Source organism: Tenrec ecaudatus, chromosome 7 (genome assembly GCF_050624435.1).
Source record: "Tenrec ecaudatus isolate mTenEca1 chromosome 7, mTenEca1.hap1, whole genome shotgun sequence".
NCBI lineage: Eukaryota > Metazoa > Chordata > Mammalia > Afrosoricida > Tenrecidae > Tenrec > Tenrec ecaudatus.
In genome coordinates this window covers 120,720,698-120,792,786 of record NC_134536.1, presented here as the reverse complement: position 1 = coordinate 120,792,786, position 72,089 = coordinate 120,720,698, and the positions used below count along the sequence as shown (strand labels likewise).

Sequence of the window (72,089 nt, the reverse complement as noted above, 5' to 3'; positions counted from 1 at the left end):
TTTGCTAGAAAAGAGGGAGTCCTACATTCACCCATTACCACAACTGGCTTTCTGAAGGGCTGTCATTTCTTCCATCCCTTGTACTTAGCTAATCCTATACTCACCAGTCCTTTGTATCTAAATAGGGAGGGTCAGAGCCTAGAAGGCGAAAGGGGAAGTGAGCTCTCATGCAGGGTTCTAAAAGACAAAAAGGAGAATGCTGCTCATTGTGGTGGTTGTTCCTATTGTTTTTCAACCAATGCCTAATGATTGGTTTGTGCTTCACTCAGATCTAAATGCCAAAAAAAAAAAGATTTTCAATATTTTCAAAACTGAATTTCCTCTCTTGTCCCGTGTATAGCATTTCTGTTACTTGCACAGAGAGTGAAAGATGTGTTCTATGTCCATGGTTTCACAGCCAGCTCTGCCCAAAATTAGGTGGTCAGAGCCATAGCTGTCTCATTCGCCATGCGACCCGGCTGCGTAATAATGGAGAGGAAGATGCTGTCTTGATTGGCTTTTATTTTTTCTCCTCCTTTATCGGCTGTGTAATAATGGAGAGGAAGAAGCTGTCTTGATCGGCTTTTATTTTTTCTCCTCCTTTGTCATATTTCACTCACTGTATTGGTTTCATTTTATATTGGTGCTTAATCTAAAATGTCTTATTTTAATGACAGATCCTCTTTATGTGGAACTTGATAAATATGATTTTTAATATAATTCAATCCTAACATCAAATTCCCCGGAAATGGAATGTCAGCAGCTGCTAGTAACTTCTTTTTAAAGATGACAAACTAACAATCCAACTGAGACAAATGAGGCCCACTGGAAAACAAAATCAAAGAGGGGAAAGCAAACATGAATCGGGAAGTAAAAGGAGAGTCAGATCCGCTTTCCAAAGTTCCCTGTCTACTACCTAATGGCACGAGCAATGTACCAACCTGGGAGGATTCCTTAATTCCAACATTCTTCCCATTTTCCACACATGGCAAAGGTGATAACCAGGACTTTCCCATATATGCTAACCTGGATGCAGTCCCCTGACAATTATTCTGGCAGATTAGTAAAACACAACTTTAATATGTTTGGGGAGGGAAATCTCCCAAATGAAATTTCATTCCTAGGCCTTGGCATCTTGTCACAAATCCTCTGAACCACAGTTTCAAGGAACTTCGACGTGTTGCTGAAATCATGGTGATGTTCTTGCTGTGTTTTGCTTTCATTGCCTCACTTTATGCATAATATTGAGAAGCCATGCTGGTGTAGTGAGTTGCATCTTCTGCTGCTAACCACGAGATCAGCCATTCAAAACTACCAAGCGGCTCCTCGGTAGAAAGACGAGGCCTTCTCTCCCGTTGAGCGTGACAGTCTTGGAAATCCGCAGGGACCAGTCTGCCCTTTCTGTATGGTCGCTGTGGGTTGGAGTCTACTGGCCAACAGTGACTTTGGAGTTTGGATCCTTAATAGTTTATGTCCATTAAAAACAAAATCCCTTATGACTACATCCAAGAGCCAGTTAATTCATCATTTGAGGCACATTTCTGGTCACCCGGGAAATTGAATAATGCTTCCTCAAGGTGAATGTAATTGTTGCCTGGCAGAAGGAAGGAGCTATTTGGTGTGCTCTGGGGGTGTGCGTTGGTTCCTTAACTCTACCCAAGAAGGAAATGTCACCTTTTCATATCCAGAAAATGTTCAGAGCCCCTTCCCGTGTGCCACACAAATGGTTCAGGTCCCTCTTTCAGTTGGTCAGGTTGAATTTGATTCCCTTTCAGTCATTTCAAAGTTTCTAGTTGGCTCAGTTACAGCTCAACGACTAACATAGAGATTGGCCGTTCAAATCCACCCACCCGTGGGGATCCACTTCCACTAAGATTACAGCTCGTCAAGTCCTGAGGAGCAGTGCTGCTTTGTAGCACTGAGGCCACCATGAGTTGGAATTGACTGGACAGCAACTGGTGGACTTGTTCTTCCGATGTCCCTTTTTATGTTTTCTCTTTCTTCTGTGCCCTGTAGAGGCGCCACCTCCTCCTAGATGAAACCTTCTCTACTCAAATCATGTTCTCGTTAGTACTGCTTTGTCTGACTTTCTTTTGAGACCGCGTCAAGTATTTGCGAGCGTAAGTGAGTGTTGGCTTCGTATGTATCGATCCCCTAATTAAATACTTATTTCCAAAGGACAAGGAATCTGACTCCAAAATCACCACCACTTTAAATTCTACAGTGGCTAGGCTAATACCTGAGTTAGTACAGGCAAGACAAACACATACAACATTGACTGACCCAGAGCTAACCCTCAGTTTGAGCTGTCTCTCATCATTTCCTATTGTGTTCAATATGAGCAGTAGGTCTCCAAAATGTTTGCATATTAATGCATAGTTCATTCATATCATATTTGATTTTGATTGTGGAGTTTCATTCTCCCTTGTTTAAGTTAAATACACAAGAAAGCTATACACATTTTTAAATGGAAGTAAATAAAGACACAGAGCAAATTAGTGGCATTTTCATCAGACGCCAAGTTCTTAAAAGTTTACAAGTTATCATCAGATTTAAGAAAATTATCATCTGGTTCTCTAAATGCAGCACTTAGGTACCTTTACATTTTGTTCTTCAGTCTATTTTATCAACCATCACAAAACTTTTAAGAGCATTTGGAACTTTTAATGTCTATGTGTAGTCTCATTTGCGTCCTTGTGTCATTTTAACCTGTTTGTGACCCCCGAGGAATCCATGAGAAAGATGGCATTTAGGTAATTTCTGGGGTTGGTAATAAGTTGGAGAATTGAAGTGGAGGAGAAGAACTCAGAGTCAGAACAGAGAAGAACGTGGGGTTTGACCTAAACCCACCGTAGACAAGCCACTCCTCCTCTGAACCAGACCGCCATCCCTCCTAAAGGGAGCGGCCTACATAATGGGGGCTCATGTCTCCTACTAAAGCTGTATATTTGGGGAGAGAATCTTTCTGACCTAAGTCACTCACGGACTTAACTCTCTACCTGAACTACATCTTCGTGGAAGGAGGGCTTTGAATTGTTGCCATGGGGCACGCCTCCATGCTCACTCAGGAATCTCCGCCCTGGGCTCTGAGATGCCAGGAAGGGAAAGACCAAAGCTAGATAATACACTGGGGACCCAGCTCCCTTATCCATTGACAATCCAACGAGTTTGCTCATCTTGGCTCAAGGACCCAAAGCTAAAAATTGATGTGAGCTGGGATCTTGGAGGTAAGTTTCCTCTGGTGAGTGTATAAATCCAGACGTGCTCCACAGACCAGTTAGTTCTTCGTTAGAGGTGTGGTCTGTTGTGAAATAAGACTTTGTGGGAGAAATTCTCTACTGACAGGCTATGGCAAGTTGCTTGGTTAAGAAACTCGGATTCTGGATTCTCAGAGTCTCATATGAACCAAACACACCAACACGCGCATACACACACACATAAGCACAGGCACTTAACTGACGAATCATGAGTTTTTCAGAATGCCTAAGCAAAAGTTTTCAGTATGATTGTATACAAATGAAAGGTGGATGTGATTATTACGCAAGGTTTAAGTTAGAGACTAAAATGCCGTGCGATGTAATTTAAATGGTAAAGGCTAAACATTCTTCTTATCCTTTATGCTTCATACCCTTTGCTAAGAAAGTCAGCTCCTTCTGAGCAGTTTCCTACTTTATCTTTTCATTGTCATCATGCAATGCAAAAAAATGGCTCTGAAAAATATTTGGATTTAAATTGCATCTCAGAAATATCAGGTGGTTTCAGTATAATCTAACCCAAGTTTCAATTTTAAATCTCTTGAAGTTTGCAGGTAATTTTCCTGCTGGAAACTCCATATTTTGTATATTGGCCAGGAGTCTGAAGGAAACCAGTCATGGAGATGATTAAAAACGGACATTTTAAAAATATATTCACTCTTTGTTTTGGTTGGAATTCTGGGGTTAATAAAAATATCTCACATTACAGCAAGAAAGGAATATACTTCATAATTTCTTTATAATATCAGTGAAATGTATATAAAGCACTTTCACATCTTATGCAATTTAAGAAGTATTTGGAAAGAATTGCTTCTGTATTAGCTATGTGCTTATTTAAATCACTTAAAGATTTTTGTTTAACTTTCTCAAAGGGAGTCTGATCACTAGATAAATCTTCTGCAAAGGATTTCTTTATTTTGGGAACCAAGCAAATGATCACCAATAAGTAAAGTTTATTTTCTGTATTCTAAAAAACAAACATAGAAGTTCTACTCTACACCGTGTGGAGAGAGATGTGATCACAGCTGAAGCAAAACTGAGAGACTGCGAAGGTGATGCAGTATAATTCCTGTGGTAATGTTTCATCTAAGAGACCAGCTAAACAATCACTACATGGAAATACGGGTTCAGTAAATATGCACAATCAACTCTGCACCATTAATTCTATTCTGATTCATAGTGACCTTACAGGACAGGGTAGAATTGTCCTTGTATGTTTCTGAGATGAAAACATTTTTTTAATTTTTAATAGTTTTTTTGGCATATAATTCACAAATCATACATTTCAATAGTTTAATCATATCAAGAAGAGTTGTGCAATCATCAAACAATCAATTTTAGGATGTTTTCTTCCTTCTTGTATTCATTGTTATTAGCTGCTCATTTCCCCAACTTCCTCTGCCACACTCCAAAGGAACCATTAATCCAGTTACTGTCTCTATAGAGTCCTGGACTTCATATACAGAAAAACATTAACAAACAAGCAATAAAAACTTGACTAAGTAAAACTTCAATTGAAAAGAAAGCAGAAAATATTAAAAACTGAAATAAATTCAAAATTAATCAAAAGGGAGATGAAATGATGAGGTGTCATATTTTCACCTCACTTCGTCTGCAGTCATCCTCTTCCCAGTGCAACCTTCATAATAGGAAGGCTCTTCACACCATTGGCTTATGGTCACAGGGAATTCACCAGAGGCTTCAGCCACGTGTATTTCTCCCTTTGCTTTTTTGTTTTTTAACTGAGCAACTAGAATGGGTCAAAAGGGAGGTCACATGATGAAATGCTAAATTTCAACCTAGCTGCATCTCCCATGATTAACTCTACAATGCTCTCGTACTGATAACAAGGCTCTTCACATCTCTAAACTTTGGTCAGAGGGGAGTTGCAGGTGTGCACCCTGCAAATGGATCTGGGGTCTCCCCTGTTGTCCACAGCCTCTACAAACCAGGGGTTCACAATGTATGCAAGTATGGGCCAGCTATGCACTGCAATGAATTTTTGACTTGTACAGATTAATTAAACTCTTAATGAAGATTGGTGATAGGGAAACACTTTCAATAATATTCATTCACAGCCACCTCTACCAGATTAAGACTTATCGTAAGAAAGCAAAATAGTAAGTACATGGTAGCCTGAGGCCACCATTCGGTGCGCACCCTCAAGGCAAGAGCTCTGAATCTAAGTCCAGTGGCGTTCAGTCCTACGCCACCGAGATTGTGAAATCTGCTTGTTTCACCCTACTGGGTTTCAGCCTCAAGTCCAAGGGCTACAGATGAGTTTGAGGAAAAGCACATTCACTTAGTGGGGCTTCCACATTGAGTCCTTCTGGCGTAGCCTATGAAGGATGTATGTGCTTGGAAAGTGCAGAGTCTAAGTCCCAGTAGTCTATAGCAAATGGCCTGGGGTCACCAAAGACTGGATAGAAACTAGGTCCAAAAGTGTCCAATTAAGAACTGAGTACCAGGCACATTTTCTCCTTGGGTTCTATGTCAAGATTCTTGAATGTTCTTTTCCCAATAGGAGGTTACTCCTCCCATTTTCCTACCAACAGGCATATAACTGCCTTCTCCAAGACATGCATGCCCCTGCCCTCATCTTGACTATGGGAGTAGAAAACTTTGTCTTTCTTCCAAGGAATGGGTAGTGGTTTTGAACCACTAACCTTTGGGCTAGCAGCCCAATGCATACACTCCGCTACCAGGGCTCCTATAAAAACTCAACCTCACTGCCATTTAGTTGATTCCAACTCATTTTGACCTTATAGGATACAGTCAAAGTCCTCTATGGATTTAAGAAGCTTTAAATCTTTATGGGAAGGAATGCCTCCCTTTTCTCCTGAGAAGCAGCTGGGAGTTTTGAACTGCAGACATTGAGGTTAGCAGCCCAACATGTAACCCACTACACCACCAGGGCTCCTTTGTTTTTTTTTAATGTATACCACAAACATAATTCATATGCAGATGCAGAATTAATGAGATCCATCTATATTTCACAATGCCAGTTCTTTATGATGGGTAATTTACTACACTCATAATCCAATACCAAACTGTAGTTGCTGATGCTATGTGACATGAAGTCCGATGGGTCTGAATCTACACAATGCCATGGATCTGAAATCTCACTGCCATCAACTTGACTCTGATTCATTGGGAGCCTGAGGGGCAGAGTAGAACGGCTCTTGTGGTTTTCTGAGACTGTAACTTTTGTAAGGGAGTAGAAAGACTCAGTTCTCCTGCAGAAAAGGTGGTGGTTTTGAACTGCTGACCTTGCAGTTAACAGCCCAATGTGTAACCAACTGTCTCCAGAGCTCCTAGCTTCTGGAGTAGAATCAAAATCCAGAGCATGTCAAGGACACCTTGCCCAGTGCTACTTAGATGTCTCCTGAGATCCGGCAGCAATGAAAGTTCCCTGCCACCAAAGCAGCCTAATCCAGTACTTCAAGTACACTGACTTAACCCCGCCATCCTGCTAACATCTCTTTGATTTTTATCCATTTTCTGTAGAGCTAAAGAGAATTACTCCACCTAAAATGGTTTGCACGTGTTTGGGCAAGTCACTTTGTTCTATGCTCGTGGCCTTGTTAAGCATTCAAAATGTATGAATTCATTTCATCATCATGACCACCTCTTAGGTACTGGTTATTGCCATCAAATGGTACCAATGAAGAAATTGAAACTCAAGGACCTTCATGTCCAAGACTCTAAGTAGCTAATCTCAGATTCCCACCTACCTATCCTTTCCAAGTGCATGGCCTTCATCAAAAGCAGAAACTGCCTGCAGCTACATCACTCAACCCTGGAGGGGGAGCCAATGAGCAAGGCTGAACTGTTTGAGGGAGCTGCAGACACATTGGTCTCCAGTGCTCAGCAGGGGAAATGTGTTACGAAAGGAAATGAGAGCTGGCACCATGGTTGTTCTTCCAGAATTTCACTCAGGTCTCCACTTTCTCTCCTAGAGTGTATACACACACACACACACACACACACACACACACACACACACCCCGCTTTTGGCAGGACAGCCCCGATTCATAATAATTTTCCTTGCATCCCACGGCATTTTCAAAAAGCTAGGGTGTATGGTTTTCGGCTGCCATGTGGCTATTTCGCCAGGATATGAGTTTTATCAATGGTGTCCCACTTTACCAATGTTAAAATCTGGTCACCTCAAGCCATCAAGTCCATGTGGACTCATAGTGACCATAGAGGACAACATAGAACTGCCTCTGTGGGTTGTGGTAACTGAAAGTCTTTATGGGAGTAGAAAGCCCCTGCCTCGTCTGTCTACCACAGAGCAAATGGTGGTCTTGAACCGCTTACTCTTTGGTTAGCAGACCAGCACATAACCACTGTGCTATTGGGGCTCCCACTCACAGAGTTCAATTCTAACTAAATATCGACATCCTGACGCATCATTTTCCTGGGGAAGTAATAGTCTGATTTCCCTTTTATAATTCCAAAATCCATCATTGCCTCCTTTTCTGAAAACAAAACAAAATAATGTGTTTTCAAGAATCCACTTTTGCTCCCACTCGACATATTTTATTAAAGATTACTGGCCATGGTTTCAAGGTCACAACTGGAGGCTCTTTTATTATGTTAACTTGTAAGTCTTCTAGACGTGAATTCTTTCAAAGTGACTATCAAAGACCAACAATTAGAATGACGTCCTCTTCCCCCAAACTGTACCCGTATCTTTTGTTAGCTTTCTTCCAACATCACTTTCCTAAACATATTTTATGTCATTAGCATGTCCCAAAAGATCAAGAGCACTCCCAGAGGATCCCAAGGAGCTTAAGCTTGGTTACCGTATGTTTAGAAAAGGACGCGTCCATTCTAAAGTCCTCCTCAACTACTATCTGGTGTTTGCGTCCATGCCAATAAAGTGCATTTCCAATAAAGAGAAAAACCTCCTCCATCTGTAAGATGAGAAAACCTGGAAAGTTGAAGGGCTTGCCCAAGGTGACACAGGTGCTAAATGAAAGAAATGCCTTGTGTTTGGTAAATAAAAGGTGCCGTAAAGTGAGCCCCATTCCTCAGTTTTTTATTAACATGTATAAACGTGGGTTTCAGTTGTATTGTTATGCTAATTTCTCCAAAGTGTCCCTTGTACTTAAGAGAAATTGCAGCGTTGGTATTATACATTATATGTGTTTATTCATGCTTTAAAGGTTATATTTCTGCTCTACATCTCTCCAAGTCTTTATTTGCAAATTTTTCCTCACAGATAGGTATTGGTCTGTTGGTTGCATTTTGAAACAAAATTGTTTAGTGTTCTCACTCTTTGAGATTGCTGCTTCTTAAAGCAATAGCTTGGAAAATGTCTACAATGATGAGGCTACCTGTTCCCCCATTGAACTCATTGTGTGGAAGACAGACAGTCTCATATTTGGTGTGTGAATTAGCCTTTGTATTGGAAACATTTCTTCTGTGGCTATTTGCATCATTTACTCCCACCTCCATCTCAGGGGGTGGGCCCCACCACCCCAACTTCCCTTCCTTAGATTCCTTATGTTCAGGGCAACGAAATCTGAAAGATGAAACATTCTATCCTGATAGCCTCTTCTCCACTCCAACCACCCACAATTACAGGCACACCTCAGAGACCAGACCACCGCAATAACATGAACATGGTAATAAAACAAGTCAGGCAGTTATGTTTGACTTCCCATTTCATATAAAAGTTATAACCCAGGTTTCTGGGTGCATCTTGGGGACCCAGTCTGGGTGATGTGGAATGCTGGGACACTGAATCCTGGATTTTCAAGGTGCATAGCACGCTCCAGGGGCTGCATTGCTGCATTGGTGAGAGGTCAAGTGGGAACTATACTGAGTGAACTGGACTCTACCCCAGTCACACTATTAAAAAAAATCATTTTATTGGGGCTCATACAACTCTTATCACAATCCATTCATACATCCGTTATGTCAGGCACATTTGTACATATGTTGCCATCATCATTCTCAAAGCATTTTCTTTCTACTTGAGCCCTTGGTATCAGCTCCTCATTTTCCCCCTCCCTCCTCCTCCCTTCTTCCCTCCCCCATGAATCCTTGATAATTTATAAATTATTTTTTCATGTCTTGCACTGTCCAATATCTCCCTTTACCCTCTTGGCTGTTGTCCATGCCCGTGGGAGGGGGTTATAGATAGGTCATTGTGATCATTTCCCCTCCCTGACTCCTCCATCTTCCCCTTACTCTCCTGGTATGGCTCCTTCCAAAATTGGTCCCTAGGAGTTTATCTGTCCTGGATTCCCTGTGTTTCCAGCTCTTGTCTGTACCGTCTAGCCAGATTCGTAAGGTAGAATTAGGGTCCTGATAGTGGGGGAAGGAAACATTAAAACCCCAGAGGAAAGCTGTATGTTTCATTGGTGCTACACTGCACCCTGGCTGGTCCATCTTCTCCCCATGACCCTTCTGTAAAGGGATGTCCAATTGCTTACAGATTGGCTTTGGACCTACACTCTGCACTCCCCCCTCATCCACATTATAAACTTTTGCTCTGGGTCTTTCATGCCTGATAACTGATTCCATAGACACCTCATGATCACACAGGTTGGTGTGCTTCTTCCATGTTGGCCTTGTTGCTTCTCAGCTAGATGGCTGCTTGTTTACCTTCTTGCCTTTAAGACCCCGGACACTATATCTTTGATAGCCGGGCACCATCAGTTTTCTTCACCACATTTTCTTATGCACTTGTTTTGTCTTCAGGGATCATGTCATGAAGGTGAGTATCTCAGATTGTCAGATTATTAGAACAAAGTGTTGTTGCATTGCGGGAGTACTTGAGTAGAGGCCCAATGTCCATCTGCTACCTTAATAGTAAACCTAGAAATATATGTACATAGATCTATTTCCCCATCAGCATATATAAATATATTTACATGTGTACATGCCTATATTTAGACCTCTGTAAATGCCTTTTGCCTTCTAGTTCTTTCCTGTTTCCTTTTACTTTCCTCTTGTCTCACTATCATGTCCAGCCTTCATTTGGGTTTCAGTAATTCCTCTCGGTTACATTGCCCTTGATCAAGCCCTACCAGGCCTCCTACACACTCCTCGCCATTGATTTTCGGTCATTGTTGTTCCCTTGTCCCTGGGTTTGTTAACACCCACTTCCTTTCCACCACCCACCCCCCGCCTCCTCCTCTCCTATGTCCCCTGGAACTACCATTCTGTTGTTCTCTCTTCCATCTTGTTTATCCCACCTATCCCAGCCAGGTAGACATGCAGAGACAACAATATGCACAAACACAGGACCAAGCAAGACAAAGCAACAATAGAAAATAAAACAATAGCTACAACAACAACAAATAAACAAAACAAAAACCAACAAAAAAGAAAAGCCTTTAAATATTTCAAGGTCTATTTGTTGTCCTTTACGAGCGTTTTCCAGCCAAGTCTGATGGGACACCACACCATGGCCCCACAGTCTATATTTGGTGTTCTCTGGGGACCTCATTGCTCTGCTCCCCTTGCTGCTCTGTTGCACGCCCCCAGCGTCTTGCCTCAGTGTGGTGGGCTCAGGGCAGGCACAATTCCTGCTGTGTGTCTCCAGTGTTGTCCCCTGTGGTTCTATGGGTCAGGGAGGAACATCATCATGTCTTGTGGTGGGGCCGGCCCTATGGTCCTCTCTGTGCACTGGCTGCTCTGAGCAGAAACGTTGTCCTCAGAGCTTGGTGGACCAGGATGTGCTTCACTCTTTTTCCCTCCCACACCCCCCCCCCCCCCGCTTGCTCCCATGTGCTCTGATCAGACACGTCCCTCTCCTTGAGCTGTAGTTTCAGTGCGGTCCTCTGAAATGAATTCTTCTGGGCGAGGGGAGGCTGTCCACTTAGTTGGTAATGGGGCCGGCCCCTCAGGCCTCTCTTTCGGTTCTCTGCTTCTTGTGAATGTGTTGCATTCTCACCCAGACACACTTTTAACTTAAGGACTTAAATTGGAAATTCCATGGTGTCTGAGGAAGTGGAAGGCAGCTGTACAAAGATTACTGAACTGCTGGCAGGCAGGCAAACACGGTCTTGCTAAGTCAATGCCCAATTGGCTGTATTAAGGTATGCATTATTACAGCAAACCAGTGACAGGCATTCTCAGTGATTATTATTATAAATATCCCTGACAACTGGGAAAAAAGAGTCACGTTTACACCATACTATTATCTATTAAACTGTGCAATAGCATCATGGAAAAGTTTATAATATTGTGAAAGTTACCAAAATGTGACAAATGGATTTTGATCAGGAGCAATGTATCCGAGAGGACATCTTGAGAACCAAAGGGAAGGTGAGCATGGTAGTGGGGTAGGAGGAAGGTGACAGTAAACAGAGGAAAGAAATAGGAGGCAAAAGCTATTTATAGAGGGATAGCTATAGGCATGTATATATGTAAATATATTAATTTATAAAGAAACTGATAGAGGCCTTTGTACATATATTTATATGTCCAGTATTAAGACAGCAGACAGACTTTGGGCCTCTACTCAAGGCCTCCCTTAACACAAGAACACTTTATTCTGATAACCTGACACTCGTTGATGCTCACCTTCCTGACACGATTGCTGAAGACAAAATGGGTGCATAAGCAAATGTGGTGAAGAGAGTGGATGGTGCCCGGCTAACAAAATACATAGCATCTGGGGACTTAAAGGCTTGAAGTTAAACAAGCAGCCATCTAGCAGGGAAGCAAATAAGTCCACGTGGAAGAAGCACACCAACCTGTGTGATCATGAGGTGTCTATGAAATCAGGTGTCAGGTATCAAAAGATCCAAAACAAACAGTTGCGAACGAGTGGACTTGGATTGGAGACCCAAAGCCCATCTATAGACAATTGGATATCCTCACCCCCAGAAGGGTTATAAGGACAGGATGATTCAGCCAAGGAGTAGCATAGCACTGATGAATCACACAGCATTCCTCTAGTTCCTGAATGCTTCCTCCCCACCCTCCACCCCCCACTTCCCAATACTATGACCCAGTTCTACCTTACAAATCTGGCTAGACTGGAGAACACACATTGGTACAGGTAAGAGCTCTGGACACATGGAATTAAGGACAGATGACTCCCTCAGGATCAGTAGTGAGAGTGGTGGTATCATGAGGATAGAGGGATTGTTGGTGAGGGAGGGGGGAAAAAGGGGGAGCCCCCCCCCGCAAAGGGGATGAATAACAGAAATGTGAGTGAAGGGAGACAGCATACAGTGTAAGATATGAAATAATAGCAACAATATATAATTGTGAAGGATTCACGGGTGGGGGAGAGAGGGGGAAAAAGAAGAGCTTATACCAAGGGCTGAAGTAGAAAATGTTTTGGAAATGATGATGGCAACATATGTGCAAATGTGCTTGATAGAGTTGATGTATGGAATGTTAGAAGAGCTGTAAGCAACCCAATAAAATGATTTTTCAACAAATGCAATGCGAAGACAAGTGAGCCCATGCTGTTGAGGAAATGGCACCAAGGGTCTTGCCGAGCCCAGTGTTGCCCACAAATCGTCCATTTGTAAAAAAAAAAAAAAACAAAAACAAAAGCAGACACACCTGGAGGGATCCTAGAAACAAAGAGCTCAGGACGGCAGAACATCCCAGATATGGAATGAAATTCTTTACCAGTGCCCTCAAGTCAATTTCAATTCCCTGTCTCAGGTGTGCACCACAGTAAAACTTATACTGCATGAGGTTTGCAGTGATGGCTTATTCTGCCAGGACGTTCCCTCCTCGGGATCTTCTGATTGAATTTTTTGAACCTCCAAACTTTAAATTAGCCATCAAAATTCCTACTGATCCCCAAATATTTGAGAAATGGTAGGTTTTCACAGTTGTTTTCATTCTACGATGATTTCCACAAACTGAGCTAAGTGCCACTGAGCCCATTTCAATAGAGAGCAACCCCATAGAGCACAGGCGGGTTTCTGAGACTGTAAAGTCTTCCTGGGAGTAGAAATCTGCATCTTTCTCCCACAGAGAGGCTGGCGGTTTCTGACCGCCAGTGTTTGCCTATACGCATATAAAGAGTCAATCTAGAGATATCCCTAAGCTCATTTCATTAAAAGCAAAACAAAACAAAAACACTGATGCAAACATGATACACGTAGTCAAAATCTGGGCTATGATGAACCAAAGGGTCGGCAGTTTGAGCCCACCAAATGGCTCTTATGGAGACAGGATTGGCAATCTGCCTCCAAAAGATCATAGCCATCGAAACTCCCACGCACAGAGCACAGCCGCATTTTGAAACACCTGGGATTGTTCTGAGCTAGAATCAAGCCAAGGGTAACTGGTTGTATTAGTCTGGGTACTTTAGAGAAGCAAATCCACAGAAACTCATGTATAAGAGAGAGTTTTATATAAAGGGTAAGTGCACATCAAGAAAACATCCCAATCCAGTGCTGTCCAAGCCCACAAGTCCAACATTAACCCATATGTCCGACACCAATCCACAAAGCCCTCCTCCATCTCACAAAACAGAGGCAATGATACCGACTGCAGGAGGAAAGCCCAGTCAGTGAACTTGTAAGCATCTCAGCACTGGCAGGGGTCTCCACACGGCTGCTCCAGCACCCAGGGCTGCACGGGGGTAGGTCCATGTTGCATCTCCTCTGGGATGTCTTGCAGGAAGTGAGCCTTGCAAGCTGAAGCAGGGAACTGCTAAGGCAGCTGCACCCTGGTCTGACCATCACAAAGCAAGATACCCAAGAACTAGAAAGGTGAGGCCCGCCAAGCCATTTATCTCTCCGCCCTTCAATGAACCAAACTTGCGTTTATCAGCCAGGCTGGCACAATAAACTAACTGCCTCACTGGTTGATCCATGATGATGATAATGATGCCGATCTGGGCAAGCACTGGGACCTCTGATTTTGTGTCCAGTTTGCAAAATTCACTAGCACTCCCTTGGATGGAAGTGTCCAAATGTGAGGGTGTATGTGTGATTTGAAATCCCATACTTCCAAGAGAAGATGTTTCCAAGAGAAGATGGTTCAATTGGTGTTAAACACACAGAATTAAGCTTCCCCCAATAATAGGAGACCAAGAAAGCTGCAACATAGGAGTCAGTCTGTCACAACCAAAAGCTGTGCTCTGCGTCCTGTCCATCAGCCAGTCAACAGCTACGCGAGGAGGAGGGCATTGTGTGGATGTCCACGGCAGGGTCCCCTTCCTTCCCTTTCTTTGCCTTGGAGTCCCCAAGGGGTGGAGACAATTAAGCATAGCTGGGGGTTGGCAGTTTGAACCCTGCTGGAGGTACCTCGGAAGAAAGGCCTGGTGGCCTGCTTTTGAAAAGTCATGGCCTTGAAAACCCTGTGGCGCGCAGTTCTGCCCTTACACAGGTGGGGGTTCGTCTTGCCAGTGGACTTTGCGACAGCAAGAGGGTTAGGTTTAAGTTTTGCTTATTTATAAACCCAGAATAAATACAACTAGAAAAAAACCGCATCCTCCCCAAACACACTCTTTTTTAAGTTCGGAGAAGGAAGATAGCTTCGTGGTAGTGAGATGAAAGCGCCGAGTTCTGATCAGGAGACCTAGCTTGGGAGTTCCCCCTCTGCTCTCTAACCAGAAGCTTATGCAAGTCCTCGAGTGATGCAAACCTCCACGTTCCAGACACCCAGCTCAAAACAGCACCGAGCTGTTTATCAAGAAATATGATCACCCGGGGGGCGAACCCTCACCATTGTCCCCATGTCATCGCTAGGTTATAGAGGTTCAGGTAATTAAATAGTTTGCTCCACCATCCAGAACCAAGCTCAGGACTAGGACTTGATCCAATCATCCTAATTCTCTCTCTCTTTCTCTAATTTTAATCGATCATGTTATTATGGGCTCTAACAGCACTTATAACAATCCATACACCAATTGTGTCAAGCACATTCATAAATATGTTGCCATCATAATTTCCAAAACATCTTACCTTTTTTAAAAAAAGCATGTTATTGGGGGCTCGTACAACTCGTATCACAATCCATACATGCATCCAGTGTGTCAAGCACATTTGTACATTTGTTGCCATCGTCATTCTCAAAACATTTGCTTTCTACTTGAGCCCTTGGTATCAGCTCCTCTTCCCCACCCACCCATCCCTCCCTCATCTTCCTTCTACATGCTGACTTCCTCACTCTGGATTATGCTTGTGTTTGGGAAGACAAGAAAGGCTAGCTCCAGCCAAGGGCAGTTCCAGAAGCCTTAAATCGTATGTGTCAAAGCAGATAGGGATAAGGGAAAAGCCGAGGAAATTGTGACCGTTTGTAACTATATTTTTAGGAGAAAGCAGCGGTGTCTGCTAACCTATGACTTTGCCTCCTTTTCAGCCACACAGACCCATGTTTAGAACCGATGGGGGGTTGTTAGGCCTGTGAGCCTTCTCTTTCTCTCTTAAATTAACTTTATTTATTTGAGGCTTCGTGTCTATTGTTTTTCCTCTTGTTTGTGGGATATAACTGCAAAGAAAAACATATTCTATGTAGTTTCCCAACCCATTGCTTCAAATCAAATCAGTAACAGTATCCCATTAACGTCCCCAAAGGCGATTCTCCCCTCCCACTACCTTCTTTCCCTCCCTCAAATAGTTTCCTGTCCCTTCTTTCTCACCACCCCACCCTGGCCTCCTCCAAGTCTGCAGAGTCCTATCCTATGGTGTGAAAACGACTTTTCTTTTTTTTTTTTTTTTGACTTTTCTTTTTTTGTTAGAATAATGATGTCGTAAAATATTTATCTTTGTGAGATTGAATAACATTGCTGAGAATAATGTTCTCTCATTTTGTCCACGTCTTAAGGTGCTGAATAGATTTGTCCTTGTTTTTTAAGGATGCATAATATTCCATTGTATGAATACACCAGAGGTTATTGATATGTTCTTCGATAGTCAGTTTTATTATTTCCATACTTTTGGTATCATAGAAATTGCTGCCATAAACATAGGTGTGCATATGTCTGTTCATGTTTTGTTCTTTGTTTCTTTAGGTTATATACCAAGTAAAGAAATTGCGGGATCATAATGCAAACAAATTGAATTTGTTTAAGAAATCACCATACTGATTTCCAGCAGTGGTTGCACAATTCCACAATCCCACCAGCATGGGGATGAGGGTTCCAATCTCTCCACATGCTCTCTAACATTTATTTCTTCCCACTTTGGGTTTATTTTTTTGTTGTTGTTTTTTTCTAAGAGTGCCAGGTGAGGGTTGGTATCTCATTTTTGTTTTATTTTAATTTATTCTTTTAAAAAACATTTTATTAGGGACGCATACAACTCTTATCACAATCCATACATACATCAATTTATTCTTTTGCTAATGAATGTGAACATTTCCTCATGTGCTTCTTGGCTGCCTGGTGGCACTTTACTAAAGTATCTTAAATGTCTTGTGCCCATTTTTAATTGGGTTGTGTGTCCTTTTTTGAATTAAGGTGTTGTAGTTTCAATATAGATTTTACAAATCAGCCCTTTATCTATCATTGCTAAATAAATTTTTAATCTGTGGTTTCTGTTTTAACTCTCTTAATGAAGTCTTTTGATGGATACAAATGTTATTTCTTTAGGTCTCTGCCCTTTATAGTGTGGGCATTTTTCATTATGTTCAGTAGGGCATTTAAGCCTTGAATTATGGCCTTGCATTTGTTCCTATTTTTTTATTGATGGTCTTTATGGTTCTAGGGTTTATTTGCAGGTCTTTAATCCATCTAGAGTTTGTTTTTGTAGGTGATGGGAGGTAAGGGTCCTGTGTCATTTTTTGAAGGTGAAGATCCTATTTTTCTGGCACCAATTATTGAAAAGGATATCTCTTCCCCCACTTGATGGGTTTTAGTCCCATATCAAAGATTAAGTGTCTTTTTTTCCTGGGTTCTCCATTCTAGGCTGGTAAGGGGTCTTTATGTCTTTTCAGTAATAAAGTTTTAAACCTACCCCACAAGCCACCAGCAGAGGGCGCCGCCTGAAGTATCTCAGCTTCCGCTAACTGGCTCCTGCACGTACCCGAAAATAACTCTGAGGTTGGGAAAGGGAGGCTATCATTAGTCTTCTTATTTGCGGTTATAAAATGGAAATAAGCATAAGCGACGGGGGAGAGTTCTAAGACGATCACTATCTGAGAGGCCGCTGCTTGCGGAGTGTGCGCGCGCCCTGAAAAAGAGAAATGGGCTTAAGGCAAGACAACATGACTCACCTGATGAGGGCAGTGCGTAGTTTACCTGGTGCGACTTTTCTTCAGGACCGAACGTGTGTTTTGCGTGTGCGTTTGCACTTACTGACTTCTTAAAGAAATCATTTCCTGCGATGCGATGCCGGCGAACGTGAAAACGCATTAGGCACCGAGAGCCAAGTCAGGGATGTGTGCTCACTACACACAGGCCGAGCTTACGTTCGAACAATAATTCATAAGGCAGGACTCTGGCATGCTCGCCAACGTTAGTCAATGAAATAAGAGGTAAATTGTTTTTTAATGCTCTTAGCAATAACAGGTTTTTCAAGAACCGGAAAGAAATCTCCGCCGAGTCGAAAATCCGGCGGCGGTGCAGGGTTCGCGCTGGCCAAATCCCGACAGAGGGCGCTGTTGCCCGCTCAATTACTGGGAAGATTTTCCTCCAGGTCAAGTTTGCTTGCAATTTCTAAGGGGTTTCGGTAATGCCCGCACTGAAAAATTGACTAGGGCTTAAATGATCGTTATATAGTTCTCTCTATATGGGTATACCAGCATTGACTTTATGTTTTATTTTTGATAAAAACAAATAAAGAATTGTGATTTTTCAGTTTTTTCTTAAGAACGTAACAATTGCAACCAAATATTTCAAGATGTTTTCAATTAAAAATAAACAACCTAATATTTAAAACTACAACATACTAAATGAAAATTACACCTACATAGGCTATACAATAGTTCTCTAATCACAACAGAGTATATATTTTAAGTCGCTGTGAAGTAAAATTGCCTTTCCCTGGCTTGCTTCTGCTGCAGCTGCTTTCTTTAATTTCGTTAAGCCTTAGATTTTATTTACTTTAGACTTATCAACAGTGTGCCAAAATGATAAGGGGGGAGTGCTAAAACCCTAGAGTGAAAAAACATATATACACAATTTTTCCAAATGCTTTTTATTGGAGCGGAAATGATTTTTAGATAACAAAGATAATGGAGTTATTGATTTCAAGGAAGAGGGCACTTATTGAGATAAATAAATTTGTGTCTAGAGAATCCGAATTTACAAGTTTATAATATTTTTCTTTCGAAAGATTGATCTGCAACCATGGGGCGGGGGTGGAGTGAGGGGACCTTCTGGGCTAGGTCCCACCGCACCGTGAGGTTAGGGATTAGAATACGTGGTCCTGGGGGCTTAATTCCAAACCAGCTACGGAGGCAAAAAGGACCATGCTTTCTAGGCTCCGAGTGGGATCCCATAGATCGTCTGTATGTTTCAAGGCACTTAAAGGAGCGAACAGGAGAGCAGGAAACAAGACTGGAAGCTAAAAGGAAGAAAGGCGGAATAAGACAGGAGGGAAGGGGGGGGGGAGAACGGAGACAGGAAAAGGAACAAAACTGACAAGAACTGGAGAGGAAGAAAGAAATTCACTCTGAGGTTCCTTCGGAAGCACCTTCTTGGGGTTGTTTCACTCGACCCAGTTGGAGGGGTGGGAGTGGGGGGTGTCTGCAGAATGGTTCCGTTCCCCTAGGGTAAAGCATTTCTTGGATTGTAACGGAATCGCTGTCCACCGCCTCTGTCCAGAGCCCCTTGCTCGGCTCCCAAAGGCTCCCGACCCGCCCGCCCGCGCGCGGAGCGCTCACAGCGGTGGTGGCTTTAAAGACAATCGCCCTTTGCTGACTCCTTGTTACTTATCAGGTTTAATAACTTCCACCTCCAACTGCCCCAGTCTCTCCTCATTCCCTTCTCTCATTTATTTTCCCGCCCCAGGGGCAGAGATCTCGCTCTGGGCTCCCCTTCAGGCCCCAGGATCCTTCCTTCCGCACCCTGAAAGGGGGTAGGCCAAGTTGGGAGGGGGTGGGAAGGAAAGAGATGAACATTGGCTTCCTGATGCAATCCAGAAGCTCTGTGCCTTCAGGGAGCCCGTTCTCAAGGTTTGCTTAACTTTGTTCTTCTTGTTTATGTTTTCCTTTTGTAAAACAGAGAACTATTTTTTAAATCGAATTATTAAGAAAAAGAGGTATAAAAACGAACTACCAACCCTGCGTATTCCAAACCTCTTCACGCTTGCATTTCACATGTCTCTGCAGAAGTACATTCTCCTGAAGTCTTCCAAAGGTCCAGGTGAACATTTCTTGTCTCTCTACGATTCAAGCTTCTTAAAAGTTAGAGACAACACACTCAAACATAAAGCACACCTTTGTGAAGGAGACTCAACATGAATCCGGTGCGATTGTGTGTGTGTGCATGTTTGATCGAATGTGATTTCATAAAATGGAGACCCCAGCCTGCGCAAAACACACACATAAACAACTCCTAGCATGACAAACAGTACGGCCAGACAGGGGTGTTCAGACCGCATTTGACTTTCCAAATGTGTTCGACAAAATGGCCAGAAAATATTAGAACTGGTCACTGTGATGAGGTGGGCTTTTTTGTTCTACCGTGACAGAGGTACAACTTAATACACGCACACACCCCACACAAAGTCTCTATCTAACCCTCCACACTGCGACATCCTCCTTAAAAATACCAAAATCCAGATTTCAAAATGCCCTCCCCCAAACACACATGAATAGGAGCTTTTGTGTTTAAAAATCCTGGTAGTGGTCTTCTTTTTAAAAATCTCCTTAGAAAATAGTGGGGTTGGTGACCCCCCTGGTCTCTCATGATAGACAGTAGGGACTTTTAGTCAGTGGTTACAGTGATTCATCATTTTCAACATAGAGGTTTTAAAATGTGTATATATGTCTTAATCACCCTGAACAACTCTCTCTTTCTCTTTTAAATGCACATTTAGAGTCTGTAGACTCTGCGTGACCCAGAAGTGCTTATATAAGTAAATGCGGGTGTCTGGGTGTAAATACATGTTTATCATTTTTATAATATATATGTGTGTGTGTGTCTGTGGGTTACATCTAACTCCTGTGTGTGCAATAATCTTTTCCTCTCTGCTGAGGCTTACTTCTCCAGCCTATTGTTTGAGACAACAGATATAAGTTGCGATGGGAGAGGAGCGTAGGATTTGGTGTGTATCCCCCATTTCCAATTATAGATGGATCATTACAGACAGCGGAGTCCTGAGAAGCCAGACATCTGCTCCTCACATGAATGCACTCACCTTCTAGAGACCAGGCTGCCATCATGCTCTGGAAGCTCGTGGAGAATGTCAAGTACGAAGATATCTACGAGGTGAGCCTGCACCCCAGATGGATCTTAGGGCTCTGTAGATAGAGAATTGGAGCTTCTTGACACCTCCACCGATACGTATTTTTAAGCTGTTTCCTCGCAGTTTTCTGATCGGTTTTCTCAGCTCTCTCTAACTTTAAGGACAGCGGCCAGGGGCAGGCTTCGCTATTCAAGGGGGTGGAAAAGGAGAGTTTAAGGTCGGAATCTGGCAGCTTTAATTTAGGAGATTCCCTTTTTTAAAAACAATTTCGTCTTCTTCTATTTTTCCTCCTCTCTGGGGACTTTCTCCTCTTTGAGGCTCTCCTTTAGGGAACGTGGGTAGGCTGTTAGAGAGGAGACTCTGGTCCAAAGCAGTGACGCTCCCCCGGTTGAGGCCAGCCAGGGAAGTGGGTTATCACGCCTCACCCCAAGAGTCTCCGGGCTTTTGATTTTTATCTTCGGAACAATTTCCGAAGTCATCCCCAAACAGACCAAAGAACAAGGCAGAATATGAGAGGACGCCCGTGAGCTGGATACAGTGGGTGGACGGATGGGTAGATACCGAGAGTTACACCGATGGGTGTAGAGGGAAAATAAGCGAAGACACCGTAGGAGATGGTTTATTATTTTCTGTTTTCGTCGGTTTTGCGTTTGGGGGTTGTTGTTTGGAGAGGTAGTGCGCCCAGAGATTGCCGTCACCCCGAGGTTGGGCATTTTAAACGAATTGTCCAGCCCACGATCGGGGCTCACAGTTGGCTGGGGCAGGCGCTGGCGCCCCTCTTGCTCCGGCGGGAGAAGTTGTGCCCAGCGCGGGGGGGGGCGCCGGCCGCCTCGGCCCGGCCCGGGACGCCCTGGGTGCCGGCTGCCTGCCCCGGAGGGACCGACGCCGCAGCCACGCGGCTCCGGGGCTCCAGGGCGAGGCCGGAGAAGGCGTAGGACGGGGCGGAAGGCAGGGTGGCTCCGAGGACCCTTGTCCGGAGCTCAGGGGCCCGAGGGACTCAGAATTGGGTGCTCAGGGACCCAGGGAAGCCCAGGCTCCGAGGCGACGCGGAGGGAGGGCAAAGGGAAGCGGCGCCGCGAGAGAAGAGGAGGAGGCGGTGGGCGCTGCGCGCAGGTCGTGGCGGGAGAAGGAGAAGGTACCGAGGCTCGGGGCGCGGGGTTGGGGCTGCAGAAACTCCCCAAATTGGCTGGGGAGGAAACATGATCCCAGGGCTCTAGAGCCACTGGGGAAGCCGGCTTGCAATGACAGGGTCCGGGTCCCCCCCCCCCCAACCAACGTGGCTGGCGGGGGACCAGAGGGACACCGGTCATCCGGCCGGGGTGCGACAGGGACAGGACAGACTGGGACTTCGCGAGACACCCCCCCGTCCCCCCCCCCCTCCCGCCTGCCTTGGCTAGCCCGGAATTAGCTCTTAATTTTGGAGGTTGTGTGTTTGTCTGTGTGTGTGTGTGTGTGTGTGTTTGTGTGTGTGTGTGTGTGTGTGTGTGTGTGTGTACACACGGGAGCACCAGAGCTCCACCTTTCTGTGTAATGGTAGTTTGGGGGTTCCTTCCTCTTTGTGGCAGTGCGTGAACTGGAAGGAGAAGCCGCGCCTCTGCGCCTGGTGGGGTTTGTTTCCAGAACAGGCAGGGAAAGGGTTGAGTCCAAGGCGCTAGAATTCCCCCTCCAGAATGTCTGAGTGCCCGAAGTGGGCACAACACTGGTGGGCATGGGGCCCCTGTGAATAGCGCGAGTACAAGGGGAGGAATGTCGGTGGGTTCTAAAATTAATCTGGATTAAAAACTCGTTCTCTGATTAAGGAAAATAAATAAACTGACTAAATGGGGAAAGGAGGGAGGAGAGAGGGGAGGGAGAGAGGTGAGGGAGGGGTGGGGTGGAGAGGAGTAGAAAAAGGGGAGGGTAAGAGAAAGGGAGAGAGAGAGAGAGAGAGAGAGAGAGAGAGAGAGAGAGAGAGAGAGAGAGAGAGAGAGAGAGAGAGAGAGAGAGAGAAATATACAGGTATTCCTGCCTTGCCGAAATTTTCAGTTCAGAACACAGGAGAACCAGTGCAAGGAGCCTATTTAAGACCGGAGCAAGGTTGAACGTTAACAGAAATAGCAGTCAGGCCAGTCGAACGGGTTCCTGAAATCCTCAGAAAGGTTTTCTGTGGCCTCTGGCTTTGCCTGGAAAGGATAAGTTTAGTGTACATGAAGATTGATTGCAGACATTTTAAATCAAGGTAAAAATCTCCGGCTGCGAGATCATGAAAGAGGGAGCGTCTACAGCAGGGACAGGGATGAAAAGCCCCTCTTTCTGTCCTTTAATAAAGAAGCGCCATCCCCACATTCAGGAAAAGTATTAAAGTTCCTTCATGGCAAGCAACAGGGAACCACCAGCTTGCTCCTCTCTTTCTCTCTCCCTCTCGCCCCCACCCCACCCCTTCTATAAAAATATAAGGCAACGCCTTTTTAAAAACTTTTGGTTTCTTAATCTGCACACAAATACCCTGGGTGATAAATTCTCCTTCTTAGACAAGTCTCACTGCAGGTACCAAAAGGGCGTCTCCATCCTCTCCAAGCCCCCAGCTTTGCTCTCCCTCCCAGCCTCCGCCAAAAGATCAGGGTCTGCACTGTGCGAGTCCCCAGCTCAGTTCATTGAACTTCTCCTCTTTCCTGCTAAACTTTTCCCCCAGCCTGCCTTTGCCAGCCCCCTCGTCTGATTACATCTAGTAATTCTCCACTGAATGAACGCCATTTACAATAGTAGGGGAGCTCTGCGCTCGCTGCTGCTTCACGCTCCATTTGTCCTCCATTCTCCCTTTAAAGTACTCGTGTAATATTAATAGTCATGAATATCAATTATTACGAGGCGGTGTAGGCAAGCAGAGGGAGGAAGGGGCGCCGTAGCAGTCTGAGCCCAGCTTCGGGTGGAAGAGGACTGCATCCGGAGCCCCCAAGAGCGGCAGAAGACAAGAGACCAAAAGACAGCGAGAGACAGTCAATGAATAGCTCTGCCTGTGTGTGACAGGCCTCGCCAATCTTGGGGGGGTGGGGGTAGTTTTTTTTTGATGGCTTGTCCTGGAAACACCTCAAACTCGGCTCCTGTGTCCAGCTCGCTTTTCTGCTGGACTCCTTGATATTTATATATATATATATTTTTTTAATCATTGTTTGATTTTGAGCAGTAACCAGGCTTTTTTTTCCAGATGTTAGTCCACACCTATTCATCCATGGTGAGTCTGGATTCACGTTGTACCAGAATTGCATGCTCCCTTCTCTCGCCGTCTCTCTGTCTCCGTGCGTGTCTCCCTCTCTCTGTCTCTTCCCTGTCTTCCTTTGAGCGCCTTTGGCTTGGTAATTTAGCACCGTAATTGGACGAGGCTGCAGCTGCTTGTCTGCATTGTGTTTTCCGTCTGAGCTCCTTGAGTCAGCTGGGGAGGGGGAGGCCTAGCAGAAAAACTTTTTTCTCTCTTTCTTTCTTATCCATTTTTTTTTTTTGCCACTGTAGTTTGGAAATTGAGGTTAGTCTATGGGCAAAAAGAAGCTTGGGGGTTTTACCATGGCATTTCCACCAGGGAGAGGGAGAGATGTAAAGCCCCCAAAGGCCTTTTCCTTTTCTCCTGGCACTGGATTGCCCACTCCACATGGGTACAAACATAAGTTGCCTGGGGCTTCTCCCCCCCCCCCACTCATCCCCGGCCCCCAGTCCTTCATTTTCACACCCTGGAGTGTGGTGGTGTTGAATACAGCAAAGCAACTTTAAGAAGTAACTCCTGTGAACCACAGCCCAATTTAAGTTAACATGGACTGAGGATATGATTTCGAATGAGATCCGTTTCAATCAAATACTATTCAAGTCCTTTCTTTCCTTTTGGGGAGGGAGGGGGTGGCGGAGACCTGTACCCCAGGACTTTGCCGAGCGCCTGGAGTTACTGGTCGTCGGGGGGCCTCCTTGTGCAGCGGCTGCGGATCCCGGGAGGCAAAAGGTAGTTAAAGGTTAAGCAGGAGAACTAGGACATTAGATACGATGAACTTTTGTTTCACTTTGGGCCTCTGGAAAGAGGTAGAAGAAACGACTTAAAACACTCAGAAGAGCATACCCCTCTGTAAGACTGAAATGTGTGATTTCGGCTTTTAGAATCGACCCCCTCCCGGTACACACTCACCTCCCTTCCCTCACCCTTCTGCCAGCTTTGCACTCCCAACTGAAGGCTCGGATGGTAGTTAAGTGGGTGCCTCCCCCACCCATTTTCTTTCTCCCTAAAGTCTTGCCTTTGGAATTGCTGAAATCATGTGGCCCTCGGAGCCAATTTGGGGTCTAAATTCCAGACTCTGATTTCCCCCGTCTCGAGAAGACCGTACGGAAGCCGGGTTTCTCCATTTGGCGCTTGTATTTCTCTCTTTCTCTCTTCCCCGTCTCTTTCTCTCTCCCGCTGTCTGCTTCCCAGGACCGTCACGATGGCGTCCCCAGCCACAGCTCGCGGCTGTCCCAGCTGGGCTCGGTGTCCCAGGGACCCTACTCGAGCGCCCCACCGCTGTCCCACACCCCGTCGTCGGACTTCCAGCCGCCCTACTTCCCGCCTCCCTACCAGCCGCTCCCCTACCACCAGAGCCAGGACCCTTACTCCCACGTCAACGACCCCTACTCCTTGAACCCGCTGCACCAGCCCCAACAGCACCCCTGGGGGCAAAGGCAGCGGCAAGAAGTGGGTTCAGAAGCCGGCTCTCTCCTGCCCCAACCTCGGGCCGCTCTGCCCCAGCTCTCAGGCCTCGACCCCCGGAGGGACTACCATTCGGTGCGCCGGCCCGATGTGCTGTTGCACTCGGCGCACCACGGCCTGGACGCGGGCATGGGGGACAGCCTGTCGCTGCACGGCCTCGGCCACCCCGGCATGGAAGATGTTCAGGTAACTGCAACCCAAAGGACCCCAAAGACAATACAGAAGTAACCCGGATGCCCCCCTCCGGGTGGGGGGAAGGGAGAGGCGAGGGAGGGGCAGCTCTGTCTTCTGTGCGGGAGTCAGATCCCATCTTTAGAACTGGACCAGCTGGACATGCCATATCCTCCTATAACTGTCTGTGTGTAGATTCCCCTCTGGCTCTAGAGCGGTGACTTCTGAATTAGGAAAGCCAGAACTTTCAGAAATCAAATCATGAAGCGAAAAGGGGGAGGGAGGGGACAGACGTGAGTTTCGCTGGTGTAGGCTCATCGGAGATGTTTTTGCTCTGCGTATTCTCCTGCGCGGTGTGTTGCCGACACCCCCCCCCCCGCACCCACCCACCCACACACACACACACACACACACACACACGCACACCCACACACCACCACCACCACCACCACCATTCACAATTAAAGTGGGCCTGATTCACTTTGCCTGAGGCAGTGGCGCCAGCTTGAAGTGTGGGTTCGCCTGGAACTCCAGAGTGTCCTGCTACATTTGACAGTGTTTTGCTAAGTATGACATGGCACACTGGGGGGGGGGGGGAGATAGGCGCTATGTTCTTCCAAGCCAGGCCTTGGTTCTCATGCCCATGCCCGACAGGCTAAACAAACCTTTCTCCAGAATCATCACCTTAGAAACAGAATATTGGTGGAGGATGAAAATCTGAAAGACATCATTGTGCGTGGAAATCCACGAAGGTGCGTGCTATTGTCAAGATAATTTTATTTTTGATCCTTTCAATGATGGCACAGCAATATTCTCCTCCAATGCTACCCAACTCCAATAACACTCTCTGCCCTATGCCACCATCTAGGTTAGAGGCACCACGTGTTTATTTCTTAAAACAAAGGGCTCAATACAAACCCCCCCCTCCTCAATTCCATCTGCAACCTACACAATGGAGCCTGATTTGGTTGAGAATACACTTGGTTAAACTAAACAAAGAAACATCGAAGAAGGGATTCCTAAACACTGTCTGGGTGATTCGGAGCAGATCTCCTTTTCCTCTTCTCATTTAAATTGTCTCCGGAAAGATCAATGCGGTTGAAGGCTATTTAATGGACATTTCAGGTTCATTGGCATAGTTGTGTAGAGTATGCATCAGTTCAGACAGGCTCTGGAAGAAACGGAAAAGGGAAGAAGAAAGAAAAAGTGGGGGAAATGAAAAAAAACAACAACCGTTAAAATGTAGTGACAGCAGGACAGGCTGGCTGTGTGTGGTCAGTGGTGGTTTACTGTTTTAAAGGAAACTTACAGCTATTTATTATTTGTACAGAAGGGGAATCATTTGATTGGGGGCTGTATCTACCCATAGTCAGAGTGACAGTTCTTATTGAAATGCCAACGTGCCACTCCTCCTGCCTAGAGATGTTGTTGGTCATTTTGGAATATCATGTGAAAGATGAAACATTTAATAGTGTTTTCTATGCATTTGGAGTAGTGATGAGGAGAATTAAATCAAGCTTTTTAAATTTGGCTCAAAGTGTTGGATAATGAAGATGGGTCAGCTTATCACCATGACTGTAGGTGACGCTCCAACCAGCCACTGTCACCTTGTAGGCCCAGGGATCCCAGGAATCTCCCCCCCCCAAAAAATAGCAGATTTTGTTCTTGATTTTGCTTTTAATCGGTTGTGGTTGGGACCCAAGTGGGAAGGTTTGAAGTATTTGGGTCAAATGTGAAGGATGAAAAGAGACTGGGTTAGTGAGCGCTTCCCACAGTACCATAGTCGGATTCGGAGGATTGGCTCAGTGGCTGTGTGAGCAAGGGAGGCTGAGTTGCGGTGGTCCGGAACCTAGGGGCTGAGGAGCAGGGGGGCCGATACCTTTGGCTACCCCGCCGCTCCGCAGTCAGGTCTCCGAGAGAGCAGGGACCGGAGTCCCGCGGTCAGGGTGGAGAGCTACCCTGTGCGCTTGTCCCAGGAGGGAGACTTCCAGAGACTGGCTCTATACGGGTCTCAGTGTCAGAGTAGCTGAGACCAATGTGTGCTTGAAGTGATGTAGGGTAAGTGACAAAGAGAGGGGCGAGAGAGATGGACCAGAGAGAGCCTGATTCAGAATCCGAGGCTGCTGTGGCCTCCTCTGCTCTTTCAGTCGGTCTGCCAGCTTAGCCGCTCCGCTCGAGGGTGAGAGCTGGAGCGCTAGATGAACTGCTGGGAGCCCAGAGCGGGGCCGGGGTGCTTCGATGTTCTTGGCAGATACTCTGGTTTGGCCTGTCTTGTCTTTAATAGAGATCAGAGTGTCTGGGCTGGGACCTCGAGGTCACTCATCCCATCCCTAGCACCGGTGGGTCATTGTTTCACATCCACCTGAGCCCTGGACCAGAGTCCGAGGGCACCGCAGGATCCGTGGGCGCCTTCAGCGCTAGACACTCACCGGGCAGGACTTGAAATGGTTGCTGGGCGACCTACAGGCACATCCTCTGGGTCACCGCCCCGACCGGGAAGGAGGAGAAGGAGAAGAGCTAATTAACCAAATGCTTCTAATATTTTTTTTAATGAAACTATAAAACCCTGTCTATTTCTGTTTCAATTTACTCTCAGGGGCTATTAAACCAGAAAATCGCTCTTTGGGTTCTGGGTATGCTACATTTCACCCGTCGTGTGTGTGTGTGTGTGTGTGTGTGTGTGTGTGTGTGTGTGTGTGTTTGAAAACTCAGAAAAGCCGCATCAGAAAGGGAGGAAGAGGAAGAGGAAACTAGATGACAAGTAGCTTACACTGGGTTTACTAGTTTGCAATGGGTTTCGCGGCGCTGGTCCGCCTCTTCTCCCAGGTTCAGCTCTAGAACCTCTGAACCTCCCATCACTCACCTCCATCATGTAAAGATGTTAAATCACCACTCCCCCACACCCAACACACACGCACACACACACACACACTCAAACACACCCGAGTGTCTTAAAGCAGCCCCTGGTATCACTTTTAACTAAAGAAGTCTAGTAATTACGAGTCTGAGTTGTTTTTCTGCGCTTCCGCATGCAATCCTAATTAAATCTTTACGACCCTCCCCGTGACGATTAAGCGCCAGCATGCTGCGTGAATATCCTGTACAAAAACCCAGCAGGCGGCCGTAATTAGATAGAAAATCAGACAAGAGCCTTCTCATTAACTACCACAACTACCCCACGTCGCTGATGAGGCGTATATACACACTGACGTACCGACCGACGTGCGGGCGAGGGGGCGCGCGGGCCCCAGTCCTTGCGAGCGGGGTCCTCCCACCTACCATCAGGAGACGATTTCTGTCCTTCCGGGACACCCTGCCTCTAGAAACACGTGAGCAGAGAAAGGGGTGGATGTGGGCCTGTGTGTGTCCCCTGGGGAATTTCCAAACAAGTTGAGATGAAGTTTTGTTGTTGTTGTTGTTGTTGATGATGATGATTTTAAGCTTTTTGCGGTTTCCTAAGAGGTCCGTAGCGTGTTGCAACGTGGAAAACGCTTCTGCCGGAGAATAACAAATTTGCTCACCTTTCTGAAAACATTAGTGGCGACTAAAAATGAAAAGAAACAAATTAACATGCCCCCTCTGATTAGATCATCTGCTCTCCCAGGTGCTCCCAGTCTAGGACAGACAGCATCTTCCTGGGGACGCCCGCTCGCTCGCTCGCTCGCTCGCCCGCCCGCCCGCCCTGTCGGGGGATGGATGCAGCCTGGGTGGGTGGGAAGCGCTGTGAAAATACCACCTGGCTTTCGGAAGCCCTTTGCTTTTTGACTTCTCTAAAGAGTGGGTGACAAATTGGTCCCAACTTCGGTTTCGAAGGACCAAGGAGAGGAGGGAGACCTAGCATGTGTTGTCATGCCAGGCGGAGAAGGAAGGGTCCTCCTCTGGGGGATGCCCTGGATGTGAGCTCTGAACCCTGTCACGGGGTAGCCTGGCCATCAGTTTTCCTGCTCCAGCAGCCGTTTCCCTTCCAAAGTGCCATGACTACATTGGGTTGAAACTTAAAGCTTAGGGTTGAAACTTTCCTTCTCCTGAGGGAACCAAAAAGGTGGAAGCTCCTTGCAATTACCTGGAAGGGGGTGTGGTGTGTGTGTGTGTGTGTGTGTGTGTGTGTGTTGTTATTGCCTTCCTAACAGGTGTGCAGAGGTTGTGGGATTGGGAGGAGGGGGAGGAAACTGCAGGCTCAGAGTGACTGTGGTGGTGTAGTGTAAGCCGCTCATAAGCACCCAGGAACTTGTAGGGACTGCAGTGGGTGTGGGGTCCTGGCGGCTTGCAAACGTGTTCCTATGTGTTGCTGTTTGCATCCCATTCAAAATTGCTCAGACTTTAATTAAAATCCCATAATGTAAACTATTAGTTAGTTATAAAAGGGCTTTGGGGTGATGTTGCAAGGGAGTCAGATGGAAAAGAGAGTGGCTTGAACGAACAATCGTGAAAGCCTTTCAGCAGTTGCCCGATTTTCACCATTCATAAGAGCAAATGATAGCAAAGGTCCGGTGTCTGTGACTCCCGCAATAGTTAAACTAATACCACATCCCAGAAGCCGCCCACCGTTTGCTTTTCCCCGCTTCCATAGGAAGAATTTGTCATTTGAGTGAGTTTCATTTTCTGTGGTGATTTGGAGGTAATAATAATAATGATAAAACCTCCCTTTGTGAATTAATATAAATGGAAATAACAGGAACTCTAGTTTCCAATGACATGATTTATGGGTGATGTTCTTTAATATCCAGTCAATTTGAATAGTGATGTTTTTATATTCACAGTCAGTTGAAGATGCCAATCACAGCGGCATGAATCTATTGGACCAGTCTGTCATTAAGAAAGGTATGGATTATTCCCCTCAAAAGTAAGCAAAGTTTTTTGTGCATTAACATCTTTATTGTGAGTTTTCCTTTGGGGGAATTGTGATTTTACAAGATCCACGTGTTTGTTCCGCCACATGACAGAGGCTATCTGTCTGGGTGAAAGGGAGTGGGGTGGAGGAGGAATTCGTAGAGAAACCTGGATGAGAACGACAGAGGGACAGAAATGATGGGTCCTGTTTTCTCGTGGGAGCCATCCTGGGCACATCATCAATAATAGGACATGCATGGTGTCTGGGGCTGCCTGGCAAAGATAGGCTTCCAAAAATGTGCTCTAGCTATGTCATGAATCACTTCAGTTTGCTGAGTTCACCCCATGTTTCACTGAGCTAGTCCCTTCTCTCCTGATTTGGTGAGGGGGTGGTGGTGGTGGTGGTAATTTTCTTCCCCATCCTCTGTGTTTTATGAGTTGTCTCTTATTTGTGTGTCTCAAATGTGTGGCTAAATATGCGCATCTCAGGAAGCTGAGACAGCCAATGCACATTTCAGAATCTTCCTACATATGCATTCATGATTTAGTGTGACTGTGGAATCACCCCATACTGTTAAAGGGCATGTGATATTAACAAATGTTTGCAGTCTCTTGTACAGCTGTAAGCAAAATAATTAACTAATTAAACTAATTAAATGTAATTACAATAACTCATTTCGAGCGTATTGCAGCTGCTTAATTCTGCCCCCCACCCCCTTTTCTCTGACAGTCACTGAGAGAACGCTCCGTGATTAGAAGATCTGCCAAAAGGCTCAAATGTCACTTACATGCCGCAAATTTAGCAGCTTCAGTGTGTAAACAGTGGAATCTTTAATGATCACAGGACTGATATTTGGAGATACAATTTGAACCACGTGTAAGCCTTTCTTAGCAGTGCTAGGGGAGGCCAGTCCTTCTGCATGATGTCCAAAATCCCCACCTCCAGTGGTGGATGATTGATTTAAGGCAAATGACATTCACAAAAACAAAAAAAAAAAAAAAAACGGTGAGATGCTGCTCGGGAAAGTGATCCAGAAGGCAATGGGGAAAGGAAGAGGGTTTTGGAATAAGATTTCTGAACAGTGAGGTGTTCCATTTCTTCTTTTGCAAAAGGTGCAAGAGGGGCTATGCTAAGGGTAGGGGGCCAAGGAGGATCTGAAAGTGAAATGTTGTCATTTGGCCCTGGAATGCAATGTTTCTCTGAAACTACCCATTTTCAGTATGGTTCCAAACATCACGCCCTCTCTTTTTAAGATCATATCCTCTGGGTTTTACCATCAGCTTTCCAGTTTACAGGGATCCCTCACCAGGGTGTAGTGTGTACATTTACAGTTGTGTTCACAGCTCACCCTCAGCATTTTCTCTTGGCTCTCTTCTTTGGCTGATTGCTGGTGACTTTGGGAGGAGAGTTAAAGAAGTTGCTCCACTCACATTTTGTTGTGTTTATTTTTTTTCCCATTTCCTCCCTGTTGGTGGAGAGCTGGAACCCCATTGCTCAAGGTTCTGTGTCCCAGCAGTATCATTTGACTTGTCAAGGAATATGCCCAAGCAATGAAGCCCCCTTTCCAAATCCCCCAAAAGCGCATTTTCTCTCACTTTCTAAGTGCAGCTTAAAACATCTAAGTGGCACATAGTAACCTGAATTGATTCCGGGGCTATGGAATTAATAGCTGATGGGAGGTCAATTAGTGAATATTTGAGGTGTTCGATTGAATTTGGAAAGAAAATCTCCCAGTATCTCATTTCTATCTTTGGAGATTCATGGGTAAAGTGGGTATGGATATGGTTGATTTTGTCTTGTTTTGTCTGCCTACATCACTAGGAATCAACCACATAAAGTAAGGTTATGGGTTCATTAGCTCCCTGATCCCCACCCACCCGCCTCCTTCCCTCCAATCTGTAGGAGGGATGTCTTCAAGAGATTAACTGTGTAAAGAAGGAGGTGAGAAAGTTTCCAGAGCTGAATATTCTACATTTGCACAACTGACTGGGGACTCCATTGCTTAATTTCTTTTCTAATGGACTTTTAGAGGTTTGGGGTTGGAGGGGGGTGGTCCACATGGTTAATAAAAGGCCCTCAACTGGCCCGGCTAGGAGAGCTTCTGCAACTGACTGTGAAGCCTGAAGACTTGGACCAAAAGCACACATAACTAGCTGTCTCCCTCTCCAATTGTGGTAGGACCCCTTTCGTTAAAGTTAACCAGTTCCATTTTTCACCGCCATTGATATCACCCCATAGATTACAGGCCCCCTCTCTTGTTATGTTTGCTATCTGGGCTTAGCTGACATTTCTGAAGTAATTTAGTTAAGAGGAAATGAGTTGTTCCCAGTAGAGAGAGCAAATGAGTGGAGTGAAGGTAGCCAGCGTGATAAATGGCTCTTTCATTTGAAGATCTCCAGAGCTCGTTTACGGCTAATTTTCTGTATTGGCCCCCTTTGAGCTATTAATGCAATCGGCAGGGACCGTGGCCCCTCTCCTCTTAGCTGCCCCATTAGTGCTCCCATTAAGCTGCCGCGTCTCAACTCCGTGGCAGGAGTTGGGGGGGGGCGGGATAATGAAAGGTGCTTTTTAAACTCTCCTAATCTAAACCGGCAGAGGGTGGTTAATACGATTTGAAGGGGGCTGGTCAATGAGCAATCAATAAAGTAATAATGAGAAGGATGCGGTACATTAACAGTCTAAAAATCCAACGAGACATTAAAAAATCATTCTTAACTCTCAGTTCCATTAAGATTAGGAGTCTTGCAGGGGTGGGAGGGTGGGGGGCCTGGGCCGCAGAGCTAATATAAGTGATCAGGGCCATCATCCTTCAGCCCAACTCAAAACAACAACAAACGGGTGGGGGGGGGTGGGGGACTCACCTAGACTTTGAGGAAAAGTTGGTGCTTTCAGAGGCCGCTAAGCAATCGGGTTGACACTTTAGACAGCAGAAAATATGCTGCGATTTCTTGGAAAGGCTAGCATGGCTGAAATCCAAGGTTCAAATGTTATGACTGTGGGGCATTTTCATTGGTCTTAGGGATATCCTGTTTGGTTAGTTTCCGTACAACCTCAGTTCTCTCCCACTTTTGCCCATTAGTTCTGGCCCCTTCCCCACATAAACACTTCCACTGGGGTGGATGTTCTTTCTTGACAAAAATAAAGAAATGGCCACATTTCAATTACAATGGGTTCTGTAGGACTCTTTTGACCTGGTCTAGAAAGTAGAAACCAAAATAAATAAATAAATAAATAAATAAATAAATAAATAAGATATCCAGCTACATTCCAGACACCTGGGGAGTGATCAAGGTATCCAGAATTTTAAAGCTGAAAGGGCTAGGCACCTTTCTCCAATCGCCAAGTGCAGAAACCTGAGGCACAGAGAAGATGAATTATATCTTAAGGGTTCCCACACCGAGTAAGTGATGGGATCCAACTCATTTCCAGACTCTGAGCTATTTTCCTTAAGGGATGCCAACCCTGGATGTTTGGTTTTACATTTTATCTTTCTTTTGGGCAGTCCTTTTTTCATTCCATTATCTCCCCCTCCCCCCCACACACACAACCTGTGGTGTGCTTGTGGAATAAAGTCCAGCTTTGGGGTCAATGAGAAATGATACAATTGCAAAGAAAGGGATGCTCTGGCAGTGGGAAATATGAATGTGGTGGCGTATTGATTTTGAAGTCAGTGTGCATTTCAGACGGACTTATCCCCTGAATCTATGTGGGGGATTTCTTTCTTCCCTTTGTTCCACCAACAAATCACCCTCATAACCAAACAGGAAGATCTCAAAGCTACAACTTCACACTTACAGAGAAAAATAAAAACCTGGCCTATTCATAATTTGGCTCTAGAGAGTCTATAAATGAAAAATATTTTGTTAATCAGTTTCCTTTTTCTCCCTTAAATAAAACTTCAGACACTGTGATGAAATATTGATCTGGCTAAACTTTCTCTCTTCTCCCCAACATGACGCAGAGAAAGGGGGAGGGCAGTGAGTTTTGTTGGTGTTTTACTTCCAGAAGTTGACCACGGCATCCAGCTGAGAACGGAAGTGGAAAAACCAAACCAAAAACACAACAGGAACCAAAAACAAAAAAAACCCTCAGCCACCCAGTTTTAATGTATGCACAGAAAATTGTAAACATGTAAAGAACTGAAAGCTTCATGCTGAGTTTCGCCATGCTCCATTTCCTTACCATTTCCTGCTGTCGCTTTAAACCTATCTCAGCCATCTCTGGGCTCTGAGCAGGAACAGTGTGCCCATAATTACTAACAAATCAACCGGGCACGGGGCTCTCTCCGTTTATTGATAAGCTGGGGGAAAGCAGACGGGAACAGACAAAGGGAATAAAATTGGGGGTTAAGCAGCTAAGCAGGTGTGAGAGGAGAAGGGAAAGTCGATGCTGGAGCACGGGACTGAAGGGGAAAGTGGGAGAAAATATGTCTAAGGGATCAAATTAGGAGCAGAGGAGGCCAGAGGTTTAAGACCTGAGATGAGAGGGTAGACAGCAGGACCAGGGTTGTGACACTTAAATTATAAAATTGAAATATGAGCAGTGCATCTACATACATAATCTGTGTCTCGAGGGGCGGGCACTTTACACAGACAGCCATAGGCTGGTAGCATTTCACTGGATGAGTGGTATTTAGGTGATAACATATATACAAATCTTCACTCCTAACAAGAAGGTTGAGAATTTGAACCAACCAGCTTGGTTTCTCTGTTGGAGAAAGATGTGGCAGTCGGCTTCTCTAAAGCCTTGGGAACCCTATGGGGCAGCTACAGTCTGCTCTACAGGGGTCCTCTGAGTCAATCAACTCAAAGGCAGTGTGTTTGGTTTGGGGTTTTGTATATGCAAAAGTACAGCTCAGCTCGCAGGAAGGGGTGGGAATAATATTCCCCAAAGAAAACAGCTCTTTTCAGGTAAATCAGGCAATTAACAATTGTGAAATTAGAGGGCAGATTATAAAGTGTCTCAAAAGGCCTGGCTGTTCGAGATATTTGGCATCTGGGAGATGCCAAAATTTATTGTGAGAGGCAGGTAAATTTTTAATCCTCAGGAGATATGTAGTTATTGAATGTGGGAAGCAGGAAGTGGATTTCGTATTTTCAGTTTAGACGAGTTTTCTGTTGTTGCTATCATTGCTAAAATATTCTTTCAGAATCACTTTCTAAAGATAAATTGTACTGAGCATCGAGGATGAAATTTTTACACCATTGATTTCTCCAGTGTCCTCCATGTTAGCCTACAAAAGGCCACCCTACACCTTGGGGACAAGTTTCCCTAAGGTTACCCAATATCATTTCCCATGATCTTAAATTGTTTGTTTAGGGCACCTGGAGTATGGATAAATCGGAACTATGGAAATCAGGACAGCTGTAAGGAATAGGAGTGGTGAAAATAGATTGATTCTCATCCCAATCACTGTCAATTAAGTGATTCTAAATCTCAAATCTGCTTCACATATAGGTAACCTATCTTTGTTTCCCTCTCATGTGTAAGGCAGCCACACTGAGAAGAATACAAGGCTCAGAATCAGAGACACACAAGTTCCTTCTCTGGCACCTACCTGACACCACCCCCCCCCCAACCCCCCCCCCGTGCAGAACATCTACTCTGGCATGTAATGTCACCACCACGCACTTGGGTTCTGTGGACAAATTCAGAGATCTGGAAACATCTACCAAGAAGGAGCAAAAGGGAATATTTCTGTGCCCCTTGCACTCAATTAGGAAATCTTTTTTCCCTACCAGGTATTTGCAAAGGGTCTAGTGCAATTCATATAAATAAGGGATTTGGGAGCTCTGGCTTTTAGGAGTCACTTTATCTTGGAGATTTGAATGCTGGGATAGGCATTAAAGAAAACAAGTTGTCAGAGCTACTGCTGGTTAGTCTGTTCTATCAACAGTGTAATTCGTATTTTGTCTAACACACAGGAGCTCTTGGCCACAGACATAGAAAGAGGTTATCTGTCTCTTACCAGCTGTACAGTACAGTGTGGGGCAGTCTTCATTACAGGGCCAGGGATGGCAGCTTTTGGTGTGTGTGTGTGTGTGTGTGTGTGTGTGTATGTGTGATATTTGTTAATGCCACTGCATACTGGTTGGTGATTAATAAACACTGATTTTGGGGCTACATATATCCCATTGGGAGAAACTATCCCAATGGGAGAAACTCAGATGTAGGGCAAACCAGGATGAGAAATTGTCTGCCCAGTGACTTCCGAGGCTACAGCAACAAAACGGGCTGGAGCAGTCTAGAAATAAAACCCAACCCAACGGCAAGATTGTCAGGGAGCCTGGAGGTTGATGGCTCACTGTTCTTCATTGGCACACCCTTCTGGTTCCTTTGAGCTCCGCCTCTTCCTGACGTGCAGATGACACAGAAACACAATTAAACAGAAATACCGGCTGGAGAGTCTGAATGCGCCTGGGTAGCAGTGGCAACCAGCTGTCAGTTCTTATTAACTTCTGCATAAAACATACCTTGAGTGCGGTTTGTTATCAATTACTTGCCGAAATGAAACAACTGGGGCAAGGCAAGAGCGCCGCTCTTATGAATTAAAGTGATCGGTTGATTGACCAGGGCACCTGTTGTAAATCATAACTGCTGGAAACGATCACCAGTCGGTAGGTTAGGTTCATTTATAAGCAAACTTCATGTCACAGCAGAATGGCTTTCACTGGAGATGAGCATTTGGGCTCTTTTGTAAACGAATCTGTGGCTACCAGGAAGGAAGGAATACCACTCCCTTTAAAAAGAGGAGCCAGGAATACCACTCCCTTTAAAAAGAGGAGCCGGCTCTGGGACACAACTTCTGAGCTTAGAGATATCACTTAGCTTGGTAACAGTACCTGTTGGGGCCCATTACCCTAGACTCGTCTGATGAGAATAGGACCATCATTTCTTTTTTATAACCAATAGTAGAGGAGGAGGGGTCTCCACAAAGACCACCTGTATCATTTCATATCATTGGATGGGATCATCACCTTAGGGTTTCAGCATCACAAGAGAAAGACATTGTTATTAACCGTGTGGTGACAGAGGAGGAAAAGAAAGCCCAGGTGCAGAGGAAGTGTCCAAAGTTCACAGAGTCCTCATGCCTCTGTCCAGTAGCCTGGACTGCTAACTGCAGGGTTGGGGATTCAAATCCACCAGGCGCTCTCTGGGAGAAAGCTGAGATGCTCTGCTCGGTTCAAAGATTCACACTCTCAGCATCCCCATCTAGCCACTGGGCGTCGGAATTCACTCCAGGGAGTAGGGTTTGGTTAGGTCCAAGGTCGCCCAGCTACCACGTGAGGGCATAGCATTAATCCAGCACAATCCAAACTCTGGGCCAAGCAAGTGGGGCCCCGTGGCCAACGGCACCCATGGGCCCGCACACATGGGGTAAGTTTCCAGAGCCGAGATGGCGTCTGATTGTCCCCAGCGTCCCGCAGCCCCAGGGGGACAAGCACTTACACCCCCAGCTTCCGCTTGGCGCCCGTCCCCTGCGCACACACTGGCACGTTCTATTAGCCAGTCTCCGGGATCGAAGCTCGGTCAGGTCACCTTGATGGTATATTTTCTTTTTTTCCCCTGTCCCCCCTCCCCCTCTCTTTAGTTCCAGTTCCTCCCAAATCTGTGACTTCGCTGATGATGAATAAAGATGGCTTCCTGGGAGGGATGTCCGTCAACACCGGCGAGGTGTTTTGCTCAGTCCCGGGCCGCTTGTCTTTACTTAGTTCGACTTCAAAGTACAAAGTCACTGTGGGGGAAGTTCAGAGACGGCTCTCGCCCCCCGAATGCCTCAATGCGTCTCTCCTCGGCGGCGTCCTCAGAAGGTAATAACCCAACCTATTCCAGTTTTACGGTGGGGAATGGCTAGCGCGGAACTCCAGGGTGCAGGCAGACGCGGTTGCTTAGCAACTGGGCGTGCTGCGAGAGGCAGTTGCCAAGTGCAGGGAGTGCCCCCTCCCCCCCACCTTATGTCCCGTCCAGGACAGTCGAACCCTCCTGCTAGTGTTTGCTAAGCAGGGCCTGTTCCACTTTCCTTGCCCCACCCTCGCCGTCCAGCTCCCTCCTGGCCCCCTGGGTGTCTTAAGAATAGAGTTCTCCTAGCCTACAGGCTTGGACACTATTGGCAGGGAGGATGGTGATGGTGATGGTGGTGGTGGGGCTGGTGTTGGAGACCCATCCAAGAGTGCAATCCAGACCGCGCACATACCTTTATCTAAAATAGAATTTTCATGCTCCACTTCCTTTTACACCTCAGGGCACTCTGACGTTGCTCTGTTCTACCCTGGTTTAAAGTGTAGTTGGTGAACAATGAAGCTAGCCCAATAATGCGCTGTGCCCACAGTTGAAACAACTGTTTGTGTGTGTGTGTGTGTGTGTGTGGCCTCCTGCCTTTATTAAACACAACCACCCCTAAGAATACCAACAAGGACATTTTATCAGGCTTACAGCAATTACTTGAGGTCCATTGAGATGTCCCCCAATACTGCAGGAAGACCATCCACGGACTCCTTGTGAGAACTATGGGAAGGCCTGGCCTTTTATTTCCTGATCAAAAGCCTCTCAAATAGTCCCTTCCATTGCCCAAACCCGTTGGCAGTATCCCTGATGTGAACGTGCCTTCACATGGGACAGATATGCCAGGATGGTCCATCCAGGTGTGAGGGCTGAAAGGCACTTCCTTCCTAAAGTGGTCGTGTGTCTAGTACCACAAGGAAGGACATAGTGACAGTGGAGACTTTTTAACACACCCCCGCACCCCTAAAAATTACTCCAAGTTTTCTCCGTTTGAATCTTCTTACTCACCTCTACTCTGGTTCAATTTTCAAGTGAGTCCTAGGATGGGGCAATTCCTAGCAATCACTCCCTGGAGATTAACTGCGTGCATCTAGCACTTTCTATGAGATTAATTGAGATAATCAATTAATTATAATGTTGATCTTGATGCCTGACTCATAGGGAAGCCACCCTGATATGTGTTTTATAGTTATGAGGATGATCCTCCTCACGAGTGAGCTTCATGGTTTAGTCTTCCTTCACCTTTTGAATCAGATCTCCAGAGTGACCCTTAGTTTCTTCTTCAAAGAGCCCACCTGTTTCAGCAAGTGCCTTGGCTTCTTTCTGCCAGACTGCGCTTGCTGGTTTTTCCTCCTTACAACAAAGTGTGTGTGTCTGCATATATAATCTTTACCTTCCCTGGACCCACCACCTATACCCTGATTATTCCCATCTGGTATCATTTTTCCCCCTCCGGAGATTAAAAAAAAAGAAAGCTACTTTTTAATGCTTTGTATTGCAGAAATTCAGCAAACCTCAGCAAGTAACCAAAAGGAAATGGGGTGGCGGGGAGCCGGGAAACGTGCTAACCTCAAGTTAAAACCTCTTCAAGCTCCACTGCGCTTTAGATTGCTAAGTCTAAACTTTGTTTCAGGAACACTCTGAGGTTAATCAGAATGTTAATTCTTGCAATTTCAGAGCCAAATCGAAAAATGGGGGGAGATCTTTGCGAGAAAGGCTAGAAAAAATCGGTTTGAATTTACCCGCGGGCAGGCGCAAAGCGGCAAATGTCACGTTACTCACCTCCCTGGTGGAAGGTAAGCAAAAGGCGCGGCCATTTCACGAAGGGACTAAGCTTCATTCACTGTTGGCTGAAGGCTGACATTTTACACGTTTCATGACTAACAGGAAATCATTGCGATTGTTTTGCCCTTATGAGTTGGATGTCAAGCGGCTGCTTGATGGAGGTTCAAAGGTCTTTATACTTAGAGGGAGTGGGCAGTTGGTGGTGGGGGGGGGTGACACGTGCCAGGGTCTTTATGCTCTGAGAGTGTGCAGTGCAGGGTCCTCTCCATGAACACGCAGATGTACCTCTGTTTGAACGCTTGCAAAGGTAACTCTGTAAGCAACACTCCACTCTACATTCCTTCTCCCCAGATTTTTCCTCGGAATCTTTCTCTGTCCACTGAGGAACTAGTCTTGTCGAATAGTTATTTTAAAACTCTGGTCATTCCCGGAGCCCTATCAGCTGATCACTTGGGTCTTATTGTTATTGAGATACAGCTTAATAAGAAGCCAGCAATGCCTGGGAGAAAGGTGGTGGTGGTAGGGAAAGGTTGGGGAAGTCAAGTATGCTCTTTAATGCAGATTTTGTCCATTGTGAATTCAAGGGCCACAGTGGTCCTAAGAGCAGGCTAATTTGTTTGGGGCTGGGGCTGCTATTGATACTGTGTACTATGCAAGATTGATCCCACAATTGAGAACCAGGGGATCAGCAAACGAAAGATTGGGCAAGGGATGAGAAACAATGCTGGATGCTCCTAGTGGAGAAAGTTGTAGAATTTTCTCTATGGTTTAGCACCTAGGTCTTCGGAAACAGGAAATGTGTGTGTTGCGTTTTTATGGACTTGATATTATGACACCCGTTGCAAAGCTGGGTTTTGGAGGAGGGGGTCCTGCATACTTAAGGAACAACCTTATAGTTCTCACAGTTGTTGTTGGTGGTGGTGGGGGTGGGGTGGGGGTGGGGGTGGGGGTGGGGTTTGCAGTTTGCCATCTTCCAGGCAAAGTTACCTGGCTCAAGGCCACCCTCCAGGTGTAGCAGACACGGGAATTTCCAGACCATGCTTATTAGTGGTCGCCTCTCAGCCTGAGGGGTTTCACCTTTTTCCCTTCAGGGAATTGCCAATATCCAATCCTCTTTCTGAAATGCAGTCAAGGGAACCGCAGTCCCAGACAGAGGTTTGGGGTTGAAAATTGAATGAACTAGAAGACCCCCTGAAATTCCAATATTTGGTTGGGCACTTTTCTGTTGGATGTGTCGGTGTAAGCGCTATGCTTGAAGTATTTTGTTGTTATTGTGATAGTAATTAAAAGTAAGCCATGCTCCTTAAAAGTAATGTGGCTATAGGCTAACTCAAGATAACTAGTTTTCAAGATCACCCCCTAAGCCCCTAGGGCTATGCTTTAACACGTTACACTTCTTTATGCAAAGGGGTCTCCCCATCAGCTAAAGCATCCCTCAAAAGCCCAGCTTTCCTATAGCTTTGGTGTCTTGGTGTTGGGGAAAGATCTTCAGTGGGAGGAGGGTGACAGGAAACTCAGGAGAGAAACTTAACGCTGACTAGCAGGAACATTGACAAATGAGAATGACCATTTTAATGCTGGAGAGAAATATTCTTTATTATTTAATACGTATGGATGTATATATATAGATGAATTTATGTTTATGCTTATCAGTTACTAATAAGGCACTTTCCCCCCTTAGTACAACTAGAGGAGAATGGTGAAAATGTTTACATTTTTGCTGAAAGCGGTCTTTTCAGATACTTTCAAAAGAGAGAGGCCTTGGCTTGAATGCCCTGCTGGAAGTCTAGGTTTAGTTGTAAGGGACACCCAGAATTTATGGTTTTAACTTGCCTGAAGACAAAGCTTGGGAAGAGGGAGACCCTGAAGCTATTGGGGTTGCTAGGCTAGGAGGTGCCTGGGAGGATGACCAGGGAGAGGCAGTGAAGGAAGGCAGATTTGTCTCATCACTTTGAATGACAGCCTGAGAACCATTTTTCATTTGGGCATCTGTTGCACCTTTGCTTTGTCTCTCCCCCACGGCCTCCCCCCCCTGTCAACCACCGGCCTCTAGGGGGAGGGAGAGTAGGCCAGGAAGCGTTTATGACTGACCGCCATTGCTGTCTTTCCAGGAGAAGCTGTTCACTTAGCTAGAGATTTTGGATACATTTGCGAAACGGAGTTTCCTGCCAAAGCCGTTTCTGAGTATTTAAACCGGCAGCACACGGACCCCAGCGACCTGCACTCCCGGAAGAATATGCTGTTGGCCACCAAGTGAGTGCTCCACACCCTTATGCCCCCTCTTCGGCCCTCCCCCACAGTGCCGCACTGCTGGAAGGGGGCTAGGGGAGGGGGTGCTTAGCTCTCCTTGGTGGGATCCAGAAGGGCTGTGAGCTCAGGAAGGGGGTGACTAGCCACAGCTCTACTCTCCTCAACCCCAGTAATGCCAGGCAGACCTTTAGAGGTGCTCCTCCTTCCTGCTCTTTCCTGGGCATATTTCTACGTAGCCTGCACGCCTATATCCCTGCCACAGCCCAATGGGCGTGTATGCGAGCTCAGGGGCGCTCAAGGATTCGATATGTCACCCACGTGTACCCATCTCTACCCAAAGCTCTAATTACTCCGCTTCCAACGTTGCTGTTTGTCATCTTCCACAGACTTGTAAAATTTACTACAGCTCCAGAGGGGGGAAATCGTAAATCTTCCGCTAAATTTAGGTCCAGAGCTCATTTGAACTTTTACAGTGGGTTTTCTATTTATTTGATTTACTCCTGTCTTTGGCTTCGGTGTCACATTGTTGGTGTTTTATGGCCGGCGCAGGGCTGCAGTGGGCGGCGCTGCGTGCGCCGGCATGTTTTTTTCTCTCTCGGGCGAGGCCCAAGCAGCGGGCGCTCATTTATTTAGTGCTCCGGTAGGCGGTTTGTTCCATTGACAGCGTAATTTAAAGAAATATATGGAAGGCTGAAAAATCATTTGCTCAAATTTGTTCAGATGTTTTTGAGACGTGATTGGAATTTGATTGCCCCTTTCCGCAGGGTCAAAAAATATTAATGTCCCAGAACTTTAATTGCTTACAGACCCTGGTTTGGGACTTTGAAGATTTAAAAGATTTGACTCTAAGCATTTGTTCTCCGGCTCAGAATTTCCTTTTTTGGCACTTTGGTAATGAGTGCGAACTTAAGGCAAGGCTCTAGCCATCTTTCCCAAGGATCAAAACCCAGCACCCACCCTCTCCTCTCCGTAGGTTTCCCTCTGAAGTGCCAGTTAGTATGAAAATAAATCGTCATCAGGAGATTGCCTCTGCTACCCTCGATGGGGTGCCAGGGACTTATTGGCTTTTTTTAGAAAGGAAGAAGGGGAATTTGTAAACAACAACAACATATATAAATCATATAACAGGATTGCCACAAAATTACTGTCATTTCCCTAAGGGATGCTTATAACTGCCCTGACCTTTAGAAGCCTGGGGCTTCTCTAAGGCCAGGCAGCACTCCTAGTAGCCATACCATGCGGGGAGGGGCCTTTCTTCAAAGTCTCTTAAGTGTGGGCTTAGCTAGCCCCAGCCTTCTGGATTGCTGGTTAGGGATGTCTATGAGGGGACTTCAAAAGTTGATGGGAAAAGAACAGCAACAAAACCCCAAACGCCTTCACCTTTGGATCCTATTTTCCCATGTACTTTCTGAAGCCCTCTCTTAGGGGAAAGCCTCTCCTCGTCCCCAACAGCCCCACAATTACCCTCTTTGTAAGAACTGCCCTACCTAGAGCCAAGCTAACTAATACTGCTTTGATTCCCAGTTGTGTATACATGTTTGTTTCAGGTGAGAAACCAGAGGGCAGAGAGTGAAGACCATCAGTTAGTGCACACCATCAGTGTCAAACCAACAAACTGTCAGCTGCTGAAGACAGGGGCCACAGAGAACAGTGGTTTTTATCCATGAAGTCTCAGAATCTCTGGCTTATAGGACCAAGGCCCCTGAATTTGTCTCCAGGCAGAGTCTCCTTGACTTATTGGCCAGGCTAGGAGCCACCTTGTACCTCCCTGGCTATTCCCATCTGGCCTCTCTGGGCTGCAGGGCTGTATGCAGGTTCACCTCCTAGACCTGAATAGAGGCAGCTAACAGAAGCTTGTCAGTCTGGGCAAAGCTGCGGTCTTTGGGATGCTTTGCTTGCCACAGAGCCAAGCTATTTAACCTTCTGAGGTAGTGCCCTTCTGTTCTGTCCTGCATGCCCCCCAGCCCCCACTGTTAATAATTTCTCAGAAAAAGCCCAATCCATAGCTAGGCATACAGGGTTGCTAAGGCTGGGAGATTTCTCTAATTCGAGGTGCCTCGAGGAAATAAAACCCACCAACAAATAAACATCTATGCTCCCCAGTGGCTTCACCAGCTATCCTTAGGTTTTATTTAAACAATTTGGGGAATCCTTTTATATCGACAACAACCATGCTGTACAAAGGGTTTTTTCAGGAGCATACACTTAAAAGAAAGGGGTTGGGGGTAGAAAGAACCTCCCTCCCCCAATACCGCAGGTAAACAGATTTCTGCTGAATGGACTCAGAATGCTCTCCTGGAATAAACCAGTTACTTGCCCTGGGCCATGCAAGGCTCCAACAATCTGCTCCTGTGCCAGGGACAGGCTTGTGGCCCAAGGGCCTATATCTTTCAGGGTTGGGTTTTTTTTGTTGTTGTTGGTTTTTTTTTTTCCCCCCCTCTGATCATGAAGAGGCTGGAGAGGCAGGGGAGAGGAAGGGAAAGAAGCTTTAAAAAGAAATGTCAGGTAAAAACTCAAACATTCGTACATATTCAAAACCAAGCGCTGGAGGCCAGCAGCTTTCCCAAAGAAGTGGAGTCTATGTGGTCCTAGTATGGAGGGTGAAAGGAATGGAAAGGGGTGTGTGTGTGTATGTGTGTGGTGTGAAGTTTCTAGGTGGAAGACACGGCTTACCTCCCCCCTCCCTCACCCCCGCCTCCCTTCAAGTCCCAGCTGCCAGAGAGTGGAGCGCGCTGGGAAAGGAAACAGAGCGGAATCACCCACATTAGCCTTGCTCTTCGGTGACCGGGTGCCTCTGGGCTTGTGTGAGCGTCTCCTTTCTAATGCCAATGACCAAACGACACAGGGTGATTTTCTGTTCTTCCTTCAACTCCCCCACCCCCTTTGCAGGCAACTTTGTAAAGAATTTACAGATCTGCTGGCGCAGGACCGGACACCAATTGGGAACAGCCGGCCCAGTCCCATCCTGGAGCCTGGGATCCAGAGCTGCCTCACGCATTTCAGCCTCATCACGCACGGCTTCGGAGCGCCGGCCATTTGCGCCGCGCTCACCGCTCTGCAGAACTATCTCACCGAGGCGCTCAAAGGCATGGACAAGATGTTCTTGAACACCACCGCCACTAACAGGCACACGTCTGGGGAAGGCCCAGGTAGTAAAACTGGCGACAAGGAGGAGAAACACAGGAAATGAAAAAAAATTTTTTTAAGGAGGAAAAATGTTTTAAACACAAAAGGAAAAAACAAACAAAAACAATTTTAGCTTTAAAATATTGGATTGGCTTTGGAAGAATATTAGGTAGAATACACATACAATCAAAACAATTTTTAAAAAGAAAGCTAAATAACATTTAGAACAAACAAGCAAACAAAAAAACCTGAGGCGTACATCGGAGCGACAATATTGTTTCTCAGTGTCTATTCCAAGATGCATTTGGAGCCAACCGTCCGGATTTTCCACTTCAGTTCTTTCGAGCTTAGTCATATTGATAATAAAAGGGAACTATGATTTCGTCCCCCTCCCCGCCCCTTTGGAAAAGAAACATAAAGACTAAACATAAGAGCGGGGGAAACCCCACTAACTTATTGGAAGAAAATCGGAGAAAACATTGTTGGTGTCAGTGCTTTGAGAGCTGGTTGACTGAGACGCACGAACTTTTTAATTTTTAATATATTTTTAGGAACCTGTCTTACAGTCCCCGCCCCTCCCGTCCACCTTCCTGGTCTCCCAGCCACTCTATCTCCCTGGCCCTCCCTTCCTGGGTAGGGTCGGAAATGTGCAGGATACCACCAGTGTGGTTAGCCCCTTCAGTACGAAGCCCCTTGGATTCGGTATCCCGCCCACGTCCTGTCCGGCATCCCTCACTCACCAGAGCCTGACTCCCATGGCCCTTTGACTAATTCAGGATAGCAGAGGCGGAGCCACAGGGGGGTGTTCAGCGAGGTGCAGGCGGAGGTTTCAGCTTTGGGCTCGGATCACACAGAGGCGCCCTCGGCTGAGGAAAATACGGTCCAATAAGTTGATCCAGACTCATCAATTCCTTTCAGAAATGTTTCTAGTCCCCGACTTTGCCAGCAGCTGCATACAGAGAATCTTGCGTGTGTTATAATATTTGTGTCATCTACCGATTTTAAGAACTCTAGTAAAAAAAACCACTATGAATACATTGATTAGTATGTAATTCCTTCGGAGGGGTATGTACCATTTATTCTCTTCTGTTTTCCAAAGCTTTGCCCGCATGGCTTATGAGCTTCTTCAAAGAGGACTTGGGCTTCCTACACAGTCTATAAGGTACAGAGAAAAAAAAAGATCCCTTTTTAATCAAAGCCTATGTGTCAGAATTCCGCAGGTGCACTTCTTTAAAGAAGCTCAAAGGGAATAATTCAGAAAGTGGCCAATGAGATATGGAAGGAGCTTTGAATCTAGTTGCTAAAAGACAACCTCAACATCCGGATTTAGGTGGGGGGAGGCTCTGCAACGTGAACATGGAGGGAGAAGAGTCAGGGTTCTTGGATCCCACTGTTCTAATAGTATTGCCCTGCCTTTAAGATGGATTTCATTTCCGCCGTCACTGATGAAGGCTGTTTTCACAGAGCAAAGAAACAGTGTTGGGAGTGGGCATGAGGAGTAGGGTGATGCAGGCCCCTGTGTTTCTGCAATAATTGCTTTCTTACAAGACGCTTTATGAACGAGCCCCCCCTCCCCCGTGCACTTGTTTTGGCATATAATGGTAAAATAATGCAAAGTGATAGGAGATGTATTTCAACTATGAGTTGTGCCCGTCTGGATGCAATGGGACTATTCCCAGTGGATAAAGTTTCATGCATTTAATATCTCTCACTTCTGGCAGCCTAGCTCCTTTGACTGGCCCCATCGGAGCATTATTATGAAATAAGATCCCGAGTCTCCCCTCCTCCCTCCCTGCCCCCTCCCCCAGTAGGCATTGGGAAATCACCAGGTATAAAGGTGGGAGAGAGATGGGTCTCCAAGTTGAGTGCAGTTAGAAGCAACTCATTGACTAAAATAAACAGGAAGGACCCTGGCAACATCCCCTGAAGATCCTGACGTTCTTCGGCTTTATGTACGCTTAGACCCACTCAGACCCACTCAGTTCCAGCTGCTCTGTCGCCTTGCGTGGGACTTGACCTTGGGGAGGGGCAAGGGAGTGGGATTTTGCAACCGGTTGAGGGCATTTAGAGTTGGGGGCTGAGGTTTAGGGACCTGGTTTCCTGGCACTGACTGGGCCCCATTAAGTCGATGCCCCGCCCCAACTCCTCTGAGTCTGCAGGACCTAACTCCAGCCGTCAGGAAAGTACAAAAGCTGAGGATCGGACAATAAGGCCAGTAGAGATTCCCCAGGCTTTTTCCCAGTTCTGAAGCTCTCGCCTTTGTGCGGGGAGCCTGGCCGCTTGCATTAGATGTGTTCTGATCACACAGGCCGGGAGAAACCACACTGAAAACCATCGTCTCCTTTCCTTTCAGGGCAACGCGCCCCACGCGTGTGACGTGCGAGAGGCGTGATGGACGCGCCTTGCTCTTACTGTGCAGGTCCTGTGTGCGTGTGGGCCACTCGGGCCCAGTCGTTTTGAGGACGTAGAATCAGCCGCTGGAGGGGCTTCCGGCTCGCGCAGGCCCTTCCCGCTCTGGGTCTCACCTTAAGGGCTAAAGCGACCGAGAACCCCCTGCTCCAGTAGGTAACGGGGTGGTGCCCCAGGGCAGCTGGCAGGGAGGCTACCCGCGGCCGCCCAGCGCAGCCTTAGGCAGCGCTGCAGGGAGATGTCCAGGGTCCCTCTTGGAAGCCCCCCAGGCCTCTGCTAGGACAACAACTGCACCCTCAAGCGCCTAAAGGCTGATGGTTGGATGGGGGTTGTCTTGCTGGGCTTTGTAGGCTCCCTCGGTCCCGTCCCTCCCCCATTCTTCTCTGTCCTCCAACGCAGCAGCTAGATTGAGGCTCTATGTGCCCACACCCACTCCCTGCCTTGTCCCCGCCCCACACAGAGGGAGCCCCTTCCTGCCTACCTCCACTCCTCCTTTCATGTAGGAACCACAGGCACATAGCCCTTGCCTTCGTTAGCCAGGCCAGCTACGTTTATCTGATAATTGAGTTATTAAAAGATTTGGTTTCCTTGGGCCCATAAATCAATAAACAGTAGGATTAACGCTAGAGTTTGCCTTTTAAGTCAAGGGAAACGTTTAAGGAAAGCCCCCTTTGAGCTTTATTTTCAAACTAAACAGGTGGGTAGCAGTCCTCCCTCGACCTGAACTCTAGACATTTTAAGGAAGGCGCTGGCTGGCACCTCCCTAGCTATCCTTAATGTGGGCTCTCTAAGTAACCATAGCAAGAAGCGGCCAGGATGGGGCCCGCACTGCCCTCACCCTTTGCACGTTGGAAGTTTCTTTTAGAGGCTCCTGGCCATTCTGATACTTTTACTGTGGCTCTCAGTATAGTCAGGACAGGACTGTCCTAGGAGAGGATTCCAATATCCAAGGGGTCTTCAACCTCCCCACCCTACCCCACCACAATTGGGTACATAACCCTCTCTCACCAAATCATCTTATATTTTCTCTCCCTTGCTTCACGCCCACGTAAAGAACCGAAGAGGCTCTCAGAGATCTGGCCACTTAATTTTCTTTGGCCAAGGACACAAGTGTTTCTCCAGCAATTATTTTATATCCTATGAAAACTTTGGTCGCTGGAAATCCTGAAACCCCAAACTTATCCAGACACCGCTCCTCCAGTACAGAGCCTTAGTTAAAAAGGACAAACTATTCCTAGTTAGTGTTTATAGAGAATCGGTCAACCCATCAGATATCCTCTAAATGTAATACATTATGTGGAAGGGAAATGACCTTAAACCATCTGATGTTGCCTCAAGAGCCCTTTCCCTTCCTATGCTGATATATGCTAAGGCATTGGAGTAGCAAGAGAAGAGATCTTGAAATTTGTTTTTGCTTTTACAAAAGTGGAATGAACACTGTCTTTAAATGCCAAATTTGATTCCTTTTTTTTTTTGAGTTGGTCTCTAATTCACTCACCTTGTTTTGCCACACAATCGAGAAATATCCATCTATTGATTCTTCATGTGAAGAGCTCTAGAGGGTATCCATGTTAGTTTGTATATATTTATTTATGCTTAATTTAATGGGAATGTGTAAATATGGCGAGCAAGTAGTTTGGGATTATTTATCTGTGAATCTATACCTCTGTGAATGGGTGGTAAAAAAATTAAATACAAAACAAAAATAACCCCGCTTGACCCTAGGTAGAATCCTATCTGGATTTTTCTGTTCTTTATAGACAAGCTGTTATGGTAATGGGTAGAAATTGGTTTATTGTCCTGTGTTGATCTAATTTACATAAATAAAAGATTGTTGTGTTTTTGTTGTGTTTTCATCTTCAGTTTCTTGAATATAGATATTATTTAATTCTACAGACAGATAAAAGTATAACCAAGAAGGTGCTTTTTCCCTCCTCTTACCTTCTCCCTCTCACACAGGCAATGCTTTTTTGTTACAACAAAGATAAAATAAATTTTACTTCTCAGAAAAAGTAGACACTTTTGCTTTCACTAGGTGGTGTTTTTTATTTTTTACATTCCAAATTGACACTCTCCTCTCTTATTTCTAATCAAATTTGCAATAAAATCTCATGCTAACGACCTCTTTTGGTTTATTTTGGCTTTTACCAAATAACGTGTCAAATTCATTTCCCAGGTAAATAAAAGAGTGTTCTAGATTCAAGTAAAAAAGTCACTCTCCTCCACAACTAGTTGGGTGGCCTCTGGGCAGCAATCCATGAAGGAAATGACGAAGGAGAAATGTCCATAGGTATGGGTCTGGATTGAGTTAACAGGGTCCATTTTTAGGACTAAACCCAGTCCTGATCTCATCATCTGATGCTTCCTTAATGAATTAGTAGAAAGCTCCCAGGACTCAGAAGAGGAGAAGGAAGGTTGATTCCTATCTTAGGCTCAGTGACAATGGGGGGGGGGGGGAGCTATTCATGCTAGGGTTCATGGACTGTAGTGATCAGCCCTCTCCTCAATCTGTATTTCATCCCAAGACTTTGGGATCCTCTCTGAAACCAGGAGAGCCAAAATGTCCAAGTTGTTACCTTTTGGCCAGGCACTGCTTCTTTGGGGGTCCCTTGGCCTCTATCTGTCAAATGTGATCCTCATTTCCAAAGTCAACACTCGCTCTCGGTTTACGTACAAAAGGCAGAAGAAGCAACCTGAAGGTGAATTTTAGGAGAGTCAGCAATGTTAAATCAACAGTTCCTGATCACATGAATGAACTTAGCATAGAGTTGGCGTTCAGTTAATTAATGATATGCCTGCCAGACCCATTTTCTGTATTCAGGTGAATCGGTTTCCTTTGGAAGCCCCCAGCAGATGGAAAGACAAAAGGAGCAATGAAATCTTCTCCATGTGAGATTTCCCCCTTCTTGCCTTCCATATTAATTTTAAAGAAGGATCAGTGCTAGAATTACAAATGAAAGAATACTAATAGTAATTTAGAGAATGGAAGTAGAAGAAAGCAACGCAAGCAAGGTGATTCGATTCAGAAGTGCGATTATGAGGGCATGCAACCCATTACCTCAAGAAAACAAGTATCTGGGTGACTCCCTGACTCAGCTGGGTTATATCGGGTATCCTTTTCATTTGCTTTTGGTGGGTAGAAAGGGTTGGTGGATAATTTCCTGGCCTCAGGGCCTCAGGTTCAGGAGAAACAGACCTGCTGCCACCTGTGTTCTCAGAGGTGAGCTTCCCACCCCAGCCTCATTGAGCCAGGTCCAGGATAGTAACCTTCACCAGCCTAAAGCCAAGATCCTGAGGGGTCCCACTGTAGGGAAAGAACTGCAGGAATGGGCTAGATGAGCAGAAAAGAGAGGGAGAGGGGAGTCGGAGGGGAAGCTGGAGACAGCCTTGTTTGTGACAGCTCCGGGGCATTCGCCTTCCCCTACTGTCTTCCAGAGACTGTGGAGGCAAGGAAATAATCTGCACCTAGGGTCCATTTGTGACCCTGCAAAAAAAAAAAAAAAAGATGTCATTGTCATCCCTGCGGGCCAAAGGGCTGCCAGGCCAGGTGCAAGATTTACCGTGTCTCTGAAAGCAGCTCTCTGGCAGGTATTCCAGGCTAAGGGCCCTGATGAAAAAGAGTGCTAGGAGGAAGGCCTGATTACTTTTTTATGAGACCACATTCTCTTTCTTCATTTGTAAATAACAGCCCCGGGAGGGAGGGCCTCCCTCCCCTCCCCAGGGACTTCGTGCGCCAGAGCTGAAGGCCACGGCAGGCCGAGTCCCTTTCGGAGGGCGCTCTTGACTCCGAGGCGCACACTGGCACGCCGCCTTCTACGTTTGGACGACGGAGGGCAGTTTTCTGTCACATTGACGCTTCAGAAATTAAACGTGCGGCACGCAAGTCCATTAATTTTAGCTTCCCATTAATCTATTTATAAGTGAGCCAGCGCCGGGTCTATAAATACAGTCCTATAAAACGGAACTCCTTCCCATAAATCTTCCAAGTTGTTTATTTACATGTATTCCCTCGCCCACTAAGGAGCCTCGTTTAAACTTGGGGAAGACCCAGGCAGCCCCAGCCGCAGACCGCTGTTATCCCTCCCCTCCATCTATGCGGCAACCCCAGCCTCCCCGCGGAAGGACAGAATTATTGACGGTGGGGGGAACAGAACGGGGTAGAAACGAGAGGACATGGACTCGTTTTCCCACTTGATTTTGTTTCCTTGTTTGGTTCCCAAACTCGAGCTCTCTGCATTTCCTATCACAAGTCCCACATTGATTTATAACGTTATAAACAGCACTCTAGCCGCCGTAGATGCTCCCGTCGCTCGGGGTGAGCTCCGTTTTCACTTCCCTGCCACCTCTCGGACATCAGGGCGCATAAATAACCCCGTCGGCTTCTTTAGGATGCCGCCAGTTCCGTTGTGTCCCCGGGTCTCTTCTCCAGTCCAGAGTCCCTCTTTCCTCCTGCCCCTCGTTCCTAGGTCCGCCTACGCCCTGACATTTTTAGCTCATCGCCGCCGGCTGCGCTTGGAAGCCGGGCCCGAGGGCAGTGACCCTGACCCCAGGCTCAGCTGCAGCGGGCGCAGGTACAGCCAGTGCGCGGCCCGGCCTGTGCCCGCGGCGATGGGGAACCTTCTCAAGATTGCTGGGAGCGCGCACAGCACTGGCCGCCGAGCCTCGGCTCCTTCCCAGCCTCCCAATGACCCCGAACGCGGCGGCCTGCCGCGGGCCCGCCTGGGAGTGTTCTGGAGCGCACCCCTGGAGATTAAGGCCCGGCGGGGTGTGTGTGTGTGTGTGTGTGTGTGTGTGTGTGTGCCTACGACTGTAGTGTGGACAGCCCCCCTCCTTCCTAAGCAACTCCCCCTCCCCAACCTTTTTTTTTTTTGGCAAGCTGTTTATGCTCTTGTTGAAGGAGGAGTTTCAACACAAGTTTCACACGGTCCACGCTGGTCACCCAGGTAAGATCGCGTGGCGATTTGGGGCCCACTTGCGCGTAATCCATAGGTTCCTGCCCACCAGGCTACTGGGAACGTGCTCTCTTCCCTCTACAGTACTGCGCGTGCAGCCTCCTGGAGCTGACCCAGGAGAGAGACGCCCAGACCCAAATAGGGGTCACACCTGCAGGCGGGAAAGGACTCTGCGTACAAAATGTAAAAAGCACCATGATGGCCCATGGACTTAGCAAAGCGTGACTGGCCCGGCGCGCACGGAGCGGGAGGCGGTTCCAGCAGTCAGCTGTGACTCGACCCGTTCACGCCCCGCCCCGGACGTGCCTGTTCGCGGCGATATTAGCAAACGTTTCAAGGATGTGACTGTCAGGTGTCATTAACCGATGTTTGTTCGTTGGACCGTTTGCATAACTGGGAGGAGGGCATTGAATATTCTCTGGATCGAATTCGTCACCCGTAACAGCCCCCTATCCTGAGCTGTGCAGACATTGAGCCAGTGGTTGAAGCAAAGGTGCGGGCGGGGCGGGCACAGGAGCAGAGGTGCCCAGAGACAAAAAGGAACAGGAGGAGCTGGGCGGGATTGGGCATATAAATTTCATCTGGGTTGGAAAACAGACCCCAATCTGACCAGTCCTCTAGGTAGAGTAGGGCTGCATCCAGTAAGAGTTCTTAGCGCTCACCAAGTGAATCCAGTGCTGAGCGCTGGCACCAGGCATCCTGATGAGCCATTTGAGGTCCCACAGCTCCAAGGTCAGGGCTCTGCTCAGAAGCATCTAATTACACGGATAAGTGGGTGGTCATTGGTGAGCAGAGAGGACAACCCATAATAAGAATTCTCTAAAATAAAATTTAGATGGCTTCTATTCAGTGGTGGAGCCTTGATGGAATAGTGAGGGGGTTACCATTAAACTGCTTGCTAACGAGCCACAACGTCAGCAGTTCTAAACTACTCGCCGCTCAGCGGAAGACTTCTACTCTCTTGAAGACTCAGAAATCCAAAGGGGCAGTTCTACTCTGCTAGGTGCATAGGTACCCAGCTAAAGTTTTTCCAGCTGAATAGTAGGAAAACCTACTCCTTCTAGCTTTGGAAAGAGGTGAAATGGGATTGTAGAAAATGGTTGAGAAGCTCTCAGTCAATACAAAATGAAACCCAACAATCACCAGGGCTCCATTAGCTGGCCCTCGATCAATAACACCAACAAGAGCTCTACATTTTGGATCAAAATATCAATCCTGCTCTCGGACAGATTTTGTATATATGCTATTCTCTCTGATAAATGGTTTTACTAGGTGACTAGGTGAAAGTCATTTTTTTTTGAGCTTGAGATTTGGAGTTAGATCTATTCTCACTCACACACACACAGACACACAGACACACACACACACACACACCACTAACCTGGGAACTTTCCCATACTAAACAAAAACCTATAACAAAACAATATTTACTGATGCATATTTCTGTTTTACATGAGCATCCTGTGCTTTATGGGATGGAGAATATTCTGCGCAATGACTCTGGGGATCTTGTTTTCTAAGGAGAAGATTTCGATTTAAAAGCAAGGGAATTAACTGCCAAGATTTGAGCCTATTTGGTCTTTTTATATTCTCTTAATCCCGCGTTTTCAAACTTTCCCTCTCCTTCTTTTTAGGGGTGGGAGACATGAGTCCTACCAACAAAATGGACTCAATTGATTGGTGACTCAATTCACTTTTGTGCTCAATACAAATATTCTTTTCTTTTTCAAAGATAAGGGCCATTCAAGACAATGGGGCTAAATAATCCAAAGAAGGATCAAGCTGATCTGGGTCCCTGTGACCTTTTACCCTTCCTTTAATTCTCAATAGTGAACATCTGTGTTTGGTGACCAATGTCTGAAAGTAATAAAGACCATTAGGGGATTTTTTTTTAAGGGAGGGATTGGGTGCCAGTGAAGAGAGGTTAGACCTTTGTTCATGACTCTGCTTTGCAGGATGAAACTAAAGGAATAATAAGTCAGTAGGCCTTGCTGCTTTTAGACCCTGATGCATTGAGTCTAGTGATTATTGTGCTGAAGTTGTGTTACTTGTTACTGGGTGCTGTTGAGCACTGATTCCCATGCACAGCAACATATACAATAGAAAGAAACACATCCATCCGCGCAATTGTTGCTGCCACTGTGTCAGTCCTTCTCTTTGAGGTCTTCCTCTTTCTCAACGATTCTCTACTTTATCCAGCATGATTCTTTTTCCAGGGATTGGTCTCTCATGATAACATGTCCCAAGTACTTGAGAGCCAGTTTTGAAACTTACATACTTGTTTGTAGGGAGCATTCTGCTTGAACTTCTTCCAGTAAAGACGGTTTGTTCTTTTAGCAGTCCACAGCACTTTCAACACCACACTTCAAGCACTGATATAGGGCTTCTAGTGCCCCTCTCCCCCCCCCTCTTCATTAGTCCTTGAGCAAAATGAAAAACGCTTACCACTTTTCCCCCTCAAAAGATTATTTCCACATACCTAAACACTTGTTCTGGGCTTACTTAAAGACTGCTAAATTAGTTTTCTAAATGCATTCTCAGTTCTCTCACCAAATTTGTGAAGGTACAAACAAAGATCAAACCAAACCCAAACAACTTGACAAGCACAAACACCCAGCACCTGTTAATCAATTTGTTGAAAAGCATCTTAGGTTTCAGTGCATGCAAGCCCACCAATCTTGGGTACATTTGAAAGACTCAAAGACTTGAAAGAATAAGATATTCCAGAGATAACCAATTAGAGACATTTATCTCCCAAACCAAAGTCAAGCATGAAATGCCACATTTTCTCAGTACACATCGTCTTAGTTGCCCTCTGCTGGGAGTGTTTGTTGATCCAAGATGTGCTGTTCGTAAAGGACAAAAATATGATCTTGAATGAGTAATCCTATTACATATACATGTTTGAAACTATGTAACAATTTAAAAGTCTGGGTAAAGTTAGGTTTAGAAATGAGAAAGGTAGGTAGATAGATTGGTAGATAGTTGGAAGGTAGATAGAGAGTGTGAGAGAGAGCCTGGAATCTTAATTGCAGTAAAACTTTTTGTTATCTTGTGTCATTAAAAAAACTCTTCTGTTTTAATTTTATAAAAATCTGTACATGGGGGTGTGTAGGAGGGTCACAGCATGAAACCCAAAAATGTTCAAATTCTCCTGGCAACTGGAGGGGTTGGCTATATGTCATCATCACACATGACCTGTGCCCAGAAACATGAGTCTGTGGTTGGATAGTTCTACATTGACATCACATATGTGCACAGAAGACTGTTTCCATTCACCATTTCTCCTTGATGTTAAACATGTGTTGGGAATTTTGGAACCCTGACTTCCCCAGATCATAGTTGTGACTTTGTTCTTACACATGCAGTTTGGAAACGTACAAGGTGATAACTAGGTTATTCTTCCTCTCTCTCTCTCTCTCTTTTTTGCTGCTAATAACTCCATCCTTCTTCCGCGCCTCTCCCCTACCAGCTTCCCCCTCCCCAGCATTCTGTCAAGCAATAGGCTGTGAAATAGTTATCCAGACCAGCAGCCAGGCAAGTGCCTTTCGAGAGTAATTTCTGCCCCAAGCGTTTAGCCCAGGGCAAAGCAAGCGTGCTCTCTAACTGATCAACCTGGATATTTCATTATTCATTAATTTACTGTTTAACCAAATCCCACTCATTATCAGAGGCAACGCTTGGCAGAGCCCAGCGAACAGTGGCAGTTGGTGTCAGGCGTGGAGAATTGGCCCATTTGATCCTGGGCTGTTTTATTATTCAACACCACTGACTGAGAAAAAGGTCCATGAATAATAAAGAGCCAAAGCGTGTTTGAACTGAGAAGCATGACACAGCCTTACAAAACAGCAGTTAGAAAATTAAAGGCAAGGTGGCCCAGACTTTGCATTTTTTTTTATCTTGGCTGTGGGCACAGACATTTATATCCCTACATTGTCTTCAGTGATCCCCCCCACCCCCCCCCCGCCCATCCCCAGTCTTTAAGACAGAGGCATTTGTTTCAGCCAGTCGCCCTCTTTCAAAACAGGCCATTGAGGAACTCAGGAGCAAACTTACACAGCAAGAAACAAACATGCCTCCAGATGGGAACTTGAAAATGTAATTTCTAACCTTATAATCACTTCAGTCCTTTGTGGCCCTTCACACAGCTATAGGGAAGATTTGGGTGATTTTAATTCTTCTTGGACCTGCCATCATCCATACCCTGAGTTGGCTTAATAATCTAATTCACGATGCTTCACAAAGACCGGCTATATTCCTTTTCAGTCTCATTAGCTCCTTGACAGATCTTTGGGCCCATCAGCACCTGGCCACCCAGGACACATAGCACATCTTTTAGGGATCCCATTAGCAATACATAAAATCACGAGTGTCATACATTAATATGAGAATAGAACACATGAAATATAGGAGGGGCTTCAAAAAATGTCATGGCAGAAAAGAATGACTGGATAATGGAATAGTTCCACCCGCCTTTTTTGATGCCCCCTCATTTAAGGATGGCAGAAGAGTTTTCCCCCTTCCAAAAGCATCTTTCTGAGTGCTTACAGGCAGTGGTCACGAACTCTGCCAGGCCCAGGCTAGGTCTCTAAGGGCACCATTTCATAGATGGGGTTCAATGGGGATGGGCCTGACATTCTACTCATGGTTCCTTTTGATCCCTTAGTTGACAAGCTTTAAATAAAAGACAGTGGGACCCACGAGTCAGGATAGCCGTGTCTCTCTGTGTGTTGTCTTCTGCTGCCTAGCAGCCTCTTCAGTTGATCCACACACAATCTTGCTTAGGCAGTGAAATTGAGTACATGGGTTGCGACTATTTCCTTCAGGTAAGTAATAAGTAATAGCTGTGGAGGGGCAAAAAAATAAAGACTAGTAAATTTCAGATGGATAGCTCATACTGATCACAACTATATATATAAATTATATGTGTACATACGTGTTTGTATATACACACACATACACAATTTTCTTGTCTTCATGATTTTATCAAAAGAGAATGGCCTCAGTGCCAGCATACTTGCAATGACAAGTCAAAGGCCCTTCCCGAAGGTGGTGTTGGAAGAGGATCACAATGGTTTTGAATACTGGCATCTGTGGGTTTGAAAACACTAGGGAATGCTTGACTTTTTCATAACCAGGCACATTTTCGTGCTTGCCTTGGATGCATTTGGAAACTGTAGTTAATGTGCTGCCTTTAGAATAACATGCGAACACAGCAAGGGTTACTTTTTACATTAGCGACCTAACCACTACTTTTATAAACGTGTGGGGGTTTTCTTGTACAATCTCATCGCATCTGGATCCTGACAGAACTACAGTTTGAACTTTGGTTTCAATGTAATTCTTGCTGCTTCCTTTACACCGGATCTCAGGGCATCAAACCCACCAGCTGCTTTCTGGAAGAAAGAAAAATCTACTTGCACACACAAAGATGTAGAGAGATTCTAGAACTCTAGATGGGATCACTATGAGTTGAAATCAACTCGGTGGCAATCATGTTGGTTTGATGGTGAAGGGGTTATAAGTCAAGGAATCTTATAAGATAGACTGCTCCAAACACCAGCTGGTCCACGCAAGAAAGAGGAGGCTCTCTGCTCCTGTCAAGATGAAGTTTCAGAAACTCTTGAAGAGCAGTTCTTTTCTGCCAAGTGGGATCCTTAAGAGTTGGAATTGACTCAGTGGCATTTTCTTTGGTTAGAGAGGGGAGTGGAATATACATTTCAGCAGGTTTGAAGGAAGAGGACTAAAAATGTTCTAATACCAAAGGACTGATGTGTTTTTCATGTAGATATTTTTTTTTGCAGCAGTGAGGGGGGTAGACAAATAGGTCGACCAGTAATTGACTGTAAGCAATCGTTGTGAGATCTCACTACCTTCGGACCAGCCTTCAAGTAGATATTTTACAACAGATATTATTGATGTCATACTTTCTGCAATCAATTGTAAAAAAAAGTGAAAATTATTTCTCTAACTTGATTAAGATTGGAATATCGGAATAAAATAAAGAACTCTATTGTTTTCATTTTCAATTAGTTGCACTAGCCTGATCGCTTATTATAAAAATACACAAATGATATAAAAATTAATGCAACTAATTGTGAACATAAGTGTAACATGATGGATAAAGATAAATACCTGTACTCTCATATGATGTCAGCCCACTTGAGATCATGTGCATCTACACGACCTTGAGTATAACTACATGTTAAGAACTCGAAAAGTGCCCAGCTATCAAAATATATAGCATCTGGGGGTCTTAAAGGCTCAAAGATAACAAGTGGCCATCTAGTTCAGAAGCAACAAAGCCCACATGGAAGAAACACACTAGCCTGTGTAACCACGAGCTGTCGAAGGGATCAAGTATCAAGCATCAAGAAACAAAAAAGCATACCATTGAAAATGTGGGTGAGTGCAGAGTGGAGACTCAAAGCCCATTGGTAGCCAACCGGTCACCACTTACTGAAGAGTTGTGGGGAGGTGATGAGCCAGTCAGGGTGCAGGGTAGCAACGATGAAGCATATAACTTTTCTCTAGCTCTTAAATGCTTCCTCCGCCACCCCACCCCTGACCCACTATCATGATCCCAATTCTACCTTACAAATCTGGCTAGACCAGAGAATGCACATAGGTACAGATGGCAACTGGAAACACAGGGAATCCAGGACAGATGACTCCTTCAGGACCAGTGGAGAGAGTGGCGATGCCTGGAGGGTGGAGAGAATGTGGGGTAGAAAGGGGGAACTGGTTACAAGAATTTACGTATGGCCTCCTCCCTGGGGGAGGGACAGCAGAGAAGAGGAAGGGGTGGGGTCGGAGAGAGACATCGGACCGTGTAATATATGACAAAATAATAATAATTTATGAATGATGAAGGGTTCATGAGGTGGGGGGAGTAGGGAGGGAGGGGGAAAATGAGCAGCAGATATTAAGGGCTCAAGTAGAAGGCAAATGTTTTGAGAATGATGATGGCAACAAATGTACATATGTTCTTTTTTTTACTTGTCTTTTTTGTCTTTAATCTATCTATTTATTTATTTATAAACATTTTATCAGGGGTTCATACAACTCTTATCACAATCCATACATACATCAATTGTGTAAAGCACCCTTTGTACATTCATTGCCCTCATCATTTTCAAAGCATTTGCTCTCCACTTAAACCCTTTGGCATCAGGTCCTCTTCCCCCCCTCCCTCCCTGCTCCCCCATCCCTCATGAGCCCTTGATAATTTATAAATTATTATTTTGTCACATCCTGCCCTGTCCGACATCTCCCTTCACCCCCTTTTCTGTTGTCCGTCCCCCAGGGAGGAGGTCACATGCAGATCCCTGTAATGGGTTCCCTCTTTCCAACCCGTTCTGTACATATGTTCTTGACACAATGAATGTATGTATGGATTGTGATAAGAAATGTATGAGCCCCCAATAAAATGATTAAAAGAAAAAGAACTCTAAAAGTAAAGAAAACTAGACACTATCAGGCATTTCATCAATTTGAGGATCACAAGGGCCCTGCTTTCTTTCTTTTGTCCTTAGTCTTGCTCCAGATTGAGATATTGACCCGCACCTCCAAGTGAAATGTCATTTTGAATTCAGAAGATTCTGATCCCCTTAGGTCTGGAATTTAGACGAACTGCTAGGATCTGGATATGTGAGAGAAATCTTCATTGTTCCTGGGGAAAGAGGCACCAGTGGAAATTTAGAAGAGAGAAAAAAAACTTAAGATTTCCCTAGGGTTGGCAGATCAGAGAGACAAACAGGCCCATTATAAAGATTGCTTTATGAGAAAAAATTATGAACGTCACCTCTTTACTTGAAAAAATCTGCACTGCCACAGTTTTCAACCTTTGCTGCCCTTAGAAATTACCCCTCATTGCTAATGAGTGAATTCAGACACAATGCAACTGTATGGGACACATAGAGCTGCCTCAAGAGGTGCTCATGCTATAAATCCTATAGAAGCAAGTGGGTGGGGTGCAGTCACTGACCTCTCTGACCCAGGTTAGCAGCTAGGTGTTGAACTAATGCAGCACTATGGCACCTTTAGAAATATCTTGGGAAAGTTAGAATATAGATGTCTCGGCCTTACTCTGTGATTTGTTGGATCTGGGACACTATTTTTGCTGTCCAAAGATCACCAAGTGACTCTCATGTAGTGAGAATTGAACACCACTCTTCTGTTCCCAGGGCACTTTGTGAATAGCATCGATGCCCTTGTCCTGTACTTGTATCGCAAACTGTCTCTCTGGCCACCTCCTATAAACTTTATGTGGAAAGGTCACATCTTATTTAGCCTATGTAGAACATAGCTTATAGTGGTTGGTTGTTCATTCAACAGATTCTTACTATGTTCTCCAGAACCTGGAGAAACAGGAGTAAATGAGGCAGAACTGATCTTTGAGCTTGTGGCACGTACACTTTTCTTCAGGAAAGCAAGCATGTGGTCAGTGCACTTGCTAATTGACCTAGGTCCAGCTCAGAGCTCCCCAAGAGCATCATCGTTGAGTGCCTTCTACGTTCCAGTCATTATACTCGGTCCAGGTGACACCAGGGCAGATGGACTTGGCCTCAGGCCTCTCTGTGCGCACACAGTGTTTGATCTGCCCTGTGAATTCGCTCACCCCCTTGTTTCCTAACCTTGTCTGTGTGTGAGATTTTTGTGTAAGCCTCATTCACTCACTCAATGAATCTGAAACAATTTATAGAATCTAAACAGTTTTTACAGATTCCTAAAATATATATTTTTATTTCAGTCCTTAACCCTGCACTCTATGGAACATGAGTAGTGATTTATAAATTGTCTCAATTTATTTACTCTAGTTTAATCCCAAACTAGCACATGATATGCTTTTCAGACAATAATGAATATGAAATTTATATCTGGATATGTTCATAGAGTGTGCTTGCCAAGATTTGTTCTCCTTCAAAGGTAGGCATCCATTATATAGAAAAAGTGATTATCATTGATGTTTGCATTTCATTTTGGGAAATAGTTTCCTCAAATATTTAAGTAAGTAACATAATTGAGCTAAGCATGATCCTGGCAACAAATTTGAGACAGGTAAGGAAACACAGGCCCAGGTTGAAACCCAAGCTTATGTAGCAGGAAAGTGGCAGAATAGATAAGTTCAATGCCTATTCTGTCATCTCACACTGGCCATGTGTAATTATGAATGTTAAGTAGGCATCCACAAATACGTAGATACTAAGTTTTGTTAGGGTACTTAAGTAAAAACATGGCATGAATATATATATATATATATAAACCATATATAAATGCAACTTACTAATCTATATAAACTGGAAAGATAGGTGTACATTTTGTTTGAAATGTGAAAAAGAGAACATTTTTTAAAGGGGCAATGCAGGGATACCACTTCTTGAAATATCGAAGCGGTCCTATAATAACTGTGGGTTTCTTTAAGAGGTCCTTGGAATGCCTACTTTGATTAATACATAAGAATGCTTTCTAATTATACATTCAATTATTTGTATGTAAATCAATGCTCCTCGAGTGCTTGAGGATACTAAAGCCAGCGTGTTCTCTTAAACAGTTTATATACTCTCCCTGTAATCTTTATTTACACTAGCAACTTGTTCAGCAAGTTTTTCCCATTGATATGGTAAAGACAAACTTCTGCTCAGCCAGACTTTGAGTAGATCAGAAATTCTGATTTAAAAGAGCTTGCATTAATGAGGTTTAACTTGTTTTGTGACTTAATAGGTTTTGCAGTCTTATATCTGCCTTTACACACATGGATCGCCTTATTAATATATATGTATGTATATTACACACACACATATATATACATTTAAAAATATTCTTCAGAACTACCGACTTGATTTATCAATGAACTCGAGACATTTTAAATTATTTTATAGCTTCTTAGCAGAGATTTGCCTTAGTCCATCTGTAGCAGCAGAGGAAAAATTCTGTTTCCTTAAGTCCTTTTATGAGGGTGCCAAAAGATATAAAAATATGAAGCCATTTAATAGCCAGGCTCTTTGAAACTACCAAGCACACACAGTGTGCATGCTAAGTTTAATCACACTGATGGATTTACATGTAATGTCTCAATTCCAGACTCCCTCATTAGTGCAGTCAATCTCCAAGTTCTCCCCAGCGAGCGAAGGGGGGAAGGTGTCTTAAACACCAGGGAGAGGAAGGCTGGATATCGCAACACCCAGAAAAAGACAGTGGGAAAAAGCTCTACCATATGAGGCTATAATCCTAGCTGTGGTCAATGTGTTGAAAGCTTTATATTTCCTGACCACAGGATCTTTCTATAAAATGAGCAGGGAGGAGGGGATATTCCCAGGATTAGCCAGCTGGCTATTTCTATATGCTTATTAAACTTTTCTGGAAGAAATGTCGGGGCCTTGAAACCCCTTTAAAGTAAGCTGACTGCATCCGTTGTAGAGATTTTAAGCTTCCCCACCCCCCAAACTATTCCACGCAAGAAGACAGGATCAAATGATATATCCAAACGCCCATTTTGACGGTTGCAGCCAAGAAATGGGCATATGGGAAATGGTGGTAAAAACAGCAGTCGTAACAGAAACAAGGAGACAACCCAGATGTCACCTTCATAGGAAATCTCTTTTTCTCCTCTAAGGACCTGCGGGTCAAGCTTTTTTAAAGTTTGGACAAAACCCAATTTCATTCCATTTCATGCAGGGTGTGGGTTTGAAGGCTGCAGTTGGAACCTGCTGCCTCTTTGTATTCAAAACCCACATGCGAGTCCCCTAGCTGGCCCACAGACTCCCTGCACAATAGTGGCATTGAAAAAGCCAGCAGAGGCAACGATGCATTTGTACTCTTTGTTTAGGGAAGAAAACAAGCAACTTCACACTTAACATTCACCCAAAGACACAGGGCCACAAAGAATATGATAACAGTCACACGAAAGTTTGGTTCTTTATATAAGAAACCCCCTAGTGTCTAATCAGAAATTGCCAGTCCCAGGGATATTCTTGTGTCTTACAGTGTCCTCTACCTCCTCATCGTCTTCTTGCAAGATTTAATAAATGAGTCTAATACACCCAAAAGATATATTATGGATGCTTTTCTCTATTTTCTTCTTCCCTTTGTCTGTCTTAAATGGACGACCGGGCCACCAGATTACACATAGTGGAAAGTCCATACACTCCGGTATCTTTAAATTCTGCCCTTCTAGTTGAGATAGTTCTTTTTCTTCCAATTGGAATCCTCACAACCAAACAGATAAACATATGCTAGTTCCGGGCCTTAAGCTGACTCCAAAGAAAATCTTTTGTTATAAACTGTACTGAAAAATGATAGTTTATATGTCTTTAGCTTTTTTTCAGTCCAATGTGCCTTCGCATGTTTTCTTCCACTTGATCCTCGACAAGCACTTGGGGTACTGCAGGCCTCCATGTAGTTGGTTTAGGAAAGGGAGGCAGGGAAAAGCTAATGATCTTGGCCAGAGACACGCAATTAAAAAGCGATTTCCAACTGGCTGTCTGGAAGTCTTCTAATTGGCAATGGGCATTCTGTCACACTAAAGAATTCTCTAAATTGCAATAGAAGAGATATATAAATTGAACTGAAGACCATAATTTTAGTGGATCAGACGAGAATGAATTGCATAATTATAAAAGCGTGTGTGTGAGCGCGCGCATGCACACATCCAATCTTGTGGTGCCTGGGGGAGGTGCTGTGTCTGGTCTGGTGTGGTGGTACAGTAGGAAGAGGGGACACTGGTTTCTAAAAAGAAAGACTTGTTTCATAGCATGTCACCACCAGAACTCAGAAACACAGGAAGGCAAGGTGTTAAATGTTTGGGCAAAGGAGAAAAAAATAAAGACAGGGATGAAAAATAAAGTGTAAGAGAAAGGCAAGCAGTCATGAAGGAAAGAATAGATTAGGGAGGGCCGGAGCGAATGAAGGGGAGCCCTGGCTGTGCCGTGCTGAAGCGATGGGCTACACACTGATAACTTGGGGGTTCAGTCACATACGGGAGAAAAGTGTTTGAACCTGTTTCTATAAAGACTCGGAGACTTGGAAACTCTCTGGGGCTATCACTTCTGCCACATAGGGTCACTATGATTGGGAATTCAGCTCAGTAGCACCGGGTCTTGTTCGGTTCCGATGGGAAAGCATTGGCTACTAAGGAGGCCTGGTGGTGCAGTGGTTACCCGTTGGACGGCGAGCCCTTGGAAACCAGCGGCAGCTCCGTGGGAGAAAGATGGGGCTCCTACTCCTGTAAGCAGTTACAGTCTTGGAAACCCGCAAGGGAGCGGCTACCAGTCAGCATTGACTCAGTCGCCGCAGTGAGTTTGGTTTTTGATTTGGACACACATTTCTCTTTTATTTCCCAAAGGCCAAGTCTCTATTTGAAAATCAGGGTTATGGAGGAGGACCATATCAGATCCCAAACTGGAGGATAACTACATCATTTAATAATACCGACCAAATTACGTCATGTGCACTTGCCAAACCACTGGCAATCCCGACTCAGCCAAGTTGACACGTGACCTGACACATCACAGCCAATGTTATTCTCACTTTGCACCTTGGTGTTCCTGCCAGGCATCCTTAATGTGAAAAATTGTCAGCTAACAGATTTACAAAACCCTATTATTGTAAATGCAACATGTCTTCTAGTGAGATAGGCAATAATAAGTAGGTGTACAGGTTTTCCCAACCTGTTGAAACTAGAATATTCCCAGGAAGCTTTCATAACCGAAATGGTATAGAGTGAAGAAGATAAACCTAAAATAACAACAGTAGAAGCAGGAACAATGATAAAGACAGCCTGTATATATTAGAAATGATTTATGTACAGTGTCGATTTACTTACTAGACTCAAGAAGACAGTCAACACCCTGGAAGCCTGAGAGGTGGTGGTGGTGTTAGGAGCCCTACTAGCCAAACGGCAAGCTAGCCGGATGCAGGGCGTTCTGTGTACGCACCAATGTCGCTCTTTCATGGCCTATGTTGGAAGTTCCGAGTTTTATGCTAAGTATAACAATTTTTTTTAAGTATAACAATCCTATGAACTGTCTTAGGCTTTCTGGAGCATCCCTTGGGTGTTGGGTAAGCACTGACTTCTAACCTCATGGTCAGTGGTCCGAACCTCTGGTCCCACATCCTTGGAAACTACATAGGGCAGTGGTTCTCAACTTTCCTCCTGCCATGACCTGTTTGTACAGTTCCTCATGTGGTGATGTCCCCCAACCATAAAATTATTTTCGTTGTTACTTCATAATTGTAATTTTGCTACTGTCATGAATCGTCCTGTAAATATCTGCTATGCAGGATTTGTTTTCATAGTGACAAATTGAACATCATTAAAGCATAGTGATTAATCATAAAACAATATGCAATTATATATTGTGGAATATTTAGTTCTAATGACAAATAAATGAGATTTTGCCTGGAAGCACGGTGTAGCATGGGTAACAGTCTTTACTGCGGGTACTCCTGTGTGGGCGGACCTGCCTGGAGAGGACAAAAGAGCACTTTCTCGGTTTCCAAGACCATCGGAAATATGTGTTTTCTGATGGTTTTAGGCAACCCCTGTGAAAGAGTCATTCAACCCCCAAAGGGGGCGACCCACAGGTTGAGAACCACCGAAAAACGGGGTCATTAGGAATGGACATCAGCTCTATGGCGGTACCTTTTGCTTTGGGTTTGGGATTTTTCTGATACTTTAGGAGACATTTTGCTAACACACGCACAGAATAAATGGAGATGAAGCACAGCTGCTCACAGACACAGTTCAAAGCTAACGTGATGTGATGCGGAGCAGCTGAGAGCATTTCCCGCGGAAGGACTTGGCCATGGCCCTCTCACTGCTAGTCACGTACACGCTGCCTCCATAGCAGCCCACCACCGAACAAACACTGAGCGCTCCTCTCCTTTCCTTTGTTGGATTTCTTTGCACTCATGAAAACAGGCATTAAAGTAGCCTTTTTAGTAAATACAAAACGGTGTAACAAACTTTCAAAAAGCGGGGGGCACCCATACCATGGTCTTTCTGTCTGAAACCAGACAGTTTCGACCTTCTAACAATAAATTTAAAATAGGGTCAGTCAGATAGCTTTAAAGATTCTCATGCAAGCCTCCTTCCCACTATAGATGTCTTCTCCCTGATTCTTATCGGCAGGTATTTCTTTGAGGTGAGGCAAAGTTTTCAATTCGCTATTACAAATGCAAAATTTCAAAATACAAACCCACAGGTAAAGCAGTATGTTAGTATGAATGATTTTCAGTTAAGGCATGAATGATGGTTATAGTTTATTTTCCATTTGGATTAGGGGAAGGATTTAAAAGCATACCTGCTGTGTTCCTTGGACAATGGGGTGGAGATGATGCTGAACTGAAATTAAAAGAAGAATTCCACTTGAATCTCGGAAGAAATATTTTCCTGATTGTACATTTGCAGCTGGTCACGAGTGTATCACACACATACAGACAAGTGGGATACAAATGGAGATGGGTTAGTGTGGCTGAGGCAATCAGGAGGAATCTTATCTGAAGTAACTTTTCAGACCTTTCCCACATGTGTAGATCCCAGATGATAGGTTTAGAGGACAATGGGTTTTCTCAACAATGGGGAAACGCCAAACCTAACAAACTGTTCATTAAGTTTGCATCCAGCTGATGAATACTGTTGTAAGCCAAAGCAAGTGATTCAATTGATTCCCACATAGTTTCATCAACTCTACTGTATACAGTGTGACATATTAGGCACTGTGGTGGATACGAAGGTGGAAAAACAGTTTTCCAGAGGAATGTAAAGTTCAATTGAGAAATGAGATGTCATTTCCAAGGCTCAATGATGAGAAATAAAAATGAACGTATCACTCAAAGCTAAATTAACCTCCTCTTTCCTTTTCTTCTCTTTCCTCTTCTTCTTCCCTATTCTCCTCTCTCCTCTTCTGTCTTGCCGCCCCACTTTTTCCTCCATTCATTCCCCGCCCTTTATATATTGATTTCCATGGGTATCAGCTTTCTATCTCCTTAAAGCATGTCTGCAAGTCTGGCATGTTTCTACCTATCAGAAATGATGCTCAATTCCCCAGAGGGATGGTCTTCTTGCTGTTGTCAATTAGGACAAACAAGCTCTAACCTGTCAGATTTGTGAATTGTGAAATATCCAACTACAAGAAGGCATGCATGAATCTTGAGGTAAGAAACACTGAGTAGTTAGCATGTTCCTTGGCTTTAAACCTCATCACTAGCTATGTCTGACTCTAAGGACTGTAAAGCGTCAGTGTATTTATGAAGTGGGCATATCAGCACTTTGCCAGGGGTTGTCTTAGTTACTTGAGTCTAATATATATGAACGTGTGTTCCATTTTGGCTGTATAAATGTTAGCTAACTAGGGATACCTATTTTCTTTCATTAATAACATAAACTTTCTTAGGACATGGAAAATAAGAAGCAAAAAGTGTTTCTAAGTTGGTATGTTGTACATGAACGGAGAGGTACATAAATTGATACGGTTAAAGTTATGTATAAGGTCAAGAGCTAGGAAGCAAATACACATTATACATTTTAGTTCCTCTTGCCTTGGAAGGAAAGATAGACATGAAAAACATTGTTTCTCAGTGGGTGGCCAATGACCACCTGCCTCCGAATTACCTGAGTTTCAATTTCAAATCATGGCTCCACACTGGGTTGAAATGGTTCAGTCGTGGCCAAGGAAAACAAAGGCAAACTACTTGTTGCATGAAAGCCAAATCTCTTGCATCAAATTGTGATCCAAGTGGGAAACTGGCAGCTGCAACCTGCTAAAAGAGAGCGACTGACGGCGCTCTGATGGGACACAGATTCAGAGCAGCACGGTAGGCCACCCTCATTAAGTAGCACACTATTGCCTGCTTCTTACTCTGATCGCAAATGGATGCAAAATTGCCTCTAATGGAACCGCGTTGAATTGGTTGGAAGTTCTAATGCAAATTCTTGCGACTTATTCTAGAGCTACAGTGTCTAGGACTCTGTAGTGGAGCATGAAAATCTCCTGAGTCAAGTACTCAGAAGATTCTAATACATGTGAACCTTCATTTTAAAAACAATATAACCTACTTAATTGTTGAGAATATACACAGAACATACACAAACTCAACAATTTTGATACATGCAATGTTGCAGCATTGATCACATTCCTTGATTGGCGAAACCATTCTTACTCTCTTTTCCCTGGTAGCTTAAACTCACTGCCCTGACATTCCCATGTCTTCTTGTGAGTTGCTAGTCAATTGGATCCCATATAAATAGTTATTAAAAGAACATATGGTTAAAGAAGACAGTTTTCTCCAATTCAATGAAACTATTGCTTGATTTCAAGATTACTTTAGGGGTAATTTTTGGTTTAATATTTCAAGACTGTTTAGGGCAATAATTTCAGGGGTTCATCAAGCCTCCATGAATCCAGGTCACCTGGAGTCCTCAAAACTTTAAAAAATCGTTTATATATGTCCTTTTTAAAAGTCAAGATTCTTCTGTAGACTCTTTGATCAAAATGCCAATGATAGTAGCTGGGCACCGTCCAATTCTTCTGATCTCATGGCAAAGAGGAGCAGATGTTCACGAAAGTAATTAATCATACGCTACACATCCTCCTTTAATTCTTAACTCTCCTTTTTTCTCCATTGATCTAATAAAATAGAGATCAATGGTTGTACTTTGCATGATTATTTTCCAGCTTTCATGACCTCCAACATTATATAGGGAACAAGGAGGTAGAACACAAGCATTAAATACATTATAAGGCTAATTAGTGGGGGTGTATCACAACACAAAGATCCTAAACCTCTAAAATAATAAAGCAAAGTACATGAGGTGTTTGGCTGTAACTTTAGCAGCCACTCCTTTTGTTATTATAAATATATGTATCATACAGATTTTACCAATTCAATTTACAGGTGTACAAAACTGACAGCAATTATGTCCATTAGCTCTACCTTAAATCAAAATGATTTTTAGATCAGTTTTACCTGAGAGTCATTACTCCATAAGCTATAAACTCCTGCCTCTAGTACCCACCAGTGAATTTGTCTCTCTGAATGTTTGTCTGATTTTGTCCCCATATAAGTTAGGTTATATAATATTTGTGTCTTTTTCTGGTTGATTTCACTTAACATAACGTTTTCAAGCTCTATCTTATAGCATGCATCAAGAATTCATTTTTCCTTACTGCCCAAGTAGCATTCCATATTTTGTTTATACATTCATCCATTGATGAGCATTTAGGTTTTTACCACGTTTTAGCGATCGTGACCAGCGTTTCAATGAACAGGGAACACATCTCTTTTGAAGTCTCTGCTTTCGAGGGCTTTGAATGTATCCCTAGGTGTGGAATTGCTGGGCTATAAGGTAGCTTTAGGAGCCCTGCTAGCATAGTGGTCATGACTTTGGCTGCAGTACTCAAGGTGAGCAGTTCGATATCACTAGTCACTCTGAGGGATAAAGATGGCGGATTCTAATCCTGTAAAGCATTACAGTCTCGGAAACTCACAGGGACAGTTATGTCCTCTCGGGTCGCTATGAGTCTGCATTGACTCGAAGGCAGTGAGTGAGTGAGTGAGTGAAGGTGGATCTTTTTAATTTTTAATTTTGAAGAAACTCCACACCATTTTCCACAAATGCTATCCCTTTTTGCTTCCTCACCAGCAATGGAAAAAGGCTTCATGTTTCCTTTATCATCATCACAAGGTCTTATTTTCTGTGTTTTTTCAAGTTTCCTATTTTTAACCAGCCCGATGGAAGGGTAGTGGTTTCTCCTTGTGGTTTTAATTTGTATCCAATGGCATTGAGCTTTTTAAAAAAATATTATTTGATTGATGGCCATTTGGATGTTCCCTTTGCTGAAATAGCTAATGTTTTTGTCCATTTTTAATTGTAGTTTGATTGTGAATTTGTCAACATTTTATATATGAAAGTGATTAAATTCTTACTGAATATATGGTTTGCAAAGACTTTCTCAAAAAAAAAGAGACATTCTCTCAGTTGGTAGTTTATCTTTCACTTTTCCTGGTAAAGTCTTTTGATAACTAAAGTTTTAAAAATGTTATGAGCTCTCACTTATTCTGTCTTTTGCTATTTGTGCTTTTGTTATTATATTAGATACTCCATTGTGAAAAGCATGGCCTGGCTCTCTCGCTCCCGCCCCACTAAACTCCAATGATTCTTATGCAGAACTTCTTAAACGCTGTGGAAGGATGGAGCTGAAGGGAGGGCACAGTCACATTTGGAAAATACACAGTCACAACATTTTGGCAAGAGTAAAAGGTGTCTGAATGTGCAGTGACCAAAAGGCAATTCAAAATCGTGTGTAATTAAAAACAAACAAACAAACACACAAACAGAAAAACAAAAGCAAACCCCCCAAAACGTGTGTAATGAATCCAAGAAGTTTCAGGCAGCCTCTGCCGAGGTGGCATCGCATGACTTCATCTCGGTTTCGGTTTTAACAATAGGTGCTGGGCATTCACTCACACCTATCTCTAGTCGGGACCTCTGCCCCGACCACCAGCCCCCGCCCTGTCAAACTCCAAGCTTTATATTTAACCTGTTAACTTTTACTGCCATCTGTATTTCCCATCACCCCACTGCTATCAAGTCAATTTTGATACACAGGAGGTCTTGCTGCCCACCTAGTTGTTTCGACTCCTGGAGGTCGTATAGAAACAGAGCTCAATTTCTAATATATTGTCTGCTCTTCACACCCGTTTGACTGATACATTTTTATGTGCCCCCAGGTATGCAGGTATGTAAAATTAGTATACAAACTGAACACGGATTGAAATGAAGCTAATGCTTTTGGTAGTATGGGCAAGCACATGTAGGTCTGATGCTATGTTTTGTCTGTGAGCATGTGTTGTATGTTTGGAACGCAGGTCCATCACAGAACATCCATGGAAACAGATCCTCTTAATGTGCGGGCAGATTGCTGAAGGGAAAGATTTCATGTTGTCTCCAGGAGTGCTGGACATCACACCTGGCCTCAGATAACACTAAGAAACTTCCATGCCAATGCCATTTCAGGGACACTCACCTGGAAATCAGGTACTTTTATTCATGGATAATGGGTTCAGGTTTACTTAAGGATGGCTGACTAACAAAACATGTTATATTTGGGATGACATTACATTTTTCCCCGGTTATGTTTTTATCTAGACTCTACTTTAGTTGGAAGTAGATTTAATCAATGTGTTGTTAACGAAGAATGTTCTGAAGAACTTGGTTCTGCTAAATGTACCAAGAAGAAGGTCCCTGTGACTTTAAATGATTAATAAAATATTCTCCTTAAAGATTAGCAATACATATTGGCATATTAACGACTGAGAAATCTTACACAAAAGAGCCATCTGTCCGTGTTTAACTAAGAATTGCCTAAACTTACTTGAAACTGGAACCCCTATCTCTATGTATTGTCAATTGCTATTATTAAAATATGTGCTCCCCAGAATTATCATTATTATTTTAAAGAAGAATTCTGTGTGGCTCAGAAGAGACTTTGATAAAAGAGACAGCTTGAAGTAGCTCACATTGGTCAAACCAAGGTCAATTTACCTATTAAAGTG

The 72,089-nt window shown here is 44.8% G+C and overlaps 1 protein-coding gene across 2 annotated transcripts; it reads left to right on the top strand.

Annotated features, from left to right (window-relative positions):
- The first annotated feature begins 20,469 nt into the window (after positions 1 to 20,469).
- Positions 20,470 to 47,547, top strand: TFAP2B (transcription factor AP-2 beta). Of its 2 annotated transcripts, XM_075554071.1 has the most exons (8): positions 20,470 to 20,550; positions 24,954 to 25,412; positions 30,158 to 30,218; positions 37,820 to 38,039; positions 39,688 to 39,806; positions 41,907 to 42,048; positions 44,935 to 45,194; positions 47,525 to 47,547. In XM_075554071.1, the coding sequence occupies exons 1-8, from the start codon at positions 20,470 to 20,472 to the stop codon at positions 47,545 to 47,547; spliced, it is 1,365 nt and encodes a 454-aa protein (XP_075410186.1). The 2 variants fall into 2 exon arrangements, with proteins under 2 accessions (XP_075410186.1, XP_075410185.1); XM_075554070.1 differs by lacking the exon at positions 47,525 to 47,547 and having other exon boundaries at positions 44,935 to 45,235.
- Positions 47,548 to 72,089: the final 24,542 nt, after the last annotated feature.

Bases quoted from the DNA above. Each gene is read 5' to 3' on its own strand.
- TFAP2B (XM_075554070.1), top strand. From the start codon at position 20,470: ATGCACTCACCTTCTAGAGACCAGGCTGCCATCATGCTCTGGAAGCTC. The intron at 39,807-41,906 runs GTAAGCAAAAGG...CTGTCTTTCCAG, and splicing joins ACTCACCTCCCTGGTGGAAG to GAGAAGCTGTTCACTTAGCT. The intron at 42,049-44,934 runs GTGAGTGCTCCA...CCCCCTTTGCAG, and splicing joins AATATGCTGTTGGCCACCAA to GCAACTTTGTAAAGAATTTA.